General features: G+C 33.2%; 4 protein-coding genes and 1 long non-coding RNA gene across 6 annotated transcripts in view; 3 read left to right on the forward strand and 2 right to left on the reverse strand.

Annotated features, from left to right (window-relative positions):
* LOC113751876 (bidirectional sugar transporter SWEET7-like) overlaps positions 1-9,396 on the reverse strand; it is an 11,673-nt gene extending 2,277 nt beyond the window's left edge. The window contains exons 1-5 of the mRNA XM_027296023.1: positions 9,381-9,396; positions 9,054-9,223; positions 2,807-2,876; positions 2,247-2,283; positions 1-61 (exon numbers count right to left, since the gene is read on the reverse strand). The exon at positions 1-61 is cut by the window's left edge and continues 159 nt beyond it. Of these exons, the coding sequence (XP_027151824.1) occupies positions 1-61; positions 2,247-2,283; positions 2,807-2,876; positions 9,054-9,223; positions 9,381-9,396 (354 nt within the window). The remainder of the gene's footprint in view (positions 62-2,246; positions 2,284-2,806; positions 2,877-9,053; positions 9,224-9,380) is intronic.
* A 4,762-nt stretch (positions 9,397-14,158) lies between these two features.
* On the forward strand, positions 14,159-21,764 carry LOC113754004 (long chain base biosynthesis protein 1-like). The gene is made up of 13 exons (XM_027298313.1): positions 14,159-14,231; positions 16,564-16,713; positions 16,792-16,886; positions 17,786-17,877; positions 18,263-18,356; positions 18,441-18,513; positions 18,619-18,751; positions 19,301-19,475; positions 20,276-20,416; positions 20,496-20,591; positions 20,753-20,894; positions 20,981-21,108; positions 21,259-21,764. Exons 2-13 carry the CDS (start codon positions 16,608-16,610, stop codon positions 21,433-21,435), a joined length of 1,452 nt encoding a protein of 483 aa, XP_027154114.1. The 5' UTR covers positions 14,159-14,231; positions 16,564-16,607; the 3' UTR covers positions 21,436-21,764.
* A 7,091-nt stretch (positions 21,765-28,855) lies between these two features.
* LOC113754346 lies at positions 28,856-32,513 on the forward strand. Its single transcript, XR_003465172.1, has 7 exons — positions 28,856-28,945; positions 29,128-29,188; positions 29,475-29,620; positions 30,574-30,750; positions 31,166-31,261; positions 31,359-31,475; positions 32,130-32,513. It is a non-coding gene; the product is annotated as an uncharacterized LOC113754346 (long non-coding RNA).
* Positions 32,514-38,530: 6,017 nt separating this feature from the next.
* LOC113751877 lies at positions 38,531-39,103 on the forward strand. The gene has a single exon (XM_027296024.1). It carries the CDS (start codon positions 38,531-38,533, stop codon positions 39,101-39,103), a length of 573 nt encoding a protein of 190 aa, XP_027151825.1.
* A 6,047-nt stretch (positions 39,104-45,150) lies between these two features.
* LOC113752945 (protein KAKU4) lies at positions 45,151-59,802 on the reverse strand. Of its 2 annotated transcripts, none has more exons than XM_027297003.1 (11): positions 59,501-59,802; positions 57,985-58,010; positions 54,174-54,292; positions 53,566-53,642; positions 53,332-53,462; positions 51,778-51,969; positions 50,745-51,021; positions 50,542-50,621; positions 50,247-50,334; positions 45,767-45,860; positions 45,151-45,689 (listed from the first exon to the last, which is right to left on the reverse strand). In XM_027297003.1, the coding sequence occupies exons 1-11, from the start codon at positions 59,763-59,765 to the stop codon at positions 45,350-45,352; spliced, it is 1,689 nt and encodes a 562-aa protein (XP_027152804.1). In that variant the 5' UTR covers positions 59,766-59,802; the 3' UTR covers positions 45,151-45,349. The 2 variants fall into 2 exon arrangements, with proteins under 2 accessions (XP_027152804.1, XP_027152803.1); XM_027297002.1 differs by having other exon boundaries at positions 53,539-53,642.
* Positions 59,803-72,089: the final 12,287 nt, after the last annotated feature.

Genomic DNA, 72,089 nt, shown 5'->3' on the forward strand with positions numbered 1-72,089 from the left:
GTACGGGTAAGGGTGGAATTCCTCCACCGATTTCATCTTGACGATCCTTGCAAAAGTAAACCTGCAATCAATAGAGGTTTATTTATCCCCCAAAAGAGATTTTGGTTAGTACAAAATACAGACCTAGATTGCATTTGATAAATAAATTACCAATCATGATTTTTTTTTTTTTGCTTAAAAAATCCCGCTTGCAAAATTATGCATGATACATGTCAAATACTTGCTCTACGACTGCATGTAAAAGTGTATGCCTATTGGGCAAAAATGTTAACTTTGTAAAGTACACAAATTCAATCCCCATCCAATATTGTGATTTCACTCAGATGATTTTTTAGTTGTAAAAGCTTTTATTTTTGTAAGTGGAACTCATTATAAATGCTAAATATATTAATTCCATTCTCTTAATTAATTAAGAGAAACTTCTTTTGATTCTAATTATACATTAATTAATTCCACTTTTCTAGCTCGATTAAGTAAACAGGAAAAAGGGAAATTATTATATATTTTTTTGGGTTTCATATAAAAATATACTTAGACTACTTTACATGCCCTTTGATTCGAGTGAATTAAAATTCAGTTGTATTTTGTGTTTTTACTTTTATATATATTTGATGTAAAGCAGCCTTAATTACTTCTGAGGTGGAAAATGGGTTATTTTTTTCTTGACCCAATTCTCAATCAATGGAATTAATTATTGTTTGATAGAAAATTCTATGAATTTATCTTTTTCCATGCTACGTGAATGTCACTTCCAATGATCTGTAGTTTATATGGCTGAACCCTTTTAAGGGGTGTCCTATGTATCCAAGTTGGTGTTGTGCCGTGTCCAATTGGAATCCTTTCTTACTATTTTGACCATCCAATTGGAGTCAAGTCATACATATTTTTTTTTTTTGAGGGATTGACAATCAAAGCCAACATGGTTGTGGTTAGCCAGAAAGCAACCTCTATTGATTGCTTTTAGGTTTCTTTTTTTTTTTTTTTAAGTAACGATCTAGCTAATAACTCTGCTCTAGTACAAAATTGGATTAGTTCGCTCCAACAAGAACAGGAGACTGGCCCTACTATTGACTAAATCCAATTAATCTAATTAATCTATTAGATATACATTAATCAAGTCAAAGTATGCAAGATACAGTAATACTATTACTAGTATGATAATTTTTGGTTATATAATATTTCCACGTATATTGACCTCTACTACTCCTTACTTTACTACTATATTGCTAGTATAATAATTTTTGGGCAAATTACACTTTACCCTCCTGTTGTTTAGTATTTATTTACATAATCCCCTATGATTTCAAAAAACTATACGTAATCCCCTCATGATTTGAATTTAAGTGTCAAAGTGATGAAATTTGCAATCCATAACAAACTCAACTAAAATATCAAAAATACCCATATATAAAGTTGAAAATTATTTATTAACCATAGGGGGTTATGTATATATATTGAAAACCATAAGGGGGTTATATGGTAAAGTACTAAACCATAAGAGGGTTATATGGTAAAATATAAAATTATACGGGATTAGAGTGTCATGCATATTATGTTTATATATTTTGGTCACTTCAGCCATTTTAGTTTTTAAACAATGGTAATTTTGACATTTTTATAGGTTCCGTTACTGATGATCATTTCTGTCATTTTGACACTTTAATCCAAACTATAAAGATGTTATATATAGTTTTTAAAACTATAGGGGGTTATGTGAAAATTAGCTATATCATAGGGGGTAAAGTGTAATTTGCCCATAATTTTTTGTTATAGAATACTTCCACATAAATTGACCGGAATAAGACTACTACTCCTTCTTTTTTGGCTCTTCTAGATCTGTCAACTTGTGAAGGAAAACTTTAGGAGGTGTAAGCTAAATAGGTAAAAAAAAAAAACACTAGACTATGAAAGGGAACTGGTTCTATGGTTGACTAAACCCAATATAATTAGACTGCCATGTCAATTTGGATGGAATCCTTCACATAGATAAGTTGACTATTATAAGTCTGCCATGCCAATTTTGAAAATGTATAATTTTTTTTATAAATTGATTTTGAAAGTATACTTGCTACTTTCTTCAATCTTGAGGCAAAAATTAAAATTCTCAACTTTGTTAATACTTAACAAAGCACAACAAACACGTCTACAACAGCAAAACAACTTTGTCTACTCTACGATGGAACGACACTTATTATACGTGTGAGTGTACGTATGTGATTGTGTAGAGAGAGAGAGAGAGAGATTACACTGGAGAGGCAAACAGACAAAAGGAGGTGAAGTTTCCTGCAAAAAAAAATGTTCAAAAAATGACCGATAATCCTATATAAGCTGTAATAAACCACCACAAATAGAAATATTAATGTAGACAAACAAATAAAATAAAATAAAATAAAGACATATGAAAAACTAACATAGAGTGTATATGGTAGAAGCCTTTTGGATATATTTTGTCTTTAGTTGCATAGTTGAATTTGCAGAAATAAAAGCCTTGAAACATGTTCTACTTGTTTTTTCATCCGAGAGAACTCACCATATACACACATATTTTGAGGGTTTATACGTATAGTATGAAAAGAGGCAATCAACTTTCTGAAACAGATACAAACAAATTCATGTATGTTCAAAATAACATCCTCTGCCAAACAAAATTGAGTATTTTAAAAGGCATTTTTGGGACGAGTTTTGAAACATGATGGAGTACGTACATATATGATAGTATTTATCAGACTAATGAGCTGGAAGATAAGAAAAAAAGAAAGGGGAGCAAAAGAGCATGATCAATAGAGAATTGAGAATAACAAGTTACCGAGGATCCCCATGATGGTTCGAACGACTTGATACATCTTTTCGTTTTTCGCTTCTACCTGCAGCTTCAACTGAAGATTACAAAATGACCAATATTTTTGAGAAAATTTTCAAGCCAATGGTTACGTATGTGAGGGAATGATTTACGTATAAAATAGCCTATGCTCATGGTACATGTGTTCTGAGTGATGGCTGAAAACCAGTTATAGAGAATAGATGCTGCTATATTATAGAGAATTTTGAGTTCGTTCCATTGGCTTTCGTAGTCATGATGTAGGAAATTATGCATAAGGTGAGAAAGGGAGGTATGATCAAGGGATTCATAAGTTGAAATCTATCGGTTGGCATAATTTATCTAATGCAACGACAAGAGAAAAATTTTTGCCAAAAACAAACACATCATATGTAGAAACAACGAATGCATAATTGAACATGGAAATGGTACGTAAAAAATAGCAGAAAGGCTTCATAGTCATGCATAGAAATGATAGATTTCTTACACGAGATAGGAAGAAACGGAAGAACGAAGATGACCTTGTCAGGGAGGTCAAGAAAAATTTGACGAAAGGATGAGAAGAAAATATTTGTGAAGGTGGTACTTATATACTGAAAAAACTTACTAGAGTTTGCAACCTTCCCTGACCGCCAAAGAAAAAGGGTAAATTACTTATTATCCCCTTGTAGTTTTACATAATGTCAGATAACCACCTTATGATTTTAAAATTGCTACATAACCCTTCTATAATTTTATATAAAGTAGAAAATTGATAGAATGCACAATCAGTTACAGCGTTCATATTAAACACGCTTTAAAAGCACGTGTAATAAAATCTTAATATCAATATAACCCCTTTATGGTTTGTATAAATATCTATTTTATCCCCTGTAATTTTTGCATTTATCCGCATAATCTTCCTATGCTTTTATACAAAGTAATTAAACTATCGATTGATTTAGCATTTAAGTAAGGGAACTATTGATATTTCAACTAACTACGTTACATAGATTATTTTACATCAAATTTTCACTTTACATGAAATCATAAGGGAATGAAGTGAATATTTTGAAACGTTAGAGAGATAATGTGATAATAGATGAAAGTACAGAAAATTATATATAATTTTCCCCAAAAAAAATCCCTAGATACAGAGAACTAATGAAGAAGTAAATAAATCCTTGCTTTTGACTGCTGAGCTTTGATTTAAACTCATGACAACCGCCTTAGGCAAGTCATCTGACGAGTATAAACTCTGACTACTAAAAAAAATCCCTAGATACAGAGAACTAATCAAGAAGTAAATAAATCCTTGCTTTTGACTGCTGAGCTTTGATTTAAACTCATGACAACCGCCTTAGGCAAGTCATCTGACGAGTATAAACTCTGACTACTAAATCCCACTGGCAAGATCAAGATGTTGGCAGGCATATTATTTGCCCACAAAGGCCTTGTTAGGAATATAGTTTTCTAAAGAAAAATTTTTATGTTTTTCGTAAGCACATTTTTTACTCATTTTTTTATTTTATATACGTTATATTTTTTTTGTTACCAAAACTTTAAAAAATAGCAATCCAACTGGGATTGTATTGAAATTTTGAACTAAAAAAAATGCATAAACACACATAAAATGATTTTTTCAATTTTTTAATCTCATCCTCCCATGACCATGTACCAAAAGTACTGCCATAAAATTTGAAAGGACAAGACCAAGAAATAGATCCACGTTTGACCACGTAAACAACATTTTGATGCTTGAGTCACGACAAAAAGAATACATTTTTTGATAATATAAAAAAAAAGAATACATTTAAAAATGAGAAGTAGAGGAAATTTATTGCAATTGACCAGCAGTCAACCCAGTTGAGTCAACTCAACGCAATTAAGCACTCAACCCAATTGAGCACTCAACCCAGTTGACTACTGGAGAGATGCAACGGCAACATACTTCATTTGATATTCCAAAATTTTGCGCACGCCTTAGCTGTGACGAGGAAAGATTTGAACGGTTACGAGAGACAAAAATTGTAACAATTGTCCTTAGTGGCCATCTTGCCTTTTTTGGCAATAAAAAATATTGGACCTTTGATTTTGTCTTGCCGGTCATATCCCCGGAAGTTTAAAATAAACAAATAGATTGGTGCTTACACTTGTCTAATCTATTTTATTTAATAGACAAAATCGCCTTTAATTGTTAATCCTCAAAAAGCAAAAAAGAAGTTTGTCTAGAATTATATGTGGCTTGATTGATTCCAATTCAAATATGCATGACACCTCTTAAAGAGGGTTCAGCTAGAAGAAACTACCAATCCTCCCAAAGGATATTGTTAATGCAGCTCAATAAAGGATTATTTCATGGAAATTTTTTAGTACTTTAATGGCTTTATTTTTTTTCATGGAAATTGTTAGCACCTTAATGGCTTTGAGGGGTGACTAGGCATTGTGCCCCGCGAGTTTCGCGGGGTGTCCATTATTGACTGTTTAAGAGTAATGTAAGATTTATTTAATAATTAATGTTTAGAGTGTTTTATATGATAGTAGGGTTGGAATAATAAATAGAGGAACAATATATTGGATTAATATATTTATAAATAGATATAGTAATATTGTTGTGATTTGTATTTAATTTTTTAAGAGTAACAGGATGTAAATATTATTTAAATTAATGGAATGTAAATCATTTTTAAGAGTTGAGATAAATTAATAATTCGAAATAATTTCGATATGTTTATTTTTATATTGTTAAATATAAGTGGAAGTAGAATAAAGAAAATTTAGGGAACAGATAATTGCTATGTGCAAGAAGCTGTAGTGGACACGTTTAATTATGATTGTTGGATAAAGTCTCTATTGATGAGCTGCAGATGATAATTGTTTTCATTGAATAGGGTGAACAGGATGACACTTCCTTCATGTAAGAAGTGTTTTTGTGTGAATATTGGCCAACCTTTTATTATTTCTATTCCTTCTAGTTGAAAGATCCATCGAGTTTTAGCATGATAGCAATTGATGACTCTTATGTTGTCTGTTTGTATATGCGATGGTATATCACCAATGAGTACCTGAGATAGAAAATAGGAAAAAAATGTAGTTGTATTATGAAATGAGAGTAGAAATGTAGTGTATGAATTATATTGATTGGAATGTAATTTGTATGAAACTCACCAAAGATTCAAAATCGTGTGTTAGATAATGGAAGAGTTTAGTATTAGAAAAACTAAAAGAAAAGAAATATAGTGAAGAATATAAATTCATAAATATAATATATACAAATTAAGGATTTTTAACAATTTGAAATTATAAATTTAGAATCATATATTTGTATTTATTGATCGAATAATTGTTTTTTGAATCAATAAATATTGGATTGATTTATTTTTAAGTTTATATATATTAGATACATGTCAAGTACATATGATTTTCATTCATTTGTATTAATATGAAATAGCATAATCAATTTATATATTTGACTGGATACACATAGAATTTGTATTCATTTGCATATATTAGATGCACGTAGGATTTTTAGCGATTTGCATATTTTTTTCATATTTAATATTTTTGCTAATATATACATTTTGGAGAAAATTAATTAAATTTATATACATTAGATACATGTTAAGTACATATGATTTTCATTGATTTGTATTAATACGAAACAGCATAATTGATTTATATATACTGATTGGATACACATAGAATTTTTATTCATTTGCATATATTAGATGTACGTAGGATTTTTAGGAATTTGCATTTTTTTCATATTTAATATTTTTGCTAATATATATTTTGGAGAAAATTAATAAATAAGCAAGAAAACATAAAAAGAAGGCTATTTTATGTATTAGATGTGCATAGCATTTTTAGCGATTTGTGTATTTTTTTTAATAGTTAATATTTTTGTCAATATACACACTTTCGACAAAATTAAAAAATAAGCGAGTTAATAAATAAGCGGATAAATATAAAGAAGGAGAGAAAATTATAAATATAGAAATAGTCTGGAAATTATAATTATTTGATATAAATAACACTTATTATATGTTAATACAAGGCAGTATTATTAATTTATATATATTAGATATAGGTTAAACACATATAATTTTCATTGATCTGCATTAATACAAAATAGCATAATCAATTTATATATATTGATTAGATACATATAGAATTTTTATTCATTAGTATGTATTAGATATACAAAGGATTTTTAGTGACCTGCGTAATTTTTTTATATTTAATATTTTTTTCAATACACACACTTTTGACAAAGTTAATAAATAAGTGAGTTAATAAATAAGCGGATAAATATAAAGAAGGACGAAAAATTATAAACGTAGAAATAGTGTCGAAATTATAATTATTTCACATAAATAACACTTATTATATGTTAATACAAAGTAGTATTATTAATTTATATATATTAGATGCATGCTAATCATATATGATTTTCATTGATCTGCATTAATACAAAACACCATAATCGATTTGTATATATTGATTAGATACATATAGAATTTTTATTCGTTTGTATGTATTAGATGTACATAGGATTTTTAGCGACTTGCATATTTTTTTGATATTTAATACGAAACAGCATAATTGATTTATATATACTGATTGGATACACATAGAATTTTTATTCATTTGCATATATTAGATGTACGTAGGATTTTTAAGAATTTACATTTTTTCATATTTAATATTTTTGCTAATATATATTTTGGAGAAAATTAATAAATAAGCGAATAAACATAAAAAGAATGCTATTTTATGTATTAGATGTGCATAGCATTTTTAGTGATTTGCGTATTTTTTAATAGTTAATATTTTTGTCAATATACACACTTTCGACAAAATTAATTAATAAGCGAGTTAATAAATAAGTGGATAAATATAAAGAAGGAGAGAAAATTATAAATATAGAAATAGTCTCAAAATTATAATTATTTGATATAAATAACACTTCCTTATATTATATAAGATTGAGTTTTGGTTAAAGAGGAGGTTGAATTTCAACCGCATAGGTAGGGACTTTTTGGGAATTCCTTATATTATGAAGTGTTTTGCAAGCTGAAGGTACAAGTCAGGAAAGCCTGTGATTGGGTATATTAACCGAAATGGCCTCCTTTATAGACATTTAAAACTTTAAATGTGGTTGCGTGTTTGGGTATTTATGGTATGTGCAATTAATCTAGAACCATTTGTTGCTTTTGGTACAACTCATATAAGTATGTGGGTTTGTGTAATTACTGAAATGGCCTTTACACAGTACACGTTCAGCTCTTGAGCCGCAGACAGCCGTTTGGGACTCGCGCTTTGGCTGAAATTGCCTAAAATGAGTCTTGGCCGCTCTCACAGACAATCGTTTGTGTCTGTAACTTGAACAGCCTTTTTCCTCGCTGTTCTTGGCCATTGTTGCCTAATGTTTCATGAGCTTTCCGGATAGCTTCATGTTTGCATCTGGGTATTAGTTTTTGTATTCTTTGGATGTTGTCTCATGATATTGTTAGCTTTACCGTCCTGATTCCCAGCTTGTCTTTTCATCCTCTCTCAGGTGTGAACTCCACTATTTTGCTGTCATTTATGCCTGAATTTAACAGCCATAAACATGGGTTTATTAATGACTCCATGTTTGGCCTTTGGGATTGGATCTGTTTCCCCCCTTTCAGCTTCGGGGATTGGGATTTTCCATGCCTCTTCCTTTCCCCTCTCATCCGAGCTGATGTCCGAAAGACCCCATTTCTTCGACATTATAGCCTCAATTAACTAGCCAAGCGTTTGTATGTTAATGCCCAAACGGCTGCGCATTGATTATGCTTATTTCAATGCCTCCTTTTTCGTCTTCTTTGGTTTCACCCTTTTAATATTCTGGGATTTGGGCTATTTTTTATGCCTTTCTACCGAGCATCTCAGAATGTTATTTAGCCACAGCTACTCCTGGTGATTCAGCTTGAGGTAAGATTCTTCCCGCAATTTTGTCGTTCATGTGGGTGATTTGGGCCGTGTGTGCTTAATTTCTAAAATTTGACACTTAACCCTTGTAATTTAGCTGCAACATACAAATTTTTTCACAAATTTAAAAGGCCTCTGTAATTTGACTGGTTTGCTTATAATGTTATAGGTTCGGGATAACAGCAAGAAAAAGCTCTCGGTGGGGTTTTTGGAATAAAGTTAGCTTTCTGGGTATCAAGTCATTTGTGTGGTTTTCTAATATTTGTCATTTAGGAACAACATCTGCATCCTAGAATACCGGAAGTGCAATAAGCGTAACTGAAGTAGCCGACAACCCAGACCTCAACTCTAAAAGAACACAAATGGATGTTGCAATACAAGCAGTGGAGACAAAGAAAAGAGACAGCTCAACCACTTTGGCACCCTCACCGTCTACAAAGTCCAGTGAAGGAACCAGTGGTACAACCCCTGCAAAACAAAATGAAGAAACCACCAATAAGCAACGTATCTGAATGCTGCCTATTACAGCATCTAAAAGATTTTACTACTATTACTATCACTAAATAACTGGACATACATAATGTCCTTTTGAACTACTCTATTATCTATCTGGATCATGGGAAACCTATTTGTCCGTACATTTTTGGGAATTTGTTGCATCTACTTATTTGTCTTTGGGAACTTGCTGATTCTAATATTGGGTGGCTCTTATGTTGTTTGTCTCGTAATTGTACCTGCCTCTAATTATGTCGCACAGTGTACTATTTTTAGTTCAACGAAAACGCTTCTTTAACCACAGGCACCAAACACCCGCGCGATGCGCGAGCACTCCCCCCTAGTATTATATGTTAATACAAGGTAGTATTATTAATTTATATACATTAGATATAGGTTAAACACATATAATTTTCATTGATCTGCATTAATACAAAACAGCATAATCAATTTATATATATTGATTAGATACATATAGAATTTTTATTCGTTAGTATGTATTAGATATACATAGGATTTTTAGTGACCTACGTAATTTTTTGATATTTAATATTTTTTTAGTCTCGAAAAATAGTCTCAAAAATGCAAAAGCTTTAAATTAATAATTTAGTAGTTAACAAATATTATGGAAGTTACATTTTTGAAATAGAGGGAAATTATCCTATATTTTTAAAAACAATTGGTCGTATTAATGGAAGCTAATACAAAGTGGCACAATTGATTTGTATTTATTAGATACACACAAAATTTATGTCGATATATATTTTCTAAAAAATCATTATTTTTGTCGACATATATATTTTGGAGAAAATGAACATATATATATATATATATAAAGGCACACAAATAGAATGCAAGAACATATATAGATTTGGATAGCCCAAAAAATTCACGTCTGCATTAAGGAATGGAAGGTAGCGGCTGCACAGCTGCAACAAACAAAAGTAGAGAAACAATAATTAAGAGAGAATATCATCGAAGCAACATCTTTATTATTCAATGCGTGTATCTTGTTTCTTGTATATAAATTAACAATGTGATATCGAAGCAACATATATAAATTAAAGATTTTTAACAATGTGATATTAGAAATTAAGAAATCATATATTTGTATTTATTCATTTAATCATGAAGCAATTTATTTATTGATGAATTACTATCACATTCAAAATCAACGAATAGATAATGTAACACATAGAATTTATATTGTTCTGCTTATATTAGATGCACACAGAATTTTTATTGATTTGTATATTTTTTAGAAAATCAATATCTTTGCTAATATATATATTTTGGAGAAAGTTAATAAATATAAAAGAGTAGAGGAAATTATATTTTGAAGAAGGAGAAAGTTAAAGAAGGAAGTTATATGTTGAAGGAAGTTAATAAATCAAATCGATAAATTAATATATTTTTGTCAATAAAGTTAGATAACAATTGCAGCAGCGGAAGATGCACAAGAAACAAAAGGACAAAACTGTTAGATAACAATTGCAGCAGCCGAAGGATGGACAGCAAACAAAAGGACAAAATTGAGCATAAAATTACAAAGAAACCAGGACAAGGGCACAATTGGAAGAAGGGAACAAAAGCAGAAATGAGCAAAAAGGCACCGGCAGCCAAAGGGGCTGCACGGAAGCTTGGAAAGGACCAAAAAGGACGAAATCAGCTATGAAACCACAGCGAAACCGGCACAATTAACTGTAGGTAAGCCTTCGCGGCTTTATGTAGTTTAGATATTGTTTTTCTGAAGGTATTTCATCCCCCAGGATATAACAAAGCCTTAATACATGTTAATTAAGTATTGGTTGAGATTTTATAATTTCTATTCAAACACTAATGAAGAGAAATGTTTGTTAACGAAGGAAACTGACATATTTGTTATCATAAGAGTCATAGATCTGATAAACTTCTCTTTAGAGAACCAATGATTGAAGCAACTTATAAATTTTAAGTAACTAGCTTATTAAGTTAAATAAAATCCAAAGGATCAACTAAATTATTCCCGGATTTCACATAGATTATTTTGATCACCCCATTTGAGATCAAATCTCTTACATACTCATGTCTATGCTGGCATGTCTAGATTTCCTATTGTACAGTCTATAAGCGTTAGACAGTCACCTCATAGGTATAATACAAGGAAATAGATTGTATTGGTTGCGGCCACAACTCTATATCCAACACTAAATTTTTGAACCATTCCCCTTCCTTGCTAGCAACAGCCAGTGCTATAAATTCGACTTCCATAGTTGAATGTGTAATGCAAGTTTGTTTTTTTGAATCCCAACTAGCCGCACCACCTCCAAGAGTGAAGATCAAATCTGATGCTGATTTATTGTCATCCGTGCTAGTTATCCAACTTGCATCACTATGGCCTCAAAGCACACATGGATAATCAGGAAAAAAAACTATGCACAAATCCTACATTCTTTTTAAATATCCGAGTACTCTAGCAATTGCTTTCTAATGATAGTAACTAGGCTTACTTATATATCTTGACAATTTGCATAAAGCAAAAGCTATATCAAGCCGAATACAGTATGCAATATACATAATATTCCTTATAGCACTAGCATACTCTAATTGGGTAACAATTTTATCACTATTTTCAATCAACTTCATACTATGGTCATGAGGAGTACTAGCTTCCTTGATATCAAGATGGTTATACTTATTAAGAAATTTGTCTCTATAGTGAGATTGATTCAAGGAATATCCTCTTGCATGTTTAGTAACTTTTATTAATTCCCAATATAGTATTTACTTCATCAATGCCTTTCATTTTAAACATCGAAGAAAGATACATTTTGAGCTCGTTTATTGCCAATATATATATATATATATATATATCAAATATAAACATGTCATTGATGTAAAGACAAACAATTACTCAATATTCTTTTGTGAATTTTGAATACACGCATGCGCATTACCTACGATTGCATTATCGAATTTTTCGTGCCATTGCTTAAGAGTTTGTTTTGAACTATATAGTGACTTTGCGTTCATTTTCAGGAAGTATAAATCCCTCAAGTTACTCCATATATACTTCGTCTTTCAAGTTAGCATTTAAAAATACAGTTTTAGCATCCATTTGATGCATATGCAATTCATATATGGAAGCCAAAGCAAATGCCTAATTGAAGTTATTTGTGCCACAAGAGCGTAAGTATCTAAATAATCAACTCTTTTTGAGTAAATCCTTTTATAACTAATCTTGTCTTGAAAGATTGGATAGAACCATTTATGTTGTACTTCTTTCTAAATACCCACTTGCCTTTTATTGGGTGTGAGCCAGGTGGTAACTGGTAAGTCCATGAAGACCTATGTATTATTTGACATTATAGAATCCATTTCATCATTTATAACTTCTTTAAAGCTACATCTATACATCTATACATATCATAGCTTTACTAAATGTTTCTGTGTCTTCTTCTATATTTAGTACAATAGGTATTTTATTCAACACTTTAGTTCTGTCTCCTTCAACAAGGGAAACATTGGATACAGTTAAAACAAAATCAGGACCAAAGGATTTCTCTTTCCTTCTTTCACAAATTGCTAATTTAATTTTGTTGGACTGTTGTTACTTTGATCATCAATGATGGAATTAGAGATGAATTTATTCTCGAAAAACTCAATATGTATGGATTCCACAATATGTATGAATATTATAATCTAGGTCTAGTAATCTATATGCTTTTGAGGTTTTAGCATACCCAATAAAAACACTTTTTAATTCCTCTAGGTCCTAGTTTGCTTTTGCAAGGATAAGGAATTTTGTAAAAAGCAATATACCACCACACTTTCAAGTAATTCAGATTACGTTTACTCCATAAGGTGAAACCATAAATATTCTTAATGGAACTTTATTTTGAATGTGGCAAGTGGTGTATAAAGCTTCATCCCAAAAGAGTCAGATGACAATTTATTAGAATTCAAAAGCATAGAATTCACCATGTCTGCTCAGTTCTATTATTCCTTTAACCCAAGTCAATTTGCTAAGAAGAATAAGAAGCAGACCGTTAATGAATTATTCCATTTTCTTCGTAATACAAAGAAAAGGAATCTGGAAAATATTCATCTTCGATAGAGAAGGACCATAATGCTTTTTCCCTTTTGATTTTCAACAATAGCTTTGTATTTTTTAAATTTATCAAAAGCTTCATTTTTTGTTTTCATCAGATATACATATGTATAATTTGAATAATCATCTATAAAAATAATGAAATATCTTTGGGTAAATTACATACAAATTTCCTATGGTTTTGCATAATGCCAGACAACTCTAAATTTCAAAATAACTATATAATCCTCCTATACTTTTATCTAAAGTGAAAAATAGAAAAAAAAGCATAATCAGTTATGGTGAATTAGACTACACACGTTTTAAAAGTGCGTGTGATGAAATCATAATATCTACTTAATCCCCTTGTGATTTGCACAAATATCCACTTTATTGTCTTGTGATTGTTGTATTTATCCATGTAATACCCTAATAGTTTTGTATAAGGTAGCTTAAGTTATCGTTTGATTTAACATTTAAGTAAGGGCAATACTGGTGTTTCAACTAATGATGTTACATAAACTATTTTCTATCAAAATTTCCTTTAATGTAGTATGAGTTAGTATTAAATTAATTAACTAATATAGTAAATGAAAGGCACCGATGGAATCACATTATTTTCTCTCTTTTAATATTACTTTATAATTATTGATTGAATCTAAATGTTACAATATAATTAATGTCAAGAGATATTAGTGTAATGTTTGAAACTTGGAGGGAGGCCAGTAAAATAACCAGAAACCTCAAGGAAAGTCTCTGAAATTGTCCCTTTAAATAACTATTACTTACATTTTCTTTATCATTTGCATAGTAGCCCCCTTGCTTTTGTTTTTCACTTACTTGTACCCCAGAAGCAAAATGATCAGAGTCTGAGGTCTCCTCTTGCACAGACTAGTATCGTCAATGTCCCAGGTAATCTTCTTCCTCCGCATCATCTGATCCCTTCTGCTAATTATCGGATTCTGGGATATCAAAGTTTTCTTCTTTTTTATTTGAATTTTCTTTCTTTTTTTTTTTTCTGGTTTGATTGGTTTTCACAATGTGCTCTAAGTTGTGGTTGGTTAGTTTATTAATTGTTTCGAAAGTTGTAAGTTGATTAATTAAGACTGCAATTTGCATTTCGATATGAGTTCATTGCCTTGGGGTTAGGTTGTTGGTTTTTTGACAAAAATTTTGGGTGTGTTCTGGTTATTTTTATTGATTGGAATATAAAGTGGTATTGATCAGGCATTCTTTTCTGTTTAATGGTTGATTATTCAGTAGAGGTTTTTAGACGAAAATACATTAAGAAAGCTGCTTTCTTTTCAGGTTTTTGATAGAAAATGTTTGGTTTGTTCAGATTGTTTTACATGGATTTGGATAGAAACTGCGAGTAAAATGGCATTATTTTTGGGTTTACTGTTCATATACCTGTAGAGGATTTTAGGCAATAGCTTCTCCTTTATTTTCAGGTTGACTGATAAAAAATTTTGTGGACATTCTAATTTTTTCACATAAACTTGAACAAAAGTGATACAGCAGTATTTTCTGGTTTATTGTATTTCGATTCGTTGATGCTTTTAGACGAAAAATAGAAAAGGTAGCTGCTTTCTTTCTTACAGAAATTAGGATTGCAAAATGTGAATGCTGCTGTCCCGTTGCTAAACGATGAGTTTCTGATTCTATTGATGCACTGTCATAAATCTCTCTCATTGAGTTTTAATTTCCACAATTTGTGGGCCAGTTTGAGTTGTGATTGGCTTTTATTATTGCCATTGTTGTTGGTTCTTATAATCTTAGACCAAAAAAAATAAAAGAAATACTAAAATGAGATTAGGAGAATGATTTACCTGATAGCATAGACTTTCAAAAGTTCAGAAGTATTGAATAAATAATTTTATACAAGCAACATAACACAGCCTGCAGTCACTACATCTAATGGGTTGTCTTTTAAATCCAAAACATTTAAAGAGGTACAAAAATGTTTATCAAAAATAATGTGTTCGGCTTCACCTATTGGGTCATTTTGTTTGTTCCATCAAATTAAAAACCCAACTCGGTTAAGTGGCTGGTTCACTGGGTTTACTGGTCGAACAGCCAAACTTTGTCAGAAGTAATAACTACAAAATTAATTGATAAAGATTTTTAACTATAAAAGGCATTAAACTTAATTTTCCTTTGTGCAGCAAAGAAAAAAATGAAACAGACTAATAAAATTAACTCTTTCTCTTTTGTATTATTCTCCTGCACTAAAATTCCTCTGTTTAACTAGATTTAATTTTCCTAAGCTGTTGATTAGTGTTAGTTTTTGGTGAAAATGTTAGAATGTGATTGTTACTTGAGTGATTGATATGATCTGATTAAATTCACTGTTATCACCAGTTTCAATGTGTTACAATTTGCCCAAATATGTTCCTGGTTTTTCTCTTTTTCACATTCATGAATCATTGTAGGAGCTACTGTTTGATTGGATGTGATCTTGATCATATAGGTCGGATGGTTTAATTGCAAGAATATATTGGAGTTATTGCCCTGGCTAGAAACATCTCATCTTTATGCTTGTAATTCTGTTTCTAATTGCTATTAGCACTAAATTTACAATAATTTAAGATGAAGCTAAGTTCGAATGCAGAATTATTTAAAAACAGGAGCATTACTATAAGCTAGATTTATGGGATTTAAAGTTCAAACATATCTATATTGCACATGATTGGAAAGCCTTGTAGGCCTCATTTAGTAAGTTTTTGATATCTTATGACAATGAAACTCATCGTATATAACTTTTTCTGGATTAGAGAAATAATCAAGACTATTGTATGGTGGATTTTACAGACATTTAGACCATAAAGAATCTCAGAATTTTATGGTGTCTTTGTCGAAATGTGTTACGGCTATCGGACCTTGAGGTGCAATTTCTAGTGTAACGCTGACATTGCATTATCAAGGGCAGTTAAAATATCTTTCAGTGTTAAATCTCCTTTCTTTTAGTTGAATGTGCGGAAAAGTAAAGGAGATGAAGAATCTATCTAGATATCTGTCACTAGGAGAAGTAGGATGCTTATTGCCAATCCCAAACCCCAAAAAGTTGGATATATTCATTACTAAGTTGAGAATATTAGATGATTTTCATGTCTAACAAGATATATCTGTTATTTTTTATGCTTGAGATGGTGACATTATCATTTTAGGCCATTAGTCAACCTTTAATTTGTAGATACCAATATGATAATTTTTTTGGTTTGTCTTTCTTTTTACTTCTTTGTAGGTTGAATGCTGTTTCCTTGTATTTATGCAATTTAGCTAAGGACAATGGCATCAATTGCTATGGATATGTTAAAAGCTGCATCGGATTGGCTCACTTTTGTTTTTGATGCTCCTTTTGCAAGAGCTGTTGTCTTTGGAGTGAATATTGGAGGTTTGTCATGAAACCAGATAAAGCTCAAATGCTTACTCCTCTTTTCGGAGGTTTATAACATTTCCTATTTCCTTGTAGGGCATCTATTTGTGGAGGGTCTTCTCATTGTGGTCATTGTTTTTCTTCTTTCGCAGAAGAGTTATAAACCACCTAAAAGACCATTGACAAAGAAGGTTTGTCAGGGATGCCTAGCTGCCAAAGGACTTTCTTTTTTCATTTTTTTAACTTTTTCAGTTGGCCTAGGTTGTGTTGTTCCCTTTGAGACAAAGAAAAAGAATTTGATCTGGGCTTTTCTCTTTCTCCTTCACTTCCATGTGTTGATTCTTTATCTGGTAAGAGAGTTGCTATTAGGCTGCAGTAATACACAGAGTTGGATGTAAAGTTGTTGATACTGGAATTGCATGTGTCTATAGGAAAATTGCTTGTTTATTGCTTAAAAGGAATGTTGTAAGATTCTGTTGATGTATGTTACTCTGTTCTCATAAGGCTGGTGTATATGTTCTTTCTGGACCAGTCTTTATCCATATCATGTCTTAGAGTGGGAATTTTGGTGTCAAACATTCTTGACTAAGATGCTTGGTAGATTCAGAGAGAGAGAGAGAGAGAGAGAGAGAAGCATGAAAGATTTCTTACACTTCAGAAAAGAAAGACTGCAAAGTGCATATATTTGAACTTGTAGTGCATCTAAAGATGGTAAGTTTGTTTTTCCCTCATATGTATCTATTTATATGATGTTAAAGTTGCAATCTCTCTCTCTCTCGCATGCGCGTCTGAAAATAATTCAATTTGTGTCTCTTTTTTCACTAATTGATATTAGTTTACATTTTTTTTTGTCTTTAAAGAAAACCGACCATGAGAAGGTGGGCTACACTGCATGTGGTCTTACCTGTCTTATCACAATAAAAGTATACAAAGGTGAAGTTTGCACAAAATTGTGGAGCCTAAATTGCATGAAAGAATTATTCTATGTCTTGTGACTGGATCCAACCTCTTAACATTTTGGTGTCTCCATCTTCTAAAGTGTGTTCACCAGGCTGATCTGACAATTGCACTTTACTTTGATAATTTTCAGGAGATTGATGAGCTATGTGATGAATGGGTTCCTGAACCTCTAATTCCTAAAATGACAGATGAGATGAGATATGAACCTCCGATATTGGAGAGGTAAAGCCAGGCTATTCTGCCTCTACATAGTAATTTCATGTTCAAGTTTGGCTTTTGTGAGGACCATGGTTAGTCAAGTTGGACTTTTTTTTAAGGGGTAAATAGAAGTATAGAATTTTGTCTGGAAATTGTCAAGGAAAAGGATAGTATAAGTAAAGTAAGTGTGACAGGAAATATGCAATTTTAACTGATTTTTATTGAATGAAATGGGTCCATCTGTTTCAATGGCCTCATTCCAATAGTTGGTTCTGTGATGGTATGACTCCAGGTGATGAATAAAGCAGTGATGCTTCACTTGTTTAAGTAAACAATTCCTTTGAGTACCTCAATTTCTGATTTTATTGCAGTTTAGACTACATTGTGATTAACAGGTGTATCTTTGCAGTGATGCAGGGTCACATACATTAATTAATGGCACAGAAGTTATTAACTTTGCTTCAGCAAATTACCTAGGATTAGTCGGACATGGCAAGTTACTTGTAAGGAGAAGCTATTCCTGTCAATGGTATCTTGTGCTGTTGAATTTTCTTAAACAGATCCCTTATTCCTAACTTGCGCAACAGGAAGCGTGTACAAAATCATTGGAGAAATATGGTGTCGGTTCTTGTGGTCCTCGTGGATTTTATGGAACAATAGGTATAAATTAATTTAATCATTTACAGAACTGCAATGAGCATGGTTGAAATTTTCTCCCTTAACTTGGCATTGTGACACTCAATTATCTTTTAATCTTTGGTACAGATGTCCACCTTGATTGTGAGGCCAGAATAGCAAAGTTTTTGGGCACTCCAGATTCCATACTTTACTCTTATGGACTTTCCACCATGTTTAGTGCCATTCCAGCATTTTGCAAGAAGGGAGATGTCATTGTTGCGTGAGTGTTTCTGATTTTTCTGTTTTTAACTCATTAATGAATAGCAGGAATTAATCATCTACTGATGTTTCTTTGCTTGGGGATCTGAGTCCAAGTACATATCATTAATGGCACTATGTAAAGGGGATTAAAATGTCTTAGTAGAATTGCTGATAAATTTTAGGTACTGAAACATCTCTTCCTTTCAAAGTTTTGGTTATCTTCTGTTTCTTTGCCACTTCTTTTGACTTTTTCCTCCTGCTTTCCTAATTAATTTTTTCTGTCTCTTATCATCATCATCTTATTCTTCTTTTCATTCATGCTACTTTGTTGCATATATTAGCCACCCTGTTGAGCAATGATGTTGGATATTATTTATGTGATAGTTATATCTTGTCTACCCGTTCCCTCATGGTACAAGGCATCAATCATCATTACTTGATGTTAGTCTGTCATGATTCATCCAAATTTTGTATATCTGTTTCTTTCAGCTGTTGACTTGCAAATTTATCACAATAATTTGTCTGAAAGGTTTTGTATGAGTTCTCAAAGGGATTGTTGCTCTTGCAGGGATGAGGGTGTGCACTGGGCAATTCAAAATGGCCTTCAGCTTTCCAGAAGTACAGTAGTATATTTCAAACACAATGACATGGAGTCTTTAAGAGATATGCTAGAGAAGGTCACCAAAGGGAACAAGCGTGCAGAGAAGCTGAGGCGCTATATTGTGGTTGAAGCAGTGTATCAGGTATTATTCAGTTTGTTATGACATCATCCATTAACCATCCTTAAACATGTCATGTCTTAGAAGCAATCGATATTCCCTTAGAAACATGTCATGTCTTAGAAACATGTCATCTAGCATGATATTCCCTTTGCCCTCTCACTCACCTTGATGAAAATTTCTGTCCTCATTCTGCATTGTCCATCATGTCTTAGAAGCAATCGATATCTAGTATGATATTCCCTTTGCCCTCTCACTCATCTTGATGAAAATTTCTCTCCTCACTTTGCATTGTCCCAAGTTGCTGAGTTGTTAAAAGTATTTCTTATCTTGTTAGTTGTAAACCGTTAAAGAGGCATTGCGTAAATTTGGCTCTGATCAAGGCAGTAGACAGAAATAGACAAAGTAACACAAGGGCGAGAGAGAGAGAGAGAGAGAGTGTGTGTGTGTGTTATTCACAGGAGAGGACAACGAGATGGGGTCCTGTTGACATGTCTGGTAAAAGCATTAATGCACAGGTGTATGTTAGATACATGGCAGGAAAATTTTGGCTAGCAAGTAATACTTGCTACACATGATATGGCATAACGGTCCATCATGAAATCTAGTGGGTAGTATGGCGCATATCAGTAGCACTAATGGCTGTCCTGTGTGATGTTAGGAAAATGGTCTGGGTAGAAGCCCACTGGCTGATGTTGCTCTTTTCTTTTCTTTTCTTTTCTTTGTGTTTTTCATGTCTTAACATGCTAACTGCTGATTTTTTTCCTGACTGGCTTCTATTTGACGAACGATGTGTTATTCTGAATGGCTTAGCTTAATTACAGAATTCTGGCCAAATTGCTCCCTTAGATGAAATCATTAGACTCAAGGAAAATTATCACTTCCGCATTTTACTGGATGAGAGCAATTCAATGGGTGTGCTTGGCAGTTCTGGTAGAGGTTTAACTGAGTACTGCAAAGTTCCGGTAATGACTTTGTATTTATTCCAAGTTAAATTAGTTAAAAGGTCCCTGTTTGTGGTTTTATATTTGTGTCCGCTTGTAGGTTGGCAAGATTGATATCATAACGGCGGCTATGGGGCACGCATTGGCAACAGAGGGAGGAGTATGCACTGGGAGTGCAAGAGTCATTGACCACCAAGTATGTATACTTTATCTGTTTAATGTTGTAAATTACAATTCTTGCATTGAAGAGGGTATAGTGCAACACATAAAATTACTAATACTCTACATTCAGTAACAGTTTTCCTTGAGATGTTAAGGTCTTTGCACTAATGCTTACCCAATGCATATTTTGGGCAGCGGCTTAGCAGTTTTGGTTATGTCTTTTCTGCTTCTTTGCCCCCTTACCTAGCAAGTGCTGCAATTACTGCAATTGATATCCTGGAAGAAAATCCTGATCTTATCATGCAACTGAACAAAAATATTGGCACACTATGTAGAGGTTCGTTCAGTTTTTCAATTCTTGTTATTTACCTTGCATCCCACAACTATGAAAAATATGCTCTTCATTTCATACATTGCTTGCAGGGCTATCCGATATTCAAGGGCTTGAGATAGCAAGTGATCCGGCATCTCCGATTGTTTTTCTCCGATTAAAGAAGTCAACGGGTTCCTTGAAAGGTGACCTTCAGGTGCTTGAAGATATAGCTCAACATGTAAGTTTTTGTTCTTTGCCTCATCCAGTAAATATTATGACTTTCCTAATTGGTCTACCTGATTTAGTTTAATCCTGTAACTTGGAAACCACACCCCTGATCTGTCCTTTATCTTGAAAATCAAAGTTGTAATAAATCTAGTGCGTGCAGGTACTTAAGGAAGACTCTGTTTTGGTCGCTACTTCAAGAAGATCAACTCTTGACAAATGCAAATTGCCTGTGGGCATAAGATTGTTTGTCTCTGCTGCTCATACGGAAGATGACTTAATGAAAGCAGGTGAATCACTGAAGAGAGTTGCAGCTCTGGCTTTAAATGGTCATGATTAGATGTTCCAAACTTGAAGCCTGGCATGGTCTTTTCAATTGGAGCAAGGATTTCAGATCCGGTGCTGGACCTTCAATTCAGTGATCTTCTCATGCAAGCAGAAATGGCAGGAAGAGTGTAAGTTTATTTGAAGAGAGGATGCATGGGTAGTTTGAATCTGTTGTTGATTTTGGTTCTTATTTCCGAGTTCAATAGCACTGCTGAGATGGTACAATTTTGACAGATACAAGCTATTTAGATCTTTGTGGTGTAAAACTTTTTTGCCCCTGAGCACCAGAAAGAGGATAACAGAAGAACGTGGTTTTGAAGTGATATTCAATGTACATATCGATGTTCAAGTTAAACGTCATTATTTTCTATTTCTTGGCTTTCTTGGGTGTCTCCATCTTAAAACTACATAGCAAGCATTAGATCAAAAAGCTGCTTTATCAAACCATTTCAAAATGGTAGAGAGCACCAAACTCTAAATGTGATATCTGAACAATTCTTGCTTTCTAGCTCGAGATTCTTTGTAGTTGATTACATACAGAATCCTATTGCAAAATATGAAACCAATAATATTTACTTGGACATCTATTAGTGATTACTCTTGCAGTACACAAATAGTGTTTGCAAGGAAGAAGTCAGTACCAAGTCTGCCATAGCAGTGATGTGACAAAACTAGAATAAATATGTAAGGCCAAAAAGTAGAGATCAGAGTATGATATCTATGGATGAGGAAATGTATCGGCAGTCTCTTAAAATCTTTTTCGTATGTATCCATCCAAGTAGGTTTGTCAATTGAGCTATGTGAGCTGACATGCTCAAATTTAGCTCATATAAAATATCATTCTTTTAAGTCAAATTCAATTCAGTGAAGCTCAGATTTTTTGCTGCTCATGCTTGGCTTACACAAAAAAAAATGGTATTGGACCTAATTCGAATAGGTTCAAACTCATGTCATGTATTTTTCACGTTCACAAAATCTAGTGAAGCTAAACAACCAGCCAATGAGCTAATCCATAAAGATTCTATAAATCCAAAAGAAGTTTGAATTTCACGACAAAAAAAAAATTATCATAGCATCCTTAATTCTATCAACTAGAGATTGAAAAAATAATAATTTATTATAAAATTAGCCATCTAGTTTTCAATTATTTGATTGGATTTAGATGGACAAATCTTCTTAATTCCCACATATGAGCCCTAATTTATATATTGTTTGGATCAAGTGTTAAGTGGTCTGTGCTCAGTGCAACCCAAAGTCAACTTACATTTAAATCGGACAAAATGTTTTGACCTATGTTCAACTCAACTCACTATTGCATTTGGTTCAACCAACCATATTTAGGGCTGATCTGGTTGAGTTTGGGCCAACCCAAACCAATTGACAGGTCTACATCCAAGTAGTGTTTTATGGAAAAGCCTTGGTAACAAATAGCATACAAATACAGTTTACCTCAGGCTGAACACTTAGGGAACCCAGGACCTGCTGGAGCTGGAGGTATTATTTGAAACCATTTGGGCGAATAGATAGGAAGCTTCATCAGAAAGTTGGGATGGGCAACATATATAGTGGCATAACTTTGGGCTCTACGCCATGGCTTGAACCTTACTAAATCCTTAAAAACATCAACCATCCTCTCATTGAGTTGGATGCTCGAGTGATTATCATGGTTCAAAGACTCCGCTGAGTCCGAGATGACTCGATCGGAACGAAACTTTCCAATATGATATCGAAACGAGATGACTCCAAGATAATAGATTGCCGAGAACTCGGCCGAGACATCTCCGAAATAAATAGAAACGGTTGAATCGCCTCGAGTGAACTCGAATTTTTATTATTTTTACTAATTTGTTATTATTTTTATTTATCATATTTTTTTATATTATTTACAATTTTTAGAATATTAAATGTTTCAAAATTTGCATCTCTCTGAGACCGCGACCGACATGTCAAGACCGATGTAAAACGGTCCGGACCACGATCGCGACCGCGACCGCGACTTTGAACCATGGTGATTATAGATATGCTTTTACATAACAATCTTCAATCTCATGTTTACTCTCCCATTCTTAATGATTGCAGGATCATCTTGCGGAGCTTCCAATCAGCTACCCTTAGACATGTCTTTCAAGAAGCTAATACATGTGCAGACCTTTTGGCAAGGATGGGAGTCTCAGCTGAAGAACATTTTTTTGTCCTTCCTTGTAGGCCTGTGGCCATTTCAAAACTTCTTGAGGATGATTGTAGAAGCTTTTGCTTACCTCGTTTTGTAAACTCCCACTAAACCTGATACAAATTGAGCTTATCTTACAAATTTCACATTGCAACACTGCTTAGATAGTGCTTATACCTCAGATTACATCCTCTAGTAAAAGCTTCTAATACTTGTCACTGATTGATGTTGTTTTGTGCTTAGATTTACAGTTTCAATTTTCAAATACTTGTTATAAAATATTGTACGTGCATGATATGAATATAGAATATGGATTGAAACTGTCCAAAACATTGTTGATATTGATCGCCTCATCTTTCATTCAAGATGCAAAATCAACCTTCTCTAGTTGGTGTTAATCTAGTTTGAACAATTTTAGTTACAATGGCCATTTCCATCGCCAAATCCCATTTGCTCAGCCATTCCCATTCACGGCATTTCCACTAGCCAGTGTAAACTTCTATAATTGTGTGCCCGTTTGCTTTTTTTGTTCTGGGTGGCATTCCCAGAACAAGTAGAACCAAAATTGACAACGCCACCATCAAGCTCAACCAGCCTAAGGTCTTATCTGCCTCGACATGGCCATAATGTATTCTAAGGCCTAAATAGTGAGAGAAAAAAAAAACACACATACACACACACATTTGGGGTGAATAACAGGTTGCTCAAAAACAGTACTTGTAGCCCATTTTGACGTATGCAATTTATTTATAAAATAAGTTATGGCACATGGAATTCTTGGAAAGTTTTAAGAACATATTTGGAAAAGATAAGTAGCCCTTATATATGGACTATCTCAAGATCATGAGTTTTTTTTCAGTTTTGGGTTCATGATCAAGCATGTAAATTGGCAAATTTTCCCGTTAAAACTGTTTATTTGACTAGGTTGCTCAGCCATGAAGGGACTAAATTGACACAAATATATAAGTTTGTGGATTAAATTATCACAAATTAAAATTGGACGACAAAAAACATATTCTAGTAAATCAGTTGGTGGACCATTAACATAATTTGTTAGTAAATATACTGGAAAGCTTGGTGATGAGGATCAGTGGCAGTGTCACGTTAAGTAGAACTATTGAGTTATGCTTTTGGCTTAATGGAGGACAATTTCTATATATATCTACCTTGTATATAAGAAAGGAGGAAGGTTTAGTGCTTTCCTTTACTTTTGCCAAGTGACTTCTTAATTATTTGACAAGTGGCAAGGTCAAATATTTCTTGCAAATTGTTGAAGCCTTCTCTTAATATTTTTTTCAAATTGACCGAAGCCTTCTCTTTCTTTTGGCATTGAACTGTTTCTTTCTCAGTAGTGCTTTCCTTTTCTTTAGCCATGTGAAAAAGTCAAATATTCCTTCCAAATTGTATGAAACCTATTCTTTCCTTTGGCATTGAACTCTTTCTTTCTCAAATTGCCGGTGAAGCCTTTTCTTCCTTTCTCTCTACCAGACAGCTATTCTAACCACAAATTCGGCGCACCTATTCTGAGCAAATTCAATTCCAAACGGCTATTCTACCAAACCCAATCTGAAACGTCTATTCTAGTCAAAAAGTTGGGATTTTTACGTGATTTGGGAGATGGGTTTTGTGAGTTCCTTCTTTCAGAAATTGCCATTGAAGCCAGTAGGTCAACTGCCACTCCAAACACTTGATTTCATGTTGCAGAAATTGCTGCTCACTCACATGGTGTTTGTACTTCAAAGGAGGAAAATTAGGAGTAGGTGAACTGCCTTGCCTACACTTGCCGTGGTTTCCTCTTTCTCTAATATCAAATTAACCCATTTCATGTTGCAAGAATTGATTTCATGTTAACCCATTTCTCTTTCTATTGATTTCATGTTGCAAGAATTGTGGGGCAGTCACATGATAATTGTACTTCAAATGAGGGAAATTGGGAACTTTTTGTTAGATTAGGTATGGCATTCTATTCTCATTAGTTTTCCCATTCAGCCATACGATTATGATGAGAAATATCTTTTCAGATTTGATTTTTCCCTTGTTCCAGTTATGATAAGAAATAGGTTTCGTATTCATTTAGCCTGTAAATTTTCCAGTGAATTACGAAATCAAAAAATGGAATAGAGGTATTTATCAGTGCATGGTTCTGGCTCCTCTGTCTTATGAACTGCAAGAAGAAGCATCTTGATATTTACACCTTCTTTGGAGTCTCTTTGGTGAGAAAAAGTCTTTCCCTTTTTTTTGTCAAATTTTTCCCGTATGAGTAATAGACGGATTAATAAATTCTAATATATACATATTGTTCAATTGATAGGTTCTTTCTGCTGTGGTTCATATCATTAGTTAAGGAATCCTTTAACTTGAAGGTCAGCTTGTTGTCTTTCTTGAATCTATGAGCAGCTTTTCTTCATTTATGTGACTATATTTTCAAAAGCGAAATTTCAGCGTTCCCTTTTTTTTTTAGTAGTTTTTCTTCAGTTTCTGCTTCATTTATTTTAAGTTTGCTGGTGCTATTTGTTTTGTGTGATCCTTTATGAAACAAATGCTTTTATTTGAGTAGGTAATTTTGTTAATATTTTCTCAATCCAATTGTGCTGTTGCAACCCATTCACCTGAAAAAACAAGCCAAAAATGAAGATATGAACCCAGCTCCCAGTTCAATAATCCTTATTTTGAAATTTGGTGAATTCTTGAATATATATATTATTAGTGGCATACCTACAAAAAAGAGAGATCCATTTGCTAATGTGATTATGGCCAACTGAACTGTCCTATTGGTTTGCATATGATCAATGTTCTATCAAGCAAGCAGCCAAATTGCTATATATACTAGAAAAAAGATTATAACAATGGACAACAATAACATATTTTGTGAGCCAAAATCATTAGCACAATATATTTTGTGAGACAAACTTTTGCTTGTGCTGATTTTGGGGCTGTGGCTGCTATGCTAAAGTTATTATTACATGACAAGTTCACATTTAACTAATTTCAACCTCCTGCTACTGGTGCTTTTGTCTTTAATTACAATATACATATCTAAAATATGTGACCTGTTGTTGTTCTAAATGAGGAATAAGAGGGATTATCTATTTTTTAGAAAACTTTAAGGTCAATGCAGAGAGGTTGTTATTGGCAAAGCTTGTTTAGTCATCTAAGTGACTATTGGTTAAACAACTTAAGACTTTGTACTTCTTGTTTCTAATTGATTATTTAGTGTGTGTGCCTTGTTTGCTATTTCGTTTAGTCTAGACTTGTCTAGGGCAATGAAAAGCTTGATGGTTACCTCTTAAGGATATTGTATATAGAGCATCCTTCGACTGTTATTCATTGTGGCCCTTTTAGGCAAAACTCGTTCACTCCTTTATATGACTATTAGTTAAGCAACTTAGGTTATTGTACCTGTTTTACCCCAAGTTGCATTTAATATGCTTGCTGTTTTATCTAATCTAGACACAACCTTAGGAGAATGAAAAACCTAATGATTACTTCTTAAGAACAGAGATTTGAATGGTGGTACTTGTTGTAGTCTAGCCAAAAGCTGGGCTCCAAAGGCATCAAATGTAATAAACATTTCTAAAGGAAATGAAGGTTATTAACTTGGCATTCGGCTCAGTTGTGGCTTTAGGTGTCTGTTGATATCCTATTAAAATTAGGGTAAAAAACAAAAAAGCCCCCTGTGATAAACCTAATACACAGAAAAGCCCCCTATGGTTTGAAAATATACAACACAACCCCTCATGCTTTGAACTAAATTGTAAAGGTGACGGAATCCGTTAAACTTAACGGAAATGGTCAAAATGACCAAAATACCCTGATATAATTCAACAAAAAAACAGCTCAAAAAATCATTTATTTTATTTTCTAAGTAGAGAGAATTGAGAGTTAAGGGGTAGAATAGGTATATTTGATAAAAATTAGGTATAAAAAATTTTTTTTAGGTTCCAATATGTCATTTCCGTTAAGTTTAACGGATTCCGTCACCTTTACAATTTAGTTCAACGCATGAGGGGTCGTGTTGTATATTTTGAAACCATGGGGGACTTTTCTGTGTATTAGGTTTATCACAGGGGGCTTTTTTGTTTTTAACCCTTAAAATTACTTTGTTTTGTTTATAGTGCATCATTGCTCTTGCTGTGTTTGCCTCTAAACTTCGAATTATGTATGCACCTATTTAGCATCTTTGACATTCTTTAGACAGCCAAATAGTTTGCTGTCAAGAATCAATGACTAGGACTTCTATATGTTCACCGATTACAACTTTATAGTGCAACAGTTCGTATAGCAAACTAATGCAGGAATTAACATTTGCTGTTTTTCTTTGCCCTTTTTTGTTCATGTTCTTCCCCTGATATTTCTTTTTCCTTGTGTTTTGTTACTTAGAGGGCCTTGGTTTTTGGAACTATACCTTCTGAAATTGGTTTGAATTCTACTGAAGTTAATACACCTGTCTCACTGCCTACTAATGCACTCTCAACTTTAGCTCCAACTAATTTTGCACCTGGAAGTCCCTTGAAGAAGCAGCGTGATGATGAACTCTAAACTTGCTTGAAGCCTTTTGAATTGCTAATCTAGCTAATGTTGAAGCACTTTACAGCCAAATTGCTAATCTTGCATCTTTTGACACAATATTGACATCTATTAAGCAATTATTCTTTTGTGCAACTTAATGGATCTCAATATGTGATATTTTGTAATTGCAGCCTAGCACTACACTTTATATTAGGTATTCAGGATGTCATCTCCTGTCTTTGTAAGACTAACTTGAACTTGAAGATATCAAGCTGTTTGTAAAACTACTTACCAATCTGTTGTCATCTTCTCTTATCTTTTGCAATACTGGTGGTTCTTTGGTTTTGTTTAGTCTTATATTGTTAGCCGCATGCTTGATTGGTAATTTATGATTTTAAGAATGCTATTTCACAAACATTACTGTTAATCTTATCTTATATGAAAATATATGACAACAGATTATAGGGGGCCTAGGCTGTGCTTAGCACAGCCGAAAGCCTCCTAGTATCTAATCTAACTACAATATAAGTTCCAGTTGGTTTTACTGTAGCTTCTTCCCATGCTGCCACGTGGCAGCCCCAGAGTTGAAGTTTAGCTTATTTCTCCTTGGTTGACATTGCTTGTTTCATTGGAGGAAGTTTAGTCAGCTGCTGAAGTTTAGCTTATTTCTCCTCGGTCGACATTGGTGAAACATTTTACTAAGTTACTTTTGGTCAAATGCAAGGTACCTCAGGGTGGTTGAAAGTATATCATTCTTTTACTTCATCCTTTCCTTTGTACGTCAGACGATCAAGAATAGCAGTTGAACTGCTCCTGCACATGGTCAGAAAAAGCAAAGAAGCAGGTAAGCTTCTTCCTTTCTCCGTATCCCTTTTACACCAAATCCTTCTCATTCTCCACTATAGAAAACACATGGCTAACGTATCAGTGGTAATTATTGCCATGGAAACCACCAATTGTTTCATAGATTGAGTCTACTTTATGGCACTTTTTCTCCTTCGTTACATTTTGTGATATCGTGTACAGTAGAGGAGAAGAAAAAAGAACTCCAGCAAGAAAGAGTTCTGGAGAAAGGGCCACAGGAAAAGTAAGAATTTATTTCTTTTTCCTTTTGGTTCTGAATTTTTTTTCGCCTTTTAGGTTTTTATTAGATGATATTCTAACTTTAGTATAGAATTTTCCTTTTTCTTCTTTTCTGCTGAATGTGAATATATGTGTCAATGAATTTTTTCTTCATTTTGTTTTTTTTCCTTTTTTTAAATTTTTTATCAGATTTTCTTCATTTTGTTCTTTCTTTTTCTCTTATTTTTTTTATTAGATGATGCTCTGATATTCGAGCTGTTTTTTTTTTTCCTTTGTGTTGTTTCTTTTAGTTGCAATGATTTATCTAGCAAATACAGCTATTCAAGCAAGTCAAAGTTTTGTGAAATCTCAGAGACCAATGGCCATCAAGTGTTTGATAAAATGTCTATGTGAAACTTGGGATAGCAGAGAAAACACGGAAAGAATGATCGCACAGGTAAATTCTACTTCGGTCTATATCATTTTTTTCTCTATGGCCAATTCCTTCTATGGCACTTTTTCTAATGGTAGTTTCTGACACTTGTAAAGATGAAGAAGGTAGGAAGACAGGAGAAATGTAAAAGATGATTCCATGTATTTTCTGAATGAAATATATAATTCTGAATTTCTGCTGTTTACGAATTGACCATGCCCATGATCTGAGAATAATTAAATTCCTGTCCTATTATACACCAGAAGTTTCCAGTATTTTTCTAGGGTAGCAAAAAAATGTTCGTGCCTGTTGCCCTTTGTTTTCAAGAGAGAAAGGAATAGAATACAGTACCAGATCTAGGCGAATGCAATTTGCAAGATCAACGTGGGACATAATTGTACACTTCTAGTTGCATGAATACGTTTTTTTTAGGGCACAAATTATCCTGTCAAGAAGTTAATTATTAGTAGATTAGTAGTTGGAAATATGGTTTACAGTTTTTTGTGCTGTAGAAGTTGCCGATTCAAGTATGTCTTGCACTTCATCTTCATATAATAACTTAAAAAACTTATGGTTACCTTTTGTCCAGGTAAAAAGCTACCACATAAATTCTGATGGTGCCGATGTAATATAGCTTATGATTGAGAATTTCCAACAGTAGAAGTTGAAATTTTGTATTGTTAGTTTGTTATCGCTACACATATCTTAGATATATCATATGTATTGTATTCCAAAATTTAATATAAAATTTCTAAGATACGTCATATGTATCTTAGAGATATCATATGCACATATCTTAGAAATTTTGTATTGTTAGTTTGTTATCTCTGCACATATTGGTGTACTTAAGAGTTTAATTTCATGGACCAAAGAGGACATTGCTGACACCATTAAAAGTGATTCTGGCAAGTGAATTTATTTTGGGAATGGTGGATCTGAGATGAACTTGGCTAATATGGTGGCTTATTCTCCCCTAGGAGTGCTAATAGGCTTGTCAAGAGTATTGGAACTGGTGGAGTTGCGAGCAGAAGTCAACAAACTGTTGTGGGTTCTGGGGTTGGAAAAGAAATTGTCCCCCAGTCATCTAAGCCAGCTCAAGAGAAGAAGCCCTAGGTTTCTACTGCTAATGATCATGCTACAACCCCTGCTACTAAGTAAATTTTTCTTCTTTCCTCTACTATTTAACATCATAGGAAATAAATAAACTCTTAAATTTTTATTGTGTTTTATTGGAGTAACAAAACAAAAACGTTTATGTAGTGTTGATAACAAGAGCCTAAGAGGCAAAATTGCTAAAATCATAACTAGAACCACTGTTGTTAATTAATTTGTTTAATAATCTTATTTCATTATTAAAGGATAGTCTTTATGAACTCATTATGATTCAAATTGAAATTCATATTCTTATGGTGAAGGCTTGAACTTAATAGTACCCTATGATAACACCTATTGCTTTAAAGACAAAGAACTTGCATGTTTAACCATGGCTTTGGTACATGTTGACTTAAGACTTCTGAGTTTCAATTTAATTTTGCTAAAAATGTCAATTTTTGGCTGATTTTTTCTCAGAAACTGTTGGCTTAAGACCAAAAAATCTATCCATATTGAGATAGAATGTACCATTAGATGCCTATCATGCAAGGAAGAAACTGGAGTTGAAGCGAGGTAAATGTTATTATTTACTTTTCTAATGCTAGAATTAGTAAATCATTTACAACAATATAACTTCTAATTTGCTTCATGTGATGGCAAAATACGATAGGTGTTGCTTGGGATTTGTGGTAAATGATGTAACAAGATCTTTACATGCTGCAATTTTCAGTCCATATGTTGAGAAATTGTTATCATATACCGCTCTTCGCCTAGCCATGATGACCAAGTAAGTTCAACTCCATGAGCTATAACTTGATGAGTTATTGCATAGTGATGAGTGCAACTTGATAAATGCGCTTAAATGCTCTTAGAAGAACAATTGTAGGAAAGGATTGAAACATTATACTAAAAAGTCATATTTTTCCTTAAAAAATTAATGAGGCTTTGTTCAACTTATTTGATCCGTTTTATAGCTTTAAGTTTTGCTTATTGGATTCTTTTATATGACATTTTATCACAAGTTTACCCGTACAAATTCATGTAAAGCTTTTGATCTTGACTCTTGAGATATCCTAAAGCCTTATAAGAGCATTCTTTTGGTTAGTTGGAAATAATTGAAAAAGATAAGTTGTCTCAGTTATGGATTAGGCATAAGTGACTTATAAATTTCTACTATTTGGTTTTTGAATGAGGCTGCCACAAAAAAAAGACTCTGTATGGTTTAATAAGTTATTTGTATTTAATGTATCTGCTTATCTGTTAAAATTTTAGACTATTGCCTTAGTTTTAGATTGCAAAAAGCTATATTGCTTCGCAGTTGGAAATTGCATAGTCAACATGTAATTGTTGATTAAATATTTCAAACAAATATTTCAGACAAAGTTCACTAATGAAATTAAGGATGCTACACATTTTACTAAACTAGCATCTCATGTTGAAGGGGTTACAATGGTTTGTTCCATCTATGCTTTTAATCTGGAAAATCCAAGGACAAAAGGACAACGAAGAACCACACTATCAAAGCATACACTACTGAGGTTGGCGGTCAAATTTCGATAGCAATCCCAAATGAAGATCACAAAAGATGTTCCCAAATTTCATATCATTGCTCAGGATCCTTTATGATGGTGTTCTCCTAAAGAACTTGATCGAATAAATGCAAGTTAGCAATCTAATTAGTGGGCAGTCAGTATTTCAATTTATAGTTGTCTAGAATATAGCACTACTAGAAAGTTTTTGACTGCCTGCTGAATTACTTGGCAGTGGGAAAGTAGAAAAGATGTTACTATTGAACCAATGCTCAGTTTTTAAACTATGTTGTTATTTTACTCAAATGATGAATTTGTATGCTTAATTCTTCTTTCTCCCCTTTATTAATCTTCTAACTTCCTTTAAACAAATTTCTTCTTACAGATTCGGATGATTGCAGCTCTCAGCTCTATTAGTTTTTAGCATATATAATGGAACCAATCATTATAGTTTTTAGCATATATAATGGAACCAATCATTATAGTTTTTTTTTCCCTTTTTGGCTTTGGATTCTTGGAAAAATTGCTGTTGAAATTTTAAGTAGGATCTAAATTATGTCAATATCTTTGAAACTACAAAATTGAAATCCAATTCTAGACTTTTACCTAAATGAAAAAATGTATTTATGAACCATATTATGATCCATTGATTTTTAATCCAAAATTCAAGAGATCATGATACACAGTAATGGATCAAGCCATAATAGCTGATTATTTATTGCCTCTTTAGTCAATAAATAATCAATTGAGAAATATTTGATATTAATATGTTTAATTCAAAAAATAAATTTATCAATTATTACTTTGAATAAATGTATAAGCATAAAAAAATTTAAGTGTAAACGCAAAGTTAATATTCAGAATGCAACCTAATTTTTCTATAGATTTTTAAAATTATTTGGACTTTGAGGGAAAATAAAATACCAAAATTGATATTTTTTTCTAATGAGAGTAGACACACCATGACAAGGGGGTTTAAATGCTAGATTAATTATTTACAAAGCATATATAAGTGCATCAACTGCTTCAATTTATAATTTTCTTTCATTTTATAAACACTCTCCTTATTCTTTGGGATTAGTGGCAAGAAAAGATACAAAAATTGATAAATGTTTCATATTACAAAGAAATTGGGTAAGAGATGATTTAATTGATGGCATAAAAATAAAAACAAATATGCCAGTTATGAACTTTATTCATTTAGAAAGTAATTTTTGAGGTTTTTATTTGTCTGGGATTTATTGGAAAAAAAATATGATAAAACATATATTTTTACGGTGTGGGAAAAATATTAAGATGTATAAATCATGTCTCTAATAAATATTTAAAAAGGAATATGAAAAAAATGATATTGTTTGCAATAAGACTATAAAGCATTTTGTTAGGGAAGATGTATATAATTTATTTTACATAATTAAAATGAAACAGTCCGTCTAAGAATTATTTTACCCAAGCCGTGTTTAATTACAAAGCAAATTTTAAGGTTTTTATTTATTTGAGATTTTTTGCTTTTTTAAAAATAATTTTGATATCTTGCTTAACTTTAGACCAATAAGATTTGCAGTGGTTGATTGCTTTCCTTTTGTAATTGTTTGATGGTTCAATGGTCAGACAACCTACTCATCCATTTTAGTAAAACTCAAAATAGTTGGCCGCTCTTTTATACATATCATTCCTGGTTTCCATTTTTTTCTTGTACAATGAATCTTTACAAATCATAGGCCATTGTTTTACTTCCTTCAACGATTTGTTTCGATTAGATGTTTACCATTTACCTAAGAGTTGGATTATTTTTTGTATAAATTTCAACCACTTGATTAATTGTTCTTTGTAATTTCGTCATGCATTCACTATTAGATTGGACAATGAATCAATGGAGTGGTTTACTTATCATTGACTACATTTTTAGATGAAAATTTTGACAACAATAAATCAAGTGGTTACATTTGACAAAGTAGATTAAAGCTCAGAAGCTTTTATTCATTTTATTTGTTCGCATAACTTCCTTCCTGGTAATTTTCGTAAAACAGAGATCACAAGGTGTGTAACTTCTTTGAATAATTTATCACCAAGACAATATAATTAAAACCAAAAACATTCTATAGTTTATAGAAATCAATATATTTTTTCCAACAATACACATTTGTATTTACAAGTTAAACAGAAAGAAACAAATGTGAATTTACTACTATACAATGCAATTACTAATAAAATGCAACAAAAACAACTTATTGTTTCCTGTGAAAAATATAACTATAACTACTATAAAAGCTACTGTTTCATCAATAACTACCAGTGAATTCATTCCAATGGGCACTGGCAATGCATAGCACAGCCCACCCCTACTAGTGTGTGTGTGTATATATATATATCAAATTAAACTAATTGATAGGTTGATAGAGGTGTTCAAAAGTAGTAGTAGCAAAGCTGTATCGATTAAAGCTGCAATAGGACAATTTTACCAGAATACAACTACTAAAGAATTAATGCCCTGACCATAATAAATAATTCTCACTTAACATGCCTATTACCAAATTTCAATGACACCATGGATACTAAATTTGTATTCATAATTCTAGCACCTGAGTGGGGGGTTTTTTAAATTCCCTATTTGAGGTTATTGAAGTAACTAGAAAGTACTACTGAATAGTTAATTTGCTGACCATAATAAAAGATTCCAAAGAATTATTATGTCCCATAACAAGTCGTATGTGTCCCATAAGAAATTCCTAATCCTATAACTGATACTATACGCATGCCTTAACTAACTAATTGATAGATATTAGGGTGCATTTGATAAAATTGAAATTTGAAATTTGAAGTTTGAAATTTGAAATCTAAAGTTTGAATCTATTAAGTTATTGAATGGTTAAATATTAAATCTAATACATTTGAGTGCATATCACATTCAGTGATAACTGAATAGCTTATTACTTAATTTTGAGAGTAAGTTTTGCCTAGAAAATTCGGTATCACTTAATAAATTCAGATGTTCAATTATTGGTTATCAAATGATTTGAATATGTTAAGATTTGAATTCATTAAATTTAAGTGATGAATTGAGTTATGAAACAGGGGCTAAGACATATTAAACACTATCAACGCAAAAACCAAATTTACCAAATGTAGTAAAATTACACAAACCAGTTCGAACTATGTAGAATTCAACTTATGATGCCCTTGATCCAGAACTACTGGTATAAATATGATAGCTAGGCTCAGTTAATATCAACCTACAACTTCAAGTATTTACAAGCTATAAAACTTGAAGCTAGCTAACTGCCTTAGAAATCAAAGACAAATGGCTTTGAATGGTAGTAGTGGGAATTATAATGTGGTCCAGCAAAAGCAGACTTGATCGGTGACGTTTGTTCATTATCAAAGGATGTACAGTATTGCTGCAGCACTTTCCGGGTCCCTGGTTCCAACACCGCAGATCTTGCCGGTCTGGGCCAAAGTTGTGCTAGGTTTAGCAACATCAAAAGTATCCGTCACCCAATCTTTGATACAGGAGCTCGCCGGACATGCAACCGATGAAAATACAAAGGACACACTGAACTCCTGCCTTGGCAGCTACGACGATAGCCTGAGTGCTCGTAATGAATGCATGCCATGATCTCTCGTGTAAAATGGATTATTTAGATCTTGGGGACAGACTCGGTGAAGCCGAAGACGGTCCACATGGCTGTGATCGGTCTTTCAGTGATCTCCAGCCCGCCTTACCCGAACCTGACCAACTTAAGCAGGCCAGCGCACACCTCCATGTCCTGATCGGAGCTGTTGGCATTATTGCAACCAAATTGGGAGACGGCGACAAGCATTAATATCTTTCCATATATATAAAGCATGAGGCTTGTTTTTGGTGTTAAATTCCTGCAGGTTCTGGTAATGCAGCAGGAAGCATTAATACTTGATTTCATCAATGTGGTTATCTTGAAATCTATGTACTTATAGAATTCTAATTTCCTTTAGATTTTGGAGCTATAATGATAATAAAATTAGTCACTCCATCTTGAGCATGAAGGTCAATCATTTTGTACGCAGTCCACCAGTTTTCTTTGATTATACAGATCAGCTTCCAACTCTTTTGGCCAAATGTGGATGACAACTTCAATGGTTTATATATATAATCAATCCATTGGAATGTAAAGGGCCCAAACAAACCAGGTTTTGGAGTCTATATATATGTACACATCTCCAATTCACAATTCTGCCAGCAATTTACTGTTTTAAATCATGTTGGATTAAAGGCATTACCCCCCCCCCCCCAAAAAAAAGGAAGAAAAAGATAAAAGATAACATGTATAAGAAGACACATGTTAAAAAAAAATATCCAGGTTATTAAGTTGCTTACCAAGTCGTATGTTTGTTGGGAATATTACAACGAACTGGCAAATATTGTGACAAGAATTGGTTTCAAATCATGATAAAATATCACTTTTCTTTAGCCTAATTTGTCCGGTATAACATGCAATAACCTTGGACAAATATCTTTTACCATAAGATGAAATTTGTTTGTCTTAGACTATTGCACAAAATAAAACAAACCCTCTTGAACTAAGGAGTGCTTTTTGAGAGAATTTAAAGTAGTAGGAAAGCGATTTTTTGGAGCAAATCACTCTCTACTTGACCTCTTTATATAGGAGAGATTGTTTAAGAAACAAAAGAACTTATTAAATACTTGTATGGATAGATTCAAGGTATTGTGTACAAATTCATGCATCTCATGATTCTATGATCAAAGACATGAATCTATCCCTTACATTCAAGGATCTCCACATACATGAATATATATACATTCAAATTCATGAATGAATATACATTTATTATAATATATGTACATTTTAGAATAATTCATAATACAATACATTTATGTACCTCAAAGACATGAATGAAAATACATTTATTATAATATATGTACATTTTAGAATAATTCATAATACAATACATGTATGTACATCATACAAATTTTGAAAAATTTTCAACAATCCCCCGGCATTTTCAAAATTTAGAAAATGGACTTCCAAAATGTCACCGAATAATCTGACACTTATGTGCATAAATAATGATGTCTTTCGATTGAATCATTATCTTAGTAACTAGCTGTCCCGAGTATAGTCCGTCCCGCATTAGATGTAGTGAGTTGAGTCTTATTAAATCTGAATTGAGCTAATTTTGAGCTCAAAATTAGATCCGATTCTAATGCTAGTTAAGGCATGGATTGCACTAAGATCAATCCACTTAATCTCAGCCCAAAAGTACAAACGAATCCCATTAGGTAAGAACATTTTAAGCAAATTGTCTTACCTTATTATGCCTTAACCTTATTAAACACTAGTAAGTGATCACATAGAGAACAAGGGTACGTGAGAAGCTTTATGTATGGTCATGCCTAACCGTTGGTTTTGACCAACATATAAATTTCTAGTGTAGCATTTTTCCCTTTTTTTTTAATGAAAGTACAATTACATATGTTATTGAAGTAATTAGGAATGTAATAATACAGAATCAAGAGTCTAACAGGTGGCAATGCACAATCATTATATTTCAATTGTTAGATTTTTAGAAAGGCAAGATTAATTAGGAAAAGTGTATAAATGTAAGAAAAGGTAATAATTGTTAATATGTGTATATCCATGATAAGTTAGATAAAATTTAGGTGCATTAGTGAGTGTCCAATAGAGAAATCAAAGAATTAATATTCTGACTATAATAAGAAACTTGGAATTATTAAGTTCATACCAAGTTAAATGCATGTATGTCTTATAAGTAAACATAATTGATAGATATTATACCTTAATTGATTAGTTAATTGACACATATTATGTCTTTTAAAAACTATCCAAATTGGGCTCAATTACAAAAACAATTTCCGAATTACTTAGTCCACTACCAAATTAATTATACGTACGAAAAGGAAATATCTTACCCCATGCATGCATGTATGTGTGTGTGTCTATACATGCATACATACATTTTATATATATATATATATATATATATATATATATTAAGTCCCATAAGAAAATTCCTAATCCTATAATAGATACCATACGCATGCCATAATTAACTAACTAATTGATAGATATTATGCCTTATTAAACACAATTAGCACAGAAACTAAATTACCGAACGTAGTAAAAAAATTATACGAATCGATTCAAATTGTCCAAAATTCAACTTGTGAGTCCCTTGATCCAGAGCTATTGGTATAAATATGAGGACTAGGCTCAATCAATATCAACCTACAACTTTAAGTATTTACAAGTTACAAAACTTGAAGCTAGCTAACTGCCTTAGGGATCAAAGACAAATGGCTTCGAGTGTTAGTAGTGGGAATTATTATGTGGTAGTGGCGTTGCTGCTCCTGAGTATCTGTATTTCTTCAGGCCTTGTATGCAGTCCTGCAAAAGCAGACTTGATCGACGACGTTTGTTCTCTATCAAACGATGTTCAGTATTGCAGCGAAACTATCCGGACAGCCGCTGGTTCAAACACCACAGATCTTGCCGACCTGGGCAGTATTGTGCTAGGTTTAGCAACGTCCAAAGTACCCGCAACCCAAGCTTTGATACGGTTGCTTTACAATGACGCAAACGATCCAAATCTGAGGGACACATTGAACTCCTGCCTTGGCAGCTATGACGATTGCGGGAAGGTTCTTAAAGACTGCCATGATCTCTTGGGTAAAAAGGATTATGTAGGGCTTGGGCACAGACTCGGCGATGCCCAGGATGGTCCAGACGGCTGTGATCAGTCGTTCAGTGATTTCCAGCCGGCCTTACCCGAACCTGGAGAACTTAAGCAGGCCAGTTCAAACCTCCAAGTTCTGATCGCAACTGTTGGCGTTATTGCAACCAAATTGGACGGCGGCGGCATTCATTAATGTCTCTCTCTCTCTCTCTCTCTCTCTCTCTAAATATATATATATATATACACACATATATAAAGCATGAGCCTTGTTTTTGGTGTTAAATAACTGTAGGTTATGGTAATGTAGCAGGAAGCAATGAAGCATTAATACTTGATTTCGATTTCATCAATGTGGTTATCTTGAAATCTACGTACTTCTAAAATTCCAATTTCCTTTCGATTTTGGAGCTTTAATAATAATAAAATTAGTTAGTCTACCTTGAGAATGAAGGTTAATCATTTTGTACTTTGTTCACGAGTTCTCTTTAATTTTACAAATCAGCCACTATCTCTTGTCGCTAAATGTGGTTGAATGGATCATACAATCAATCCACTGGAATGCAAAGGACCTAAAGAAACGAGGTTTGGAGTCTATGTCTGTAGACATCAGTAATTCACAATTCTGCCAGCAATTCAATGTTTTAAATCATGTTAGATTAAAGGATTTACAAAAATAAAATCATGTATAGTAGATAACATGAAAAAGAGGGATACATTTTTTTTTTTTTAAATCCAGAATATTAAGTCCCTTACCAAGTCGTGTGTCCCAACCATAAAAAGAAAAGTACCTAATTCACTTTTGATATGCAATAATCATTAATTTTCACTGCACTTTATCTCGTTAATTTTGCGAATGTAATCATTGATTGGACTTAAATGTGACGAATTTAAAATTTTGGAGTACAAGGTGTTCAAAATTAAAAATTCATGGTGCAAGGTATCTAAAATTAAAATTTAGGATGTAAAGTGAAAAAGTAATACAAATTCAAGGGTGCCAAGTGAAGTTAATCTTATCAAAGCTTACTTAAAAGTAAAATTAATAATGTGGGTGCCCATGTTTTTGTTAAAGAGTTAACCATGCTTGGCCTTTTTTACTTTGTTCTCCTTGTTTTCACTTGATTAAATTTTCGTAGCAAGGATGAATTGATGGCCTTTACAAAGAAATCCTAGATCCAAACCACATTCAATGAAGGAAGAACCTTATTTTTCATGGCTAAGATAATAAGAGATTTAGTCGAGAAAAGAATAATGAGAAAATGCATTTTTAGTCCTAAAAGTTTAGGGGTTGGACCAAAGTGGTCCTTGAAGTTTTAACCAGAATAAATGTTGTCACGATTTGGGTTCAAGGACTCACCCGAGTAACTTTTAGGCCCAAATCTGCGGGGCCAAAATGGTTACCCAAGTTACAAAGTAGCCAAGGGATCCAAATTTTTAAACATTTCCTTTCCTCTTCCCACTTTTGATGTACCATACCTCATTCTCTCCACCTTTAAAACTTTGGATCCTCACAAAAGACGTCAGAATCCAAACTGTCTATTTGGTTGTACTCGAACTCAAAAGGTGACTAGTACGGGCTTTAGAGGTACTCGGACTCCAAAGATGGTTCGTACTTGGTTTAACCATAATAAATGTTGTCACGACTTGAGTTCAAGGGTTAACTCAAATAACTCTTAGACCCAAATCCACTTCAAAGATGGCTTGTACTTAGTTGTGGTCAGACTCTAGAGGTGGCTCATATGTTCAGACTCTAAAAGTAGCTCGTACTTGGTTGTAGTCAAACTCTAGGGTGACTCGTATGCTCAGATTCTAAAAGTGACTCGTATGGGTTCTAGAGGTGCTCAGACTCCAGAGGTGAGGTGTGGCCCATACTAGGTTGCGGTTAGACTCAGGTGTCTGGATTCTAGAAGATATTACCAACTGTCATGACTAAGGTCCAAGGGTTGAATCAAGCAATTTTTGGGACAAAATCCACTAGTCCAAAATAATTAACCAGGGACCCAAGTTTTTAAACCTTTCCTTTCCTCTTGGTACTTCCGATGTGGGATGCCCCAAATGTATTCCCTAAAGTATTCAATTTTGACCAAATTGGTATCTGAGGTTCTAGTTTGAACAAACGTTGGCCTTAAAGTACATTAATTAACCAAATTGGCACTTCATGTTTTTTAAATGTAAGAAATTTTATTAATATGATATATAAATGCACGACACTCTATAAGAAAGTATCGAAAATCTAGATAAAAATCGTAAAAAAAATTTAAGAACTTCAAAAAATGTAAAGTAAATTTAAGTTTAGGGCAATCACTTTTGACAAAAAAATGTTTAAGGTAATCACTTTTGATCAAATTAAGATAACTTATACATTTTCCAATTATTCAATTTATACATAGAAGCATAGGTGCACGTACAAATTATAATTCTTAATCTAGTTTTATTGAGAAAGAGAAACAAATTAACAAATAGAGAACATGCACCAACACGTGATTTATTTCGGTATTAAATTGTAGTATTTTTTAGAACACATTGCACTTAAATTTTTAATTTTTAAAAATTTTTTGACTTTTTCATTATTTGTATGTAATCTCTATGGCATACCTTGTTGATCTTGATCCCTATCTTTTGATGTTAACAAAACAAATGGATGATACTAATATCTCTTCAAGATATATTTTCAGTTATGAAGTTATTTGATTCCATGAACAAGTGCAATTGAAAGAAGACAAAGGTTGCTGAAAGCTGTCGGACGCTTGTGATGACAGTACCGGACGTCCGATAATCATTGCACAACTTCGGACACATGCTTCGGACGTCCGATATGATCCTTCGAAGTCGACGAAACTATCGGACGCTGAATATGTCTCCACCGGACGTCCGATAGAAACAAGATAATTTCTCAAATCTCTTTGTTTGCTGTCGGACGCACAAAGAGCTTGCACCGGACGTCCGAAAGAATTGAAGAAAATCTCTTAAACTCACTGCCTGCTGTCGGACGCAAAAAACAGGAATATCGGACGTCCGACACTCCAACGGCTAGTTGACTTTTCAGCTACTTTCTATCCGTTAGAAGCATTAATGAGGCACTTTCTTGATCCTATATAAATAGTGGTTGGTCAGATATTTCAAATAACTTTTGCACACTGAAGATACAAAAGATCTAGAGTGATTTTAGTGAGAAAATACTCTTCAAAGAAGATTTGTAGTCTTAGTGGTGTGAGGTTCATTGGAAGCTTTTCATTTGTGAGTGAATACTTCATGAGTGTAGCTCTGTGAGGGTTGTTCTGAGGGATAATAAAACTTCCTGGCTTGACCGAGTGGTGTTCGGGGCAAGGAGGAAGTGAACCTTCCTTTGTATACAAGAGTGATTGTAATTCATCAACTTGAAGAAGCTTGTTTGAATTAATCTACAAGCTCAAGAGGAGTTGAGTAGTTAATTGGTTTGCAATTCTTTCCTTTTTATTTACTTATTGTTACATTTGTGATCTTTACATTGCTTATCTCTTCCACTTGGTTGTCTTCGATCCTTACATACCTTATACTCTTAAAAAATAAGGTACTCTATAAACACCCAATTTAATACCAGGATAAAGAATCTATTTTGTGCATTGAACCTAAATTTGTACATGCATTTTCATATACTTTGATCTACAAATTATATAATTGGTAAATCTACCAATTATTTTGATTTGGCTAAAAATGATTATCTTACAATTATTTTATATCTTTTTGTAATTTTTCAATATTTTATTTTTCTTTTAATTTATTATTATTATTATTATTATATTTTGGTGGCATTTTGTGTTCTTTTTAATCATTAAGCCTTTAAGTGGATAGCCCTGAAAGTCAAACTCAATAACTTGTTATGAGCAATGTTTTCAGAATCGGACCGGACCGGCCGGTTGGACCGCGAACCGGCCATGTCACCGGTCCGGTCTAATGTTAAAGCCGGAAGTTCATGGAGAACCGTTGAAACCCGGACGAACCGTGCGAACCGTTAAGAACCGTGAACCGGCGGTTTTTTAAATTCTTCAACAAAATATCAAGAATGGTGTAGCTAAGATTCGAACCTGGGTCTCCAAGTTTAAATATGACAATCTTACCGCTAGACTATACTTAAGTTTGTTGAGAATTATACTTGACTAAAAAATATAATAAAACATCAAGTTCTTCTCTTATTTTTTTTTTTCAATTTTTTCTTCTTAACCATTTTTAACCCAAATATCCACAACAAGATTTTCTCAAGTCTTCACCATTATTATCAGGTTATTATCTTTAGCAGATTGTAAACAAGTTGAAAATTTCAACTTTTCTTGTTTTCCAACATTTTAGTAAGTTTAATTTTTTTCTTTTCAAGGTTTTTTTCTATATTATTATCTTTAGTTGATTTTTTGCATTTTCTTCTTTTTCCCCTCAATTTTCATATGTTTCTCTCATTTTTGTTTTATTTTTATTCGATTAATTAAGGATGAAATTTTTGCAAAAGTAGTGCACATCCGTGTAGGAATTGGGTAGGAATTACAAATAATAACATTGGGTTGGTCAAAAATATGGTAGTTGACACATAATCGAAGCTATTGATAATTGAATTTTAAAATAATTAATGGTATAGGATCATTGAATTTAATATAACATGTTAATTAGTAATGTTTAGTAGCAATTAATTTTTTATGTGTTTAATTGTATATTTGTTTTTCAAAAATTTTTAGTTTTTTTTAGTTTGAGCAATTAGATTTATATTTTTATAATAAAATTTTAACTTTTTCAGCTTAAGTTGATGAAATTGTGAAGGTGGTGTGGTTGCTTATCATGCCACTGATAAAAGTTTGCTATTCAAATAGTTTGTCTTAACTTGAACTCTTTTATGGATTTTTTTAAGGGTTGTAAAAGAATTTCAATATTTAATTTATTTATTTTTTGTGTTTTTATTTGTGATAATTGGTGCACATTTGGATTGTATCAATTTATGTTTATAATGAATTTATGAAAACTTGTGGTGAATTATGATATTTTAATTATATTTATCATTCCATGTTTTGTGTATAACTTTTAGAAAATTTATTATTATCATAACTTAAATGAACTTATGTTGGTAAAGTTCAAGTGTAGAATGAAACCTGCTTAAAAAAAAAAAAAAAAAAAACAGTGAACCTTTGAACCGGCCGGTTGGACCGGTCGAACCGCGAACCGGCCACCTCTCCGGTTCACTGACCGGTCCGAGTTTAAAAACATTGGTTATGAGTAGGTTTTGCCTCGCCAAATTTTATCTTATTAGTGAAGTGCTAACACCTTTATTCTATAGATCGAGGATCGAGGCATTTTCAATAATTCTCGCGCGGGCTCACCTCTTTTTTTGGCTCTCTTCCCTCTACCATTCTTGATTGGCAAAAGGAAGTACCAAGGTACCTGTGCTGTTATCATATACTAAGATCACATTTGCATTTAGGAGTGATCTTTTCTTCTTTAGACAAGCTGGTGATGAGCTCATTTTCTTAAGATTTTATAAAAACACGAGGGATTTATTTGATCAATTAATACACTTTAAAGACTATATTTGTCTGGATTGAAACATTAGGAACCAATTTGTTCGAAATTAAATACTTTGAGAACCACATATATTTTGGCTAAAATATTAAGGACCAATTTGGTCCAACCACCAAATTTTGAGGATTAGAAGTGCATATTTCCTAAAGAAGAATATATAAAGTAATGTGAAGTGATTTCCAATTTCCAGTGTCCATTGTTCCTTATTCTCGAGCCAAAATCTTGTCAATCAAAACATAACCATGATATAAAGTGTCCATTGTTCCTTATTCTCGAGCCAAAATCTTGTCAATCAGAAACATAACCATGATATAAAGTGACGTGACACAATCTAGACCATTGAGTCTATGAAGACCGAGTCTAACCAAGTTTTGGCACACAAAAAGAAAGGCTTCTTAAGGTTTCACCAAATGTAAGTGAAACACGAAGGCAACTCATAGATTAACACAATTAGATGTTCAAACATGTTATAAGACCCTTTCAAGGGAAAACAAGTTACGAGATAGCTTTACTAAAGTTCAAAAAGATAGGAATGTTATGCTCTTAAATGCAAACATAATACCCCATGTCTTAGCTTTATATTTCTATTCTCTATCCTCCTCCAAAAAGTAGTAATTTGCATGCCATCTATATTCCTACAAAGGTGGTGAGCAAGCACAGTTCATGAAACACATTAAAAAAAAAAGAGCAAAAGTTTTTCCCATATTTAAATCAAAATAAATTTTCCCATATTTAAATCAAAATAAATATGACTAATACAACACTGAACCTGCAATTGCTTAAACACTAAATAGTACACTTCTTTCTGCCTAACATTAGCACCCTTGATTCTACAACAGACCTAAGTGGAATACCTAAATTTAGGCTAGTGTACAACTCAAGCAGCAATGCCTGAAGAGAAACACTATTTACCCCTTCCCCGGCCTCTCCGGTTGTATTTACCTGGTTTCTTAGCTTCTTTTTTGACCGCCTTGCCATCAGCCTTCTGGGCTACCTTATCTATGTAAGGTTGAGTTGGCTCTTGCGACAACTCATAATGCACAACGGGACTTGTTTGTGATACATTCCCAAAACCATTCGTTTCATCCACAATTGGGACTTCAACGGAGGCTTCACTTATAAGTTCACACGCATCTTCAAGGGGAATGCTACTAGTAGTACCCAAATCATTTCCATCTGCATTTTCGTTTCCATCAGGAGCTTGCCCATCAATTTCTCTGGTTCCCACTTCTAAAGACAAACCCCTTCAAAAGAGGAAAATCGATTAGGTGGAACTTTTAATGATCAACATATGGCAAGCAAATGGAAAACAATATTTTACCTTTCTTGCGAAGTATGAAGACCATTGTCATTTCCTATTTCATCAAATTCTCTCACTCCTGCTGGAGAAACTTTTGTCTGACTTGATCTTGGCTCTGTGCATGATGTAATGTAAACGCGGAATTTCAGATGAAGATTCATCCAAAGCTCCAGTATTCAGCCAAAAGCAAAATCAAGAAAAAGAATACAAGCAAGTTTTCTTCAAATATTGAAAGACAATTGCTGCTGTAACTTTTACAACTGACATAAACTACTCTCTTACCTTGATTTACAAAATAGACTTTTATCTCTTACCTTGATTTACAAAATTGTGCCTCTTACCTTGATTTACAAAATAGTCTTTTAGTTGCTACATTGATCATTAAAATGTTTGTTCACTAAGAACTACTTCAAATTTATTGATCAAGAATAGGCAAAAATAAATTTGCACACCTTCTATTGTGGCCATACTACAACCCCTTGAGGTTCAAAAGAATTACAGTTAGACCCCTTGATGTGGCTATTACCTCCCCTTGAGGTTCAAAATTCTACAGTTAGACGCCCTCAAAAGTAACATCCAATGAACATTGTGAAATAAAAATGTGAAGGTGAGATTCTCACCCTCTTATATGAGATGCTGTCCATAGGAATTTTGGTTTGTACAAGGAATTAATTTTGGAACTGCCTCATCAATTTTTTGATTAAATTCTGTAAATGCACCACAAAATTTTCAATCTACTTGTGGTGCCCACAAGATAGTAAATTATATGATATCCACTCATTTTTTAAATTGAGAATAAACTCATTTATATTATCATGCTACAATAACTCCCAACAGATTCACCTGTACTAGCTTTTGGACCCTAAAGCACTTACCTGCACCTCAGCACCTTGCAACAGACCAGTACACATAGACCCTCTCCTTATAACCTAGATAGTGTCAAAGTTAAATATTTCATGAATACAGGAAAATTAAGACTAGACACAAAATCTCAACTTACGCTTTTAACCCACCAGGGCTGCCACCTCCTTTCCTTTAGAACACATAACCTTTTCCCCCCACCCCAATAACCCAACTGTCACACACACAGCTTCCCAACGGCCTCCAACCCATGTTAGCCCTAGTCAATGATGATCTCAAGTCTTGACCCTCTTTCAATTACCCTTCAACCTCCCTGAACCTCCCTCCACAGTCCAGCTGTCACCTAGGAGGCCTCTGAAGTCCCATCACCACTCTTCTTTCACCCAGTGTTTCCCAGCAGGTAAAGATGTGGTATAAATCAATAGAATTGGGATAAGGGAGCAAGCAATTAGTAGAGGGAAGGGGAAGGGGGTGGAAGAGAAACAGTACATGGCTCTGGAAACATTACCTTAATATTCATTAGAATGCTTAAAAATATGAGATCTGCTATTAAAATTCATTCAACTGCTGGCACTATAACTAACAGGGTGGCCAATACAAGTTCTACCCTAATATTTCTTTACTAGGATTCAGTATGGGAAAAAAAAGAAAAAGAAGGTTCAAGCCATTGTATTTGGCCCTGGGCGAGTTGGCTGGCAGAGAGATCTAGGGCGGATAAATTTGAACTACATACGGGAGGCAAGGAAAAAAGCATGCCAGGAAGACAATGATTGGGCTTTTATTTTTATTTCCTTTAATTGGAAAATAGCAGCGGAAGGAGTCTGACCATGGTTTTCCAACCTCAATAGGTATAACCTTAGTATGGCCAAACAACAGGGCACGCAAATGTAACCACCTTTTAGAATAAGATTTGTTGGTTTTCAGAAAGTTTCATAGGAACCGAGTAGCACTCAAAGTACTGCAAAATAGTTTTATTGGTGATGTTTGCTTACTCTTTAACAAACATATTGGAGCAAAAACATCTATTTGAAAGATGTAAAGTGCCATTATGGAGGTAATATTTTTAATGGATCTCCAGCTCCAGAGATTCTTGAGCCACAATGACCAAATGGTTTCCAAAAAAATAACGACTTTTCCTTCATTCCACACATTGCCAAATGATAAATGCATATTCAACTCATTGATTAAGAACTCTATGCTAATGTCAGTAAACGATGAACAGAAACTGCAATTGTAAACAGATTTCTGGTTAATGAGAAATCATTCTTACAACAACAATACATCACAGAAATATAAGGCTTACTTTTTGAACAGTCGGTTTACAGCAGCTGTCACCGGAAGATGAAGCTTAAGATACTTAATATAGGACAATTCCAGTGCCCCACTCAAATCAGCATGTAGAAAATACTGACTTGGCAAGCCAAGGGCTGGACATCATGTATCCCATTGTAATCTCAGATCACACACATTTATTTCCGAAATGCATTGACTTCATGAATGATGCTCAACCAGATTAGTAGTCAAGTCTCCACCTATGTTTGGGAAGGAGGAGGGACCACTTTGATATTTAATTTCATCTTTCCACTTCAGGGAAACTACATCTATGATTACAGATCATGTAGTAGAAGAGCAATAATTCCCTAATAACTCCACAAGTCATAAAACCACTTATTTTCTATTATGATAAATCTTTTTTTCTTTCCATTGGTTGCTGTAATATATTCTTCGCTGATTTGCATATTTTCTCAGATTTTTTTGGTATATTTATGCTCTCTACTCCGCTCACTTTTATTCAATTCAAACAAATCTGCATCCTTTTGTTTTATGTTATTATATCCTCCTCCCTCTACAAAATCTTCCCATGATGGTTGATTTTATTCGGAATAAAATTGTCTTGCATTGATCAAATCTAGGGGTCTTTTGGTCAATCACCTTCCTCTGACCATAGAATTGAATAAATTCCACAAATAATGTGATTATTGTAGACAACAAAACATAGAATAATTGACTTAAGAGGGACTAAAAATATGGGAATGCTCAATATCAAGACTCCTTACCCAAACCCATCTCTCCCACTTTAGTCCATGAACCAATCAAGTGCACTAAGAACTCCATTAGTCAACCTAACCACCCAAAGGTAGCTCATCTTCAACTTAAACAATAGTTTGAATATGGGAATCACTTTGAACATAAGGATTTAACAAATGCAGAGTCTAAACTATGGAAGCGAACCTTAAAACTGCCTCAAGCTAATCTAAAAATTGATTCACTCACAAGTGCCTTATAAACCTGTGCCAGAAACTAAGGCGCCACATTACCAAGTGGACAAGCAATGCAATGGACCTTTGAATCACAAGCTACATAGGCTGGGCTATTATACTCCCTGCGAACTTTAAGGGGACAAAAACTTGGGAGCAAAAAGAATTTGCATTACCAAAATCAGATGCAGAAAAAATCAAGTGATTTTAAATGTTGAAAAAAAATCAAGTGATTTTATCACAACTGTAAAAAGGAAAGTGGTTTGATGGCACTGGACAGAACAGTTTCTTTTTATTCATTGGAATATTACAGATATGAGAAATGCTAGTAAAATTTATTCAACAATAGTTAATAGAACTTTACCAAGTGGCAAATATAAATTCTACCATAAAATATCTTTAATAGGTATTAGGTCACGAAAATATTTTGCTGTTCGTTCAAGTCATGGTATTTGACACTGAGTGGGTTGGTGGCGGAGAAGAGATATCTAGGTGTCAATGAACCAATTGAGTGCAAAACTAACTCCGTTAGTCAGCCTAACCACCCAAAGGTAGGTCATGTTCAATTTAAACAGTCGTTTTGATATCGTAACCACTTAAACTGGAATAGTGTGATGAACGCATAGTTTAAACTATGAGAGCACGTGATACTTGTCCATTACCTCATGGAGGTAAAGTCAATAGTTTGAAAAAAGATGCCAAAGCAGATCTTGGTTATTAACACAAAAAACACACAAAAGGTATAAGCGCAAAAAACTTTATCAATTCAAATATTTATTACCTCAGGGAAACAAATATGAAATATTCAGAGGCATTTTTCATTCCTTTCTTTTTATGACAAAATGCCTGAAGCTAATCGAAAAAAATTGTTTCCCTCGTAAATCTGTGCTAGAAACTAAGGGACCAAATTACCCAGTAGGCAAGCAAAAGAATGGAGCACCAAATCACCATAAACTTTGGGGGACTAGATACTCACTTTGCCAGCTTTAGGAGGTAAAAGCCTTGGAAGTAAAAGGAATTCCCATAACGATACCAAAGTCCGTAGATATTTCTTCTCACTCAATTTGTTTTGGACAGAATTTTCCAGATAAAAGCACATATGATAAATTAGCAAATTCAGATAACAGTTCGTCTGGATGATTTCCAAGCTACCATCATGTAAAAAATTAATGCTATGTTCAAGTTAAACCAGTCTATCTGGATCTCAAGAAACTCGAATGATAAGTGACTTTTCCTTTTGGGATTGTCAAACAAAAATCAGGTTGAGATGATGTTATCATGCACTTCACATAGAAAATTAAGATCATATCCAAAATGAGAATATTACTACAATTTCCATCACAAAGAAAGACATGCATTATGAAAAGAAGAGGGTACCATACCATCAAGGTGCTCTGTGGCAAGATCCAGAGTAACGTGATTGGACTTTGAACCAGGACATTCATCAGTAATCTTGAAAGCTTCCAAGTCCTTTGTTTAATGGAAAAATGTAGATAGGCAACCACAGAATGGAAACCCAAAATCATTGCTCAACACAATCTTTTCAATTTCACAATAAGATATACGGTGAAACAGCTCCAATATTAAACTGCATGTACAGCTATATACCTGACCGAGCATTAACATCCCCCATGCACAAAATATACAAAAACTATCAGATCTTGTTATTACAAGTACCTGGTATTCTTCTGAAACAATAGCAGCTCGATGGGGCGTCAAACTTTCATTTGCTAAGTCATCTTGTCTTGTCTCCAAAGCTGCAAAAACGCACAAGCATGTTTTTTCATTTTTGATGTTAATAATTTTGATCATGGAAATACTTGATAATATCCTTTGATTACTCAACTAATAGTTGGTCAACCATGCAGGTAATCACAAACCTGAAATTCCAATAGAAGTGTTCAACCCTGCAGCCAAATGTACCGATGCATCAGCAGATGAAGTACCAGTCACAATGTTCAATTTGTTTCCCAAATCTCCTCTGCTATTTGGTACATCAGCTATTAAAGAGTCCTGGCGGGGTTTAAGCGTAGTTGCAAGTGGTGACAGATCAATTTTTGAGGAAGAGAGGGAATTTAGCATATCCTCTGAAGCCTTTGATCGTACTCTTCGTATTTCCTCCTCAATATTCCATGAACAAGATGCAAAATTCCTTTTCTGGAAGATTGTTGGAACAGAAGAAGAGATACAAGAGAAACAACATTAAGAGGATATTATTTTGTTTATATTATCAGCAATTCATCGTTTTGTCCCAAAATGAAAAAAGAGAAATGCAATAAGGTGAAAAATAAGCAAGGTTTTTTTTTTTTCATTTTTCACACATGGAGACAGTATAGCAGTTGATTGGTATCATTTAAGAATACTTACAATGCAAATTTTTCCAAGACCACACATCTGAGTATATTTACAAGTTGAGCAGCAAAGTGAAGAAACTACAAAGCAAAAGGCATTCAACAAAACCTAAAAGCATGTAAATAATGGAAAGTAACAAAAAAACTTTTCAAATAGGTAACTAGAGATAACTTTTTCTAGTGTCAAACTCCTTCCATTTATATGTCTGTTTCTAAGCTCATCTGGATAAAACAGAACCATAATCAAACTCCCAGCAAATGAAATTAACTTCCAAAAGAAACACAATAAACAAGAAACAAGCTATCATCACATACACCAAATATGTCTTTTTTTAAGCTTATTTTGCATAAAGCAAATATCCCAACTGCAGTTAACTATTTTAACTTTAAAAAAGAACACAACTGGATCATGGATCAAGATTGCACTAAAAGAAATAAGCTTGGATAACTACCCAAAAAAAAAAAAAAAACCTCAGCCACACCTTTCAAAGTAAAATACATGCTGAAAGGATCAAAAAAAATTAAGAATTCATATATGGCAAACCAAATTATAGCTATTTACCTTGGACGAAGACAAAGAGCCGCCACCACATGAAGCTGGTGTTTTTTCCCCGAAAAGCTCTCTTGTCATTTCTGATGGGATTGCTGATGCTGTTCGCAGTTCAATATGTTCTGCAAGCGGAGAGGCCCATGGAGGACGAGACTTCATGTACGATTTGGCCACATCAATAGGAGAGCCCGCTTCATTTTCACTCTGCATTAAACAAAGAGTCTAGAACATCATAATTTTGTCAATTATATGACTTCAACAAAAAGCAGGTTTAGTAGCGCATGTTTAACACCGAGTAAAATCCCAAAAATGTAAGCATGAAATTAAAGTTGCAGCCCCTAGTTCATTACCTTTTACTTTGGAAAATACAATAGTGTTGGTGTCCACCTAATTCTCCAAGCAGTTCATTACCTTTTATTTACTTATTGTAGCCCCCATTATTAATTATGACAGAGCAACTGCTAATATTCACTCTTAATTACATGACAGTTTTGTAAGCACACTACAAATGTCCAAGAATAGATGTCCAAACTATATATGAAGACATTCCAAGATATTCTGGACGCAAATCTGTGTACAAGATATGTCCCACATGAAAATGGTGCTGATTTAAAAAGTTTCATGCTTCTGAGTTGCATAGCATTGCTATATCATCTCAAGATTCATGTTTCTATTAGCAATAAAAACTCCTATTTTATTTTCCAACATTGTTCCCGGAAAAGAAAGCAGCAACATAAGCCAATCACATTTAATCATCAAGAGCTTCCACTCCATGGAATTAACATGAATCAATTAGGCAAATCCTAACAAAAGAAGCCAATCCCATTTTTCTCTTCATACTGGAAAGTTAATCACATGCTGCAACCGCATGGATTTATCCAACAAAAGTGGCGGAGCCATTTATTGCCTAACCTACCATTCATGTCTGCCAACTCAATTACGTGTACCTCTATACACCTCAAATCTACTTTGTTTACTCTACACCTACCATCCCAAACCTAAGTCTGTTAACCGTCTGCTAGGCATTCAGAATGTTGACAACAATACTCTACTGATGAACCAAAATTCAGTGTGCTTCATAAATTGCTCCTGAATGCAAGGACCGGAAATAAACTTTGCCCTAAAGAAAACCAAGTACTGAATGATGTTCCCTAATGGGAATTACTCAGAATAATGCAAATCCATTTAAATGAGAAGAACCATTCAAAAGCATAATATGCTTATAAAGATCCAAAATGTTGCACTTTGGACCACATATTTGCAAATTAAATCCTTATGCTCCCAAAAAGTTGAAAAGCAGCTCCTTACAATTTTAACAGTGCAGGGAGGAGGAGGAGAAAAGGTATGAATGCGTAATGGGAACACGAGATCATATGTAAAACATTCCAAAATTAAAACAGGATCAGACAGCTGATATTAAATGAACTGAAATGGGGGAAAACATTTAAAACTACGAAGCAGGTCAAGTATAAGCAGAAAACGCAAGGACCACTAACATAAGTGACTAACACAAAACCACGAGTTTCACCAAAAATTGATTTGAATAAAAAAAAGAAGATTACTAACACGTTGAAGTTTGATATGGCTTAAACCATGAGACTCGTGAGCCAAGTCTGACAGCGGACTTGATTCCACTCTCTTCTCCTCTAGCCATTTCCTCGCTTCTGCAACAGCTTTAGTGCATAGATCAGCAGTATCTGCACAAGAAAACATAATTTAAGTTATAGTTGGCGATCATAGATGTCTTACCACAGAAGTTAGATAAAATAAAACCGTTGCCAACTGTTCCAACAGGCACACCAGTAGGTAGAACATTCTCTTCCCCTCCCATCATGACACGAGAGTCAATAATTTGTACAAGTCTATCACGCTCTTCCCTGATAAAATCATAGGCCAATAAGAAATTGCAGGTTAGACAACGAGACAATCACGAAGTACAGTGGAAAACAGGTGATTAGATCATTTCCTATCATTTCCTATTACTGCCCAGATACAATGTGAATATCAACAATGTTCACTCTTAAAACAAAAAAGAAGACATCTGAAGCACTAAACTTCGTTCACTGCATCCAATCTTTTACTTATCAAAGTAATATTATGTACAATAGACCAAAGGATCATTTTAATCTGAGCTGTGATGCAGGTTAACCTAACTACTAGGCAAAGTAAGGTACAAACTTTCTGTACATAATTTTCATTAGTAGAACTATCAAAGATGTTCTCAACAAACAATTTCTGAGATACAAAGACTTAAGGCCACAAAAAAGGAAAGGCAAACAGCTTAGTAGATGTCAAAAGCACCAGCAAAAAACAAAGCATTGTATGCCTTCCGTATATCAGCTGCCAAGCAAATGTGAGCATCAAAACATAATCTTCTATCAACAAATCATTGCCATTTCTCTGATTACCTAGAAAAACTCTCCTGCATGAGCAGTCGCTCAATTGCACTCTTTGTCACAGTGCTATACAAACTTAGTTGAGGCTCCTTATCAACACATTCAAGTGCTTCCGATGGAATTTCACGATCCTGAAATAAAAATAGAAATGAATAAAAGACATTTCATTGTGATCTCATATACTTCAGCTATATTGGCAAATGCCTAACAAAATGAAAGAAACAGTAGAAGCAACACGCACTCCAGTGGTTGTGAAAAATAATTATTAAGTAAATCAAAAGCCAGGGAAAACTGCTCGTAAGCACAACAGATCGAAGTATTTCCTTTTGAAAAGTGACCAAAATCAATGGTGTAATGGGCATGCAAACATCATCTTTACCTTATTTTTCAAGTTGGATCATGCACTGCTATGCACATATATCATATGAAAACATAATTTAAATAAAAGCAATCACAAAAATCCACAAACAATAGTGCAAGTCCATTTGGTAACAAAAACTGCATGTTCATGCTCTCAAGATCAATAATCCACGTCGAGCATGCTCTTCATTAACTATTGCAGTCGTTTACATGTTTTCTTCTTTCAAATAAATTGAGATCTCTGTTTTTAAAACAGATGCATATGATCAGACAATGAACCCTTCAGAATATAAGAGGTACTTGTGCTTTGCCCCCAAATATAGTTGATAAGAATCTTATACGTAGCCCAGTCAAATTCATATAGGGTCCCTTTAGATGGGTGGATTTGGATTTATGGAACAATTTCAGCCAAATGAATTCAAAATGAACAGATTTAAAATCTCTAGCATAAGTTGTATTGTTTGGCTTTGGTAGATAAATGAAATTATTCAATGATTTTAAATCGACTATCTAGAATATCCAAAATAGCCCTTTACAGCATATTCATTTTTCCAGAGGGAAATTTGCCAAATTGGTCCCTCACATTTTGAGAAAAAACTTTTTTAGTTCATCACATTTAAAATCAGCAACAATAGTCCATCACATATAAAAAAGTCTGCCTAATTGGTCCCAATACTCATTTTCACTCACTCCTCCGGGCAAAAAGTGCACACTCTCTCACGCGCCCATAATTTTGAGGACAAAAATGAAAATATACTTTGTTTTCTCTTTTTTTTTTAAAAAACAAAAACAAAAAAAACAAAAAGGAGAAAACGTAAGCCACCAAACCCTTTCTTCCTCCCCCCCATTTTTTCAGTTACCAAAACCCTATTTGTAAGCAACCAAGCCACCAATCAAAGAAGAAAATTTCAGTATGATTACTTGCAAGTAGTAGAAGAAGAGCAAGAAAAGATACCTAAGAAATTCACCCATTGAAAACTATAATGGAAGCAAACAATGATTGATGTCGTAGTAGCAACAAAGTGTGTTTTCATTTTTACCCTTGAAATTATGGGCACGTAAAAGACGTATGCATTTGTTGGCCAGAGAAGTGAACGAAAATGAGTTTTGGGACCATTGGGGCGAACTTTTTTATATCTGAGGGACTATTGTACCTGATTTTAAATGTGAGGGACTAAAGAAGTTTTTTCTGAAAATATAAGAGACCAATTTGGCAAATTTCCCTTTTCCAGAAGCAGCAGAATGGCTGAGGCATATATGCAGAGTTGTGCATATCATAACCATAGATATTGCCCTCAAGACAAGCCCCAAAATCACAAAGAACAGAAAGCATTGTTTGCAAAACTCCCAAACAAAATCACAAAGAAGACAGTGTCCATGTACCTATTTCCTACGCTCATAAACAAAGTTGTATTGGATATAACCGCAGCAACCCTAATTACTACCAGGGACCTCTTCCACTCAATGCTAAGCTACCCAAGACAAGCACACGCCACAGCAATATTAAAGTTTACCAAAAGTAGGCACCATCTGATTCCAGAAATCAAAAGTAGGAATCAAATACTACCTCACAAGATCACATATGGAGCAAAGAATTCAAAAAAGAGTCAATTAATGAGCAGCTTTTATACATAAAAGATGAAACCTTAGAGGCAAGATGAAGCAGAGAGAAAAATGGGAAAGAGCAAAGACAGGAGTGGACCAAGAGGGGAAAGATAGAGAGCGTGAAGGAACCTCAAGGGGTCAGATAGAGGGTCAAGAGACCAAAAAATGTGAGGTAGAGAAAACAAGACTAGGGTGTCAAATAATGCCTCATTTAGGGATTTGGAATTCACAGATTTTAAGTCCTGCAATCTCCCACTTGTTGGTGGATGCCAAATCCGATTCTCTCAATGTTATTTAAACAGATTAGGCGCATTTGGCAATTTCAAATCCAACTCCACCTAAACCAAATCAACACCTAGCACAAACACAGTCACATACCATTTGTCCATTAGATTACATCCTATTCAGTTCATTTGCTAAATTATTTCAATTGCATAAACATCAAGCATCTATATACATCCAATCTCAATAATGAACAATCACCCAATATATTTTATAGCAAAAAGTAATTTAGTATACAGTTTATTTGGAAATCTAGTTGGGAAAAAAGAAAAAGAAAAAAAAAAGGCAACATTAAGACAAAGAAAAGGCAAAATTATCTGCGCAAAATCTATCATATAGTGTGTCATAAGCAGGATTTTGTCCACGAATAAATAATAACTCAAGATAAGATGGTTTAAGTGTAAATTGTAATGATAGGGGTTACAGTGAAACTATCTTTGATTACAAGGCCTGACTGTCATTTAGTCTGTATTGGAGGGCTGCCTAGTCATTTTGATAAAAATTTATAAGGGTGTTAATCCATAGAATCTTTGACTGAAAGTCAACATGGCAAAGTGCTTGTTACGTTTTAAACATTGAGGAGGAACTATTCTCTTTTCCGGGATTCAACTAAAGCCAAGAACAATTCTTCATTCCATTTATGGGTAGTACATTGTAGTACTTAGCAACCAGGATTTACATTCTATACACTGGCTCCATTGTACAAATGTTCAGTTGCAATCTTTTGCTAGTTTTTATTAAAATTTCCTCTAAGTTCTAAATTGGGCCAAAAGATCAGCCTCCATATTTTGTTTTCCATTTTTCATTCTTTCATCATGTTTCTCTGAATCTGAGAAACTCAGGATTAGTTCAAATGAAGTCACACCAAGGATACTAAGCAAAAGAAGAAGAAAAGGGGGGAAAAAAGCTACACACTAGATTATATCCATCAAAACTTCTACATTTTTTAAATATTGGGAAATGGTTTCCGAATATGAGGACTCATTACAGCTAAAGTCAGTAATAAATAAAACATAAAAATTAATTAACACGTCCAGAAAACTTTACAGTTGCCTTTGTATTCAATCAACTAATCATGAAAAAAAAGCAGCCCAGTTTTGGCTATGTTATGGAGAGCTGAATTAGGTTAGTTTAGCCAAGGCTCAGCATAGGACCCCACTAGTAAATGCTTCTGCACTTAGTACCACCAAGTTGGAAAAAAAAATCATTTTTCTCTCTAGTTTAACTCAAATCTTCAACCATTCCGTGACTATTTTAATTTGTTGACCATCACCTGACCTGACCCCACACAGGTGGCCCTGCGCTGAGTGATATGTTGCAACAATAAAATGAAAGTACACTGCTTGTTTTGTACTTCTCTGCGGTAAAACAAACATATTAAACATATGAACTAATGCTTAACAAAATGTTTTTACCCAAAAATGAAGATTATGCAAAAAGCACCAGATTAGTTCATGATCAAACGAAAGGAAAATAATTGCAGAGCAGATTGAAAGATTTTTTTAGTACATGCTTGCAGGATGGAGGAGTATTTTTAGTGCTATGTCTAACTAAAGTTGAAGGAATAAGAAGTTACCTTGTTTGATTGATTAGCATCATCATCTGCAAAAACAAATGATCTATTAGCGATATCAAGTGTCAGCCAGAAAAATTGGAGCTCCTGATGGATAAAGAGTTGAAAGATGCGAAGGCATTTGTGGCATGTGAAAGACAAACTTGCAAAATTTTGGCATATCTAAATTTCAGAGGTGAAGTTGATAAAAGAAAAGTCAACAGCATTTATTGAATGAAATACACTATTTTAATAAGATCAAACAGAATAAACATCCTTTTTTTATCTCAAACAGGAAAGCCACTGCCAACAAAATCCTGTAGGATTAATCTACTAGCCAATAATAGAAGTTATGCCAGAAACCATGAGTTGTATGAAGATATTAGGTATTTTACAAATATGCAACAGCTTTTTAACAGAGCAGCATGGTACCATCATTTTGCACAATGGATATAAAATGAACAAGGATATCTCCAACAATATTCACATCAATGACAAACAACTTGCCTATTTCACAGAAAAATAACCACCCAAAAAACATGTGCTTCAATAGGAAAATAATGGGGACAGAGATGTGTCTACATGAGATATGTGAAGGACATATAGGCATTGCAGTTAACACAAGTAATATCAAGAACACTTATAAGCACATGAAGAAACTATAACATATACCCATGTTTGCGCATTAAGAAAACATAAACACTACTTACGAAAAGAAAAATATACGAACTTGCTTGTTTGGTTTCCTATATTTTATTCTATTGGTAAATAGACGAATAAGTAACTTATACATGAATAGATAGAACATCTACTCCACTTAGAGTAGACAACAATATTTTCAAAGGGGCTCCAGGTCATGCAAAATAAGATGCAGAATTCACATTGTCTTCACCTTTTTCTTGTGTTTTTTTCAGAAGAAAAACCAACTAGAATAAAAGATAAAAAGAAAAAAGACACAATTTTTACATCCTATTTCAAGAATACATGAACAGTAGAGGACCATCCACGTGCAGATCCTGGAATTTCAATAAACCTTTGCACTGCAAATATCAATTCGCAAAGTTTCCAAATGCAAATATTGTCAACAGCTGGTTGATTGACCTGCATACTTTTTACCCGTATGAACAATACCTGCTTGACGCTGTTGACTTTTCTATTGCCTGTAGCAGCATGATACAAAACTGCACTTGGTTTCTAATGTTATCTCTTCAAAAAGGAAGAAACTTTTAACTTTGTTTTTCATAAAGTAAGAAACTTTCAGTACATTTGGCTATGAAAAAACAGTCCATATTAGTTTGAAATCCCAAGTTAGGGCAAAACTCACATATGCTTCGCAACACGAGTCACTCATAAATTTCTCAAATTTTGCTCATTTCCTTTACACAAGCTTGTTCCAAATTCTCACCACGTCCCTCAAAATATCTTAACCCACATATATTTCCTCAATTTACATGCAACAGTTCAATGTGCAATAAAACCAAAGGAATCCACATCAAAATTCATCAGAAACATAACAGAAATGCTCAAGAGGAAGGGGTACCGCTAGCAGCCTCGCTGTCGGAAGAAGAGGACGACGAAGACGACGACGAATCGAAGACGGTAGACAAAATTTTAGCAGCACCTGATGCAATCTTGCGTGTAGCAGGGAAAATTACGCCAGTCAGCCAATTAGGGCTTTCCTGAGGTGCAGGCTGAGGTGGACGGTCGTAGGGGGTGGCGGTTGTGAGCTTCCGCCGGCGATTCGTCACTATTTTCCCTCCGGATCGAGCCTCAGTCGCCCGGCCGGAGCCAGGAACGGTCGCCATTGAGAAATTTTGAAACAGAAAAGCTCGATCGAAGGATTGAATATGAATCCTTCTACTATCTCCCGGGTCGGGTCATTTCATCAAATAGTGCAAGATGGGTCCTGTATAATTTTGCGGCTCGTGACAATTGAGCGATAATTGTTGAAGTGCATATTTATAGAGCCAGGCCTTGGAAGGGTAGATATTAACATTTGAAGCCCTTATAATTCTTTGAAGCTGCTAATAAACCCCTTATCTTTGGAAAACTGACGTTTTGGCCTCCTAGGTTAGCATTACTGTATTAGGATTGACAAATGATCCGTTTAAAATAAGTACAAAAAGGAAGAACGAGATTTACGATGCAGAAAAACTTCTAATCTTTAAAGCTTCAATCGTTAGTAGTAAAGAGTCTGTGTAGAGGAAGAAAATTCCTTGCAAAATGATTGAATTAATCTTGAAATATTACCATATAATCATATATCTCCTCTCTTTTTATTAACTGTTTAATCTTCCGATAATGATTTAAGCAAATATGATATGTGTGCAACTAACAAACATTACAATTATTTGAAGAAATTATTTTTACCAAAATCAATTTACATTTTAACATGTGTAAAGAATCCTTATACTATATAAGAATGAGTTGTAATCAAAGGGGGTTTAAATTTTAACCGTATAGATAGGGTTTTTTTGGAATGGTGGAATGTTGGGTAGTTTTTTTTAAAACTCTTGGTATAATTGAAGCATGTGTTTAGATATATTTATCGAAATGCCCTCATTTTGGTACATTTAAAACTTTGATATATTGAGACATTTGGGTATTTCTGGAATATGAAATTATTTTGCAATCGTTTTTGCATCGAATACAACTCATAGAAGCTTATGTGTTGATATAATTACTGAAATGGTGTTATAGATACATTTAATTGAAGTGTGGTTTTTTGTTGTGCAATAACACAAAAACATATTAATACGTTGTGCAATTAATACGTTGTGCAATTAATATGTTGCTATAACTAGCCGTTGGAGAATATTCCTTTATCTGAAACAATTTATGTCTGTTCTTGGACGATTTTTTACTGACATCTGTAAAGGTATTTTGGGAATGGTAAAATTGTAAAAATATTGATAAAGTAAAGTTTCAATAAACAATTTATGTTTAGAGTTTTATTGTTCTTATTTATTTCTATCAAATAAGGTGGAGAAGTAAGTCTCAACTTGGAAGCATGCATACTATTGAACCATTTTGTATTCTTTGCTACCTAGCATGTAGGGTATATTGTTTATTGAAACTTTTTCACTATGATTATATATATTATTTGTAATTTTATAGTTTTGTGTTGGTATTATAGTTTTATAGTTTTTTGCTGGTCCAATCCAATTTCAATTTATTTGCAAACTAGTCAATTTTTGCAAAGCAAAACTGCTTGATTTTTTACCTTTTAAGTATTTTTATATGATTTGATGGTTTTATTTTGGTGCAAAACTTTTTTATCTATTGCTTCACTAACAATATACATGTAAGTTATCTTTTAATCTATGATATCTATAACTTATGCTTTCACTACATTGGTCTTTGTCATAGGTGTCATATATAATTTCAAGGAACAATACCAAAATAAAATGGTTTTTTGACAACAAAAGTGAATTCTTCTATGGAAAGTAGTAGATTACTTTGACAAAATTTTACTTATAATCAAGCCTAGTGATTATAATTAATGATCCGGACCAAACAGATCAATTTGGAAGATAGCTGTCCATAGCAATATTAAAGGAGTTGGAATATGGAGTAGAATAGGTAAATGTACATATCAAGACAACACCTCCGGAATAAACGAAAAAATTCCAGATAGAATCTTTAATACATAGAATTATTCTTTATCCAAGCAGATATAGGCCAGAAATGAATGTCTCAACAGCAAATGTAGACCGACCAATATATACGTACACTAGGTGCGGTCCCCGCGCGATGCGTAGGCGTCAAGGGATTTTTTTTTAAAGATTTTCTAGATCTTCACTCGACAAGCAACTGGTAATCATAGTAGTAGTTAACGCAGTAGCAGGAGCAGCATGGACAATTTCTTCAGTATGTTCTGATGTATGAGCACCAAAAGATAAGCGCAACTTTTTCCTATGATAAGCCTCTCTCTGCTTCAGTCGACGGATTTCCTTTTTTTTTTGCCAGACGATCCTGGTCCTCTTCAACTTTTGTTTGGTCACAGTGAATGCGAAAAGTCTCCCCAATAATCGATTTTTCAGCTCGTTTTAATTGTTCATGAGCAGGAAGTGCTAAAAAATTATTTAATTTTCTTCTCTGATATGCCTCTCTTTGTTTGGCCAAGTGAATTTCCTGAGGAGAGAGTGCGTATTGTTCTCTTAGTTTTTTATTACGTTGGTTCTTTTTTGTAGTTATTGAATCAGCAAAATCAACAACAAACTTGGAGAAGCTCATTTTATTGGACAACAAGAATCAAATAGCCAATAAACAAAAGTGCAACATGTAGCAATTCAAAACCAATAAGACATTCAATAAATAGCAGAATAACAAAAATAAACATGCACATAAAACCGAACCTGTAACTGGTGAGGAAACTTGCACCGATAACAAGCAGCTAATGAAGTTGCAGATATAAAAAGCAGGAAATGAGAAGCTCAGCAAACGAAGCTAGAAGTCGACAAAAGAAAGAAAGAGCATATTATTTAAGAGCTGCAAATTGTTTAAAAGATGCAAAGAAGAAAATGGAATATGGTGAAAAGAACATGTAAGATGGAGAACAAAGAAACCACAAACAACGTTTATAGTGTTTCAGTAGAACCTCGAAGAACTATAGCTCTCGAAGGACAATAGAGTCATTAGATACTGTGATGGCTGTATTTAGGCCTGTCAACGGGCCGGGTCCAGGCCGGAATTCATTATTTCGGACCCGGACCCGGCATAACATACCGGACACGGACTCAACCCGTTTACCCGACGGGTCTTTTACTCTATGTCCCGAATCCGGATCCGGCGGGTCTCGGGTCCGGGTCGGATCTACCCGAAAAAATTTATCAAAACTTACAATTTCTAATAAAAATGAAAAAAAAATATTTATAAACTAATTTTTAACTAATACACAAAAAAAACCAAATAAAAAAAAATCAAATTGACTTTACTCAAATACATCACCCTAATCAAATTATATTGATAAATATATATTTTTTAAATTATTAATCCATTTATATCCGGGTCCGGGTCCGATTAACGGAATTAAATCCCTACCCGTACCCGCAATAATTTCACGGATCTGGTCTGGGTCCGGGTCTAGACCCGGACCGTTGACAGGCCTAGCTGTATTGCTGTAGGCCGATCAAATAAGGATTTCAATGGGTTATCTTCTTTCACACAAAGAAAAGCCAGACGGCACAAAACTAAAACTCCACCTGGAACGCACAAAAATAATGGGGCGACACAAATGCAATTTTAAAGATATCATATGTACAAAGAGCATGGTCTATAAGTCGGTAAAGGAAGAATATTAATGGGTTATGACACGAAACCACCGCCTATCCATATGAGATGATGAATTTTCTAGAACAAAGGAACAAATGATGCTTCCCTCTGCATGCTAACAGACATGTGCCTCCATTTTAAATTTTTTCTACCAACAAAGCAGATGAACCTTTGATTGCACAAACTCCAACCATGTGGCTGTAATCCGGTAAAAAAAGAATGTTAATGGCTTATGACATTAAACCATTGTTGCATTGCTGTAATGCCGTCAAACAAGTATTAGTGGGTTATGGCATGATACCACCGTCTGTCCACGTGAATTTCCTAGAGCAGAGAAACAAATGATGCTTCCCTACGCATAACAAAGCAAATGAAACTTATCCCTAGATTTTCAATTTTTTCTCACCAAGAAAGCAGACAGAACTTATCCTTACATTCTCAATTTTTTCTCACCACCAAAGCAGATGAAAGTGCAAGGCGAAAACTGCGCCAAAGAGTAAACTCCAACTGCTTCTTATATATGTGTATAGAGATATATATATATATATATATATATATATATATATATATATAACACTTATCTAGGTACTCGACACGCCATGCATGGAGCCCAAAAACTAGATCAGTTCAATAAGAATATTTTAAAATGATGGCAAATATATATTAGTATTGGGTAAGGCGAAATTTTCTAAAAAATTATTCAAATCAGTAAAAAAACTTTTTGAAGAACTATTCATTTTTTGCTTGTGATTAAATCTAACTACAGATTCTCCCATTTATAAAGTTGAAGTTTAAAACTTCAAAGCAAATTTTTGCTTACAAATGACAAGATTTTAGAACTAGTTGGGCATATTCTGATGGCTAGTTCCAAAGTGAAACTTTTGATAGTTTGGAAGTTTTAGTTTTGTTATCTATTTTAGTCAATTTTGCCACTTTCATATAGGGGTGTGCATTCAATTTTTTGAATTCAATTTTTTCGGTTATTTCACTTGTAAAACTCTAAACCGCTTTTAATTTCGAACTAGGAATAATCGAATTCATTCAGTTATCGAATTGAATTCAAAAATGGTCATGAAACCGGTTATAACTAAATTGGATAGTAATGTCCACATAATTAAATGGGGCTCACTTGTGTAATTGTATGCACTTAGTCACTTATAATTTATTAATGATGTATTGCATTACATTTTTTATAGATTAAATGCTTAATTTGCAAATAACTTGATTATTTTTAATGGTGAATACTAATACACTAATATGCTGACATGCAATTCATATACATTCACTTAGACTATTTAATCATAGTGCTTAGTTGTCTATCTTTAAACAAGATTATTGATTAGAGTATTATACATGTAATGTCTACCTTTAATAAATACACATATTGTACATGTAATGCAAATTTAGAGTATACTAATACTTGCAAATTAAAAGTTACACATTCAAATATTTAATAATCTAAACATGAATGATGAACAAATGTCTAAATTCTAATTATTAATTATGTTTAATATTTAGTACTAATTATCTAATTCTAGTTATGTATAAAAGGATAAGTATTATAGTTATGTATTATTGTATATTTGTATTATTATAATCATATAGTAACAAATACTAAAATAGTATATTATACATCATTATATATTTTTGTTATTATAGGTACATGATAATACTATATATTATCTAATATTAATAGCCTTTACCTATATAATATATTAATAGTATATAGCATTTATATATAATATATAATTTTATAAACTAATTTAGTATTCGAATGCAGTAATATAGTACCTTATTTTGTTTCATCGGATTTGAATTCGAAATCGGTTATTACCAAATTAAAAATCTCATTACCTATTTCATACCATATTGGAATTTGGTGAATTTGGTAAATACCGGTTTTGTACCAAATACCGAATACCCGACTTCAAATTACCAAATTAAATTTAAAATCGGGTATGAATTTGGTATGTACTAAATTTGCTCACCCCTATTTTCATAGGCTGACTCTTGTATTTAAAAATTAAAAAATTTATAATTACGAGAATAATTCAATAATTTGAATCATTTAGTTTCAATCGACTAGTGTGAGTCATCTACTATTCACACACGCAAAAGAAACAAAAGACCAAAACTAGTGGTCACTAACCACTAGAGGTTTATATCAAAGAAACAAAAGAATAAAAGACCAAAGCTAAAATGAAAGAAATAAAGGTAAATTAAACACATGTTTCTATTAATTGAAATAGGAAAAAAGAAAGGTAAGTGATTTATCATTTTTTTTGTATATAATCTATTAGATTTTGAATCTATAAAATATTCTATCTAAAACATAGTATAAACATGCTTGAAAAAAATAGGATTATTAAAGAACTTTGATAATAAAGTAATGGTAATGTTAATTATCTATTTAATAAATCAGAAGATTTTCTTACCATATCTCCGGTTCTCTTGCTAAAATCTAAGAAATTTGCCTACAATGTTACTCTTGTGATTGGACCTTTCAATGGGTCATTACAATCCTTCCCTTGGAATTAACTCTTAAGATTTTAGTGCCATATCTCTAGTTCCTACAACCCTCATCTGAGAAGAAATCTGAATAATCTGTCTACCCTATTATTACTCTTGCGATTGGTGCCTTCCTTGTTGTTACTCTTGTGATTGGTATCATTGGAGATAGAACTAGAAAAATGGTCCTTTTTTTTGGTGCTAAGGAGAGCCATTGGCTCATTACATGTTGATCAAACGAGGGAAAGCCACTCCCCACAAGTCCTAGCCCAGGAGTTCTTTAACTGTCTGCGGTGGGTCCCCAAACATTGTCAAGCCATAGTCTAGATTGCTCCCCAATTTAGCTAAGTGATCCGCACACCTGTTCCCTTCTCTCCAGATATGTTCCAATCTGCAGCCCCAATTTCAGCTCAACATGTCTCTAATCTCTACTATTATATTCCAATGAGAAAAATGGCCTTTCAATGCTATCGTTGCCTTCACCAAGGATTTACATGTTTGGACTTCATTATCACTACCATGATATATGGGAGAGCAACAATAGGGTTTTGGATGAGTACTTTGGTCTCTTAAAAGGATAGGTCAATGAGAAATGTATACAAGTTAAGATTTATGATGACTATCTAAACTATTACACCAAAGAGAGGTTGACTACTCACAAGTGCAAAGGTTAAAATTCTAAAGGGTCATCTTTGACCCAAATTATTATAGACATTATGAAGATAGGTCAAAATCTTGATAATGTTCTCTTTTGCCCAAATTATTACAGGCATTATGAGGATGACTCATTGAAGCCTTTGCTTTAGATATGTTTAGACAGAGAATCTTAGAGAGTTTAGCAAGATATACAGGTCCATATTAACCTATTATGGCTGTTATGGTCCTTTAAAGTTTTGAAAGTTTTGAAACAAAGATGCCCAATAACATAATTATTTACATAATTAGAATTTGATATAAATGAAATACAAAAACAACATTTTGCTTCCAAAAAAAAGCTCATGTCTGAATATGTTCACTTTAAAATTCTAGAATAATAATTATTTAAAAAACTCAATTCACCTTTTGAAAATTTCAACATGTCATGTCAACTCAAGTATAAAACATCTCATTTAAAAGGGAAACTCAAATTTATTCTTTCAAAAAATAATGAACTAGAGCCAAAATTAACAAGCTATTCTTATAGCCATTTATCTCCCAATCTTTTCATTTTTTTGTTATAGTAATAGTTGATATACCTTTTTTTGAGAAATATTATTTTTAAGATATAAATTAATTTCATATACAGCACACATGCATTATTAAAATTCATCCTATATAATAAAACAATTGATCAGATGGAAGATCTACTCATACAATAAAAGTGATTAATCTACTTTTACATCATGAAATATCCCTTTTATCACTATAATCAATATAAGAAAATAGACATATGGACCCCAATTTTATTGGATGTCGCTAATATTGCGATACAATAATAATTACTCCTTTTTTTGTAAGAATTCAACTTTTAACTCAAGTATAGCCCAGTGCGATGGATGTTTTAGTTGCAGATCTACTATCCAAACACAAAAGACCAATGGATATAGCCCTAACAAACTTTGATTTTGGCTTGAAGAACTTTTACATCTGTTTCAAGCCTTTTCGCTTGAGCTTTCAAATCCTCGATCTCAGGTTTTGCAACCAACACACATTTAGAGACATTTTTCATTTTCTTCTTTAAATGTATAATAAATTTTTTTTATCATTTTTGTGTCTCTTTTTCACATCTTTAATCCTTATTATATTACTCTTGAGGCCTACTCTAGCAATGCTATCCAAGATGAAGTAAAATGTTCATAGAATGCAAGTCCTCCGTAGGAAAGAAGATGAAGAAACAGTCACTTAGCATCTCTATTATTTCCAACTCCTTCCACCTTCGGTTTGAGGTCAGGGCCCTTAAATCTGGCCCTAATCCAATCAAAATTTACTGCATTCCTTGCACTCAAAATTCCTTTATTGGGAAAATGGGCATTCTAATGAGCATTATGAGAAAGTTCTAGAGTAGGTAGAAAACCCATAACTAGTTGGAATGTAGTGTGTTTTGTGGAGGATAATCCAAACATCGTGGTTTAGATCTTTTCAATAAAAGGCACTCAAACCTTTGACCTTAAGTTGTGCCACATACAAGTGAGTATCCTACCCTCCTATGACTCAATTAGGAAATGTTGATTGATTGCCCAAATTTTCAGAGTGAATGGGGTGAGATCTATGTAGGTCAATGGATTTTTTTGCTCACCCGTATTGAAAATTCTAGCATTTTATGTCAACACAAGTATAAAGGATCTCATTAAAAGGGAAATCCAAATTTATTTTGTCATAAAAATAATGAACTGAAATCAAAATTAACAAGTTATTCTTATAACTATTTTTGTTCTAATCTTTTCTTTTTGTTCATTGTATTATAATAGTTTATATACCTTTCCATGGCAAATACAAAATATTAAAAAGAAAAAAACTAATACATTTGAGACACTAATATTTTTAAGATATAAATTTCATATGTAGTGCACATGTATTATTAAAATTCATTATATATAATGAAACAATTGATCACAAGTCATTAAGTTAAAATTGATTAATCTACTCCTACATGATACATCATGGATGATCCCTTTTATGACTATAATCAGTATGAGAAAACAGACATATAGAACATTGAATGTTGCTAATATTATGGTGCAATAATAATTACTAATATTTTGCATTTTTCTGAATAAAATGACCAACGTGCAAGATAGAAGAAAAAGGTAAAAAAAATGGTGAGAAACAAGGGAGTAGGATGAAAGAATTGAGGAGAGGGGATGACTATCTAGAACAGTGATATTTTTTTTAAAACAATTTATAAATATTTAAAAATATAAAAATCTATTAATAGAAAATTTTTTAAAAAGACTCCCAAAACACCATTGTAAATAATGGTCCCATAGTTATTCCAAATATTTATTAGTATCAACACTTATTTTTTATGACATAACTACTTAAACTCTTTTAGAGATCTACATGATGTACAAAATTGCCACTCACCTACGTGCAATGGTGCAAGTTGCTAGATGACATGTGCACTGGGAGAATTACAAATAGTATTTTTTTTGGTCAAAAAATTGAGAAACTTGAATGTATTATTGAATGATAAAAGAGATATTCAACTTAATATTTTACATTTTTCTCTAAATCTAACTAATAATAAGGTCATGATATGGATTTATAAATTTATTAAATATGGTAGTGATATTGATTGTTGAAGAAAATGGAAACTAGAGAAACAATTTTTTTTAAGAAAGAAGGAACCTGATTAGATATTATACTAGATTAAAACAATCATGGTAAAACTAAAATGACACCAGACAATTTCTCCCTACTATTTGTAAAAATGATTTTTTCTATGAAAAAGCGTTCACGAAATATTCAGATAAGACTAGTCTTTTGAAGGCTAATGTTCATGTTTCTATTTTATAATGCTTAACAAAAAGTTTGGAAGCTCTTTTTCATCCTTATTCATATCATTTATAAGTTATTAAAATACAAAATGAAATATTGACGCTTTCTTTGAATAGAACCACTTTTCATTTAGTAATTTATTTATATTGATCAAACGCCTAACAAGATATTTCTTTTCATATTGATCAAAAGATAACTATATAAGAGGGCTAAAATCTAGTTTGCTGAAACTGCAACTAATGTTATGGACACCATATCCAATAATTTCAGGTTCTCCTTTTCACTGTTATTTTTTAACAATCGTTAAAATACAACTTGAATCCTAATTATTTCACACCGTAAAGTCTTTTTTTTTAGTTACTTTACTCAATAAAGTCACCAATTTATATCATTTTTAACTTGAAACTTTATCTTTCTTTTAACTGACAATCACTTTTATATTGGCTGATTTGACAACACTCAACCTATTTTATTAATATTAAAAAATAGTAAATTTATGAGGGAGACAAAGGTAAATCTATTGAAGTAAATTTAAAATTATTTGGGAAGAGCTAGCAAGTTTACACAAAACATTAGCAATAGAGTTGATCTTGTAAAAGATATGATTGTAAATAAATTCACCCATTTCCTATAATAGCTAAATTGAATTATAATCCTATATGTTCACTAAGGATATCTATAAACTTATAAAGTAAGTGTAAAAGAACCTAGAAATCCATTTTTACATGTACTCTAAAAAATCATTTTCTTTGCAAGAAATTGTTTAAAAAAAAGAGTGACACCAATAATTTTGCCAACTTTGTATTGAATTTAGATGGTATAGTGATTTTGAAAACTTTTGATAATTTTAAACTCAAAAGATCTAAAATGTGAATTAACAATGCATTTTCCTCCTAAATAAACAGTAAATAGGATTTGTACTACAAAATTTATGATAGTCATAAATTATACTCTGAAAGAGTAAATTGGTTAACAAAGGCGGCATTTATGCTAAAGATATTGGTTGAATGATGTGTATCTCTTCATATTTACTTTAGTGTTATGCCATAACTTTGATAGCAAAAATAGTTTTGCTAATGCTAATGTATGTATAAAGACAAAACCCCCGTTTAATAATCGGATTCAGCAAATTTGGGTTCAACTCTTAAGATGTTCAGATGTGTTTGATAATAAAAAATGAAACATTTAAATTAATTAAGTAGTACTGAATTTTCTAGACAAAACTTGCTCCCAAAAATAAGTGATAAGTTATTCACTTATCACTTAATATGATATATATTTAATTGTATGAAATTTAGTATTTAACAATTCAATAACTAATTAACAGATGTAGATTTCATATTTCACTTTTCAGGTTTCAATTTTATCAAACGCACCCTAAGTGTCATGAAAATTGGAAGGATCACACAATGATCGCACTTTCCACGACATCCTTTATACTCTTATGATCAAAATCTAAATAAAATATTTGACTAATCTTTTGGGTAAGACTAATAATCTTTGAAATATTATTATATGACAGTTTGTTAGATTACTTCAATTGTTATATGTTTATTTTTTCAAAATCAAACTTTTTCTTCTATATGATTCTATTTCAGGGTAGTCAAAAGATCCATTCTCTTTTATTTAAAAATCCAAACAAGTTTGTAGTATAAAAAAGACCAACTAAATATGTGATACGAACCCAACCATTGATTGGAAGAACTCGTATCCCACAAGCCCGGATCTAGACAAACGAGTCACGGTTTAGTGTGGTGCGGAATACTCAAACCCTTAAATCCCCTAACTTATGAACTAAGAACGATTCTTAACCCACAATTAGCGAACTAAAGAAATCGGTATGAAGGTAGAAGGTGCCACAAGCAAGTGTGATTCTTGTTTGATAAGCCAAACTTGAACTTCTAGAACAATCTAAAATATTCAAGGGTACTTCAAGAAGTTAGAGAATAATCTCACTCAATTTGATGAATAATATTGATTGTCTTTATTGAGTAAGTCAAGTCTTTCTTTATAGGATTTACAAGACAAAGTCCTAATATGAGAAGGAATGGACTTAACTACTAAAAGACCCTAAATTTGATAATTGAACAACTCCAAAACCTGATGCCACTAAAACTACTCTAAATAACTCTTATGCTCAACATTAGCTTATTAAATGACTAATGAAATAACTAATAAACATGCGATTTCATTCGTCCAAAACTTGGAGATGAGTTATGAATGTTGGAACGCTTGGACTATCATGGGCGAATGCTTGGCATGACTCTACTTTATCATGCACTCCTTACATAAAGGTTTGAACAATCTCTCTCAAGCTCCTAACTCGAGCTCGTGTCATTGGTCCTTGAGGAGCTTAAAGTGCATCTGTCTTAGTCAAACGATCAACTGATTGAACTACGTGCGGGATCACATCAGTCCCCTCCTCTTGAGAAGAATTTGTTCTCAAATCCAAGGCATTACCTACATCAAAAGGCCGCTAGTCAGAGACATTAAAAGTAGCACTCACACCATACTCACCTGCTAGGTCTAATTTGTAGGCATTGTCATTGATGCGCTCCAACACTTGAAACGAGCCGTCTCCACATGGAAGAAGCTTACTACGCCTTTGAACGGGGAAGCGTTCTTTATGCATGGAAACCACACCCAGTCACCGTGTTCAAAGACAACACGTTGTCTCCTTTTATTAGCTTGTTGAACATATTGTGTAGTACGTTTTTGGATATTCAAATGCACCTTCTCATGAAGATTCCTCACAAACTCAACTTTTCTTTTTACCATTAAGGCTAACTCGTTCACTCAAAGGCAAAGACATTAAATCCATAGGAGTTAAAGGATTAAAGCCATAAACAACTTCAAATGGTGAAAACTGA

This window comes from Coffea eugenioides, chromosome 11 (genome assembly GCF_003713205.1).
Source record: "Coffea eugenioides isolate CCC68of chromosome 11, Ceug_1.0, whole genome shotgun sequence".
NCBI classification, from domain to species: Eukaryota; Viridiplantae; Streptophyta; class Magnoliopsida; order Gentianales; family Rubiaceae; genus Coffea; species Coffea eugenioides.

Coding starts and splice junctions, on each gene's coding strand:
- LOC113754004 (XM_027298313.1), top strand. CDS start 16,608: ATGGCATCAATTGCTATGGATATGTTAAAAGCTGCATCGGATTGGCTC. Junction 17,878..18,262: donor GAACCTCCGATATTGGAGAG/GTAAAGCCAGGC, acceptor GTATCTTTGCAG/TGATGCAGGGTCACATACAT. Junction 20,417..20,495: donor CTGAGTACTGCAAAGTTCCG/GTAATGACTTTG, acceptor GTCCGCTTGTAG/GTTGGCAAGATTGATATCAT.
- LOC113751877 (XM_027296024.1), top strand. CDS start 38,531: ATGGCTTCGAGTGTTAGTAGTGGGAATTATTATGTGGTAGTGGCGTTG.
- LOC113752945 (XM_027297002.1), bottom strand. CDS start 59,765: ATGGCGACCGTTCCTGGCTCCGGCCGGGCGACTGAGGCTCGATCCGGA. Junction 58,011..59,500: donor CGACAGCGAGGCTGCTAGCG/GTACCCCTTCCT, acceptor TTGTTTTTGCAG/ATGATGATGCTAATCAATCA. Junction 50,622..50,744: donor CACTTCTATTGGAATTTCAG/GTTTGTGATTAC, acceptor GCGTTTTTGCAG/CTTTGGAGACAAGACAAGAT.